The sequence below is a fragment of the Chenopodium album genome, chromosome 20, assembly GCF_948465745.1.
Source record: "Chenopodium album chromosome 20, dcCheAlbu1.1, whole genome shotgun sequence".
In the NCBI taxonomy this organism is placed as follows: domain Eukaryota; kingdom Viridiplantae; phylum Streptophyta; class Magnoliopsida; order Caryophyllales; family Amaranthaceae; genus Chenopodium; species Chenopodium album.
This window is the reverse complement of record NC_137853.1, coordinates 7,303,895-7,369,421: the sequence shown is the minus strand read 5'-3', so window position 1 is coordinate 7,369,421 and position 65,527 is coordinate 7,303,895. Positions and strand designations below refer to the sequence as shown.

The window sequence follows — 65,527 nt, the reverse complement described above, 5'->3', positions numbered from 1 at the left end:
AGGCGGGGGAAGCTGAAATTAGGCAGGGGAAGCTGAAATTAGGGTTGGGAAACTAAGGAAGGCCGAAATTAGGGCGGCATGCAGAAGGGGATGTGCCAGAGTTGATACAGGGGAAACGACTAAGAAGTCAGAATCGGGACAGGGGAACTCAGAGATGTCGGAATCGGAATAGGGTTTCCGAAATCGAGGGTGAGGGATTGATTATTGTTCGCCGGCGCATCCCAAAGTGCCGCTTGGGTTTTAAAGGGAGGGTCTACTGGTCTAAGGTGTTGGTGGTTCAGGGAAGGGGGTCAAGTGGCGCCGGCGCCAGGTTATGGAATTGGGTGGCCAGAGCCACGGGGACAGGGAGTCAGGCGCTGGGGAGGGGGTCGCTTTGGCCGGTGATGGGGTGGTTTTGTTAAATAATTAAATTTTTTTTTTATACTTTTCTTAAAAATATTAATTTTATTTTTATTTTTTGACCAATCACAGGTCGACATTTGTCTAGTAACTTGTTATAACAAGTTACATGACCGGTTGGGACCATTTTGAACAAATTGATATCAAAGGTCGGATTATTTAAAAATACTTCAAAGGTGAGTTATTTTTAGCGGACGCCTCAAAGATGGGATTATTTCGGGCAATTTTTCCTTTTAAAAATGGTCATAGTTATATAATCTCAACTATTCCAATCCCTTGCTCTCTTTAAATTGTCATAAAACTCTCAACAATAAATAGGAAGATGTAATAGAAAGTGGATTTGTATGATATGAGATGTTTGTATTATGTATAGATTGGTGACTCCAATTCCTCTATTTATGATTGTAGACAGTGGTTAAAACTTAAAAGAAATAGCTAGGGATGTGTTCTATTCACCTGATTCTTTCTGATCTGAACTTACCTTAACTTATCTGAACTTATTTAAACTTCTTAAAACTTATTTTAGTAGTAATTTGTACTTGGGTAGCCCTTATCTGAACTTATCAAACCCGATCTGAACTTATCTGAATTTAACTGAACTTATCTGAACTTATTACACCTGAAATAAGTGAAAATAAGGTGAACATAACATATCCAAGAATATAGTAGAGTTTCTTATCATTCTTGTAGCTATAATATCACTCATGCATAAGTCAAGGAGCTTGTATCATACAAGCTTGTAAATTAATATAGAAAAATCAAACACAAGTACTAATCTTCTTTCATTTTCCAGAAACCTTTAGAGCATAAACACACCACCAATTCATTAGGCCACCACTAATACATTAGGCGAAGAAAGTTGGGCCCATATCCAATTACAACTTTGTCTTAGCCTTGACCCTCTAATCCACAAAGAATCTTAGATATATTGTAAATACAGTAACAGTAGAAATATAAAATGTAATGTAAGTTGGTACATGAAATTACTATATAAGGAAATGGTACTTAAAAAATAGGTCAATTTGAACATCGCGTTTTGTTTGCGGTAGGCCACATAATGTGGTCATTTATAAAATAACAAAATAATCTCTATAACATTGATCGAATGACCCCTAAAACACTGATCGAGTAATATCTATTACATTGACAAAGTAATCATTGTACCACTGATCAAATAACTTGTATAACACTAACAAAGTAACCTAATTAAATAGTTAGTTACTCGGTGTGAATAGCCATATTTTATACCTGTTGAAATCATACGTACTAGTACTTCTTTATAAATAAAATAAAAAAGTAAAAGTGAGAAGTATTAATAATAGTTAGGGCCTGTTTTCTTCACGCAGACCCTTACTCTGCTCAATAAGATGAAATAGAGGGAGTGGATACTAGGCATATTCTTCACTTCAACCCTGCAATTGCCATGTATCGAAATTCGTTCCAACACATATTCTTTAGATTCAAATGACTTAGATATTTATATGTGACTATGTGAGTACAAGACATATGAAGTTGCATCAACTTCAGTCTCGTGCAGAGCATGCCGCATGCATGGATACAAACCTCGTGCAACATGCATGGCTATTTCGTGCACAAGCACAACCTCGCGTTACACATGAGTGCATAGTGCTTCTTTTAATTTGTCTTTAATCACTTGTACTTTTATTACTCTTGATACCATGTTAGTGGACCAATTCAACCAAAAGCTTAAGCTGATGGATAAGGCCCAGGAATATGTTTTTACTTTATTAATGTGTTTATCAATTTTTATTTTCTAGCGAGTAATGATTATGTGCAATATATTTCGGGCCTGTTCTTTTCATCCTAGTTTCAATTCAGTCCATTTCAATTTCAATAAGTTTAGTTCAGTTTTATTAAGTTCAATTCTTATCATAATTTCCTTCTCTCATAACATATTAAGTTCAGTTCAGTTTCAATAAGTTCAATTCAGTTCAGTTCAGTCATTCAAAACAGACCCTTCCTCCACTCTATTTTACTTGTTAGTTGTGACAATAATAGGTTATTGATCCCACTAAATATCAATGTATGTCCTATCTTCAACAGTGTGTCGGATTTTTACAATTTATGTTTATACATATTTTTCATGTACTATATATATATATATATATATATATATATATATATATATATATATATATATATATATATATATATATATATATATATATATATATATATATATATATATATATACACAAACTACACGATATCCTCATCATCATAAACCATCAAATTCAGCTACAATTTTTTGCCAAAATATTAAACAAAATCAACCCTCATATAATTCAAGAAAAAAAAAATGTCATCAAACAATAACAAAGACAAAACTTTGCATATGGCAATGTACCCTTGGTTTGCCTTTGGACACCTTCTTTCCTTCACTTAGCCAACAAATTAGCTGAAAGAGGTCACAAAGTGTCATTTTTTCTCCCTACCAAAACTCAAACCAAATTAGCCTCTCATAACCACCATCCCAACCTCATAACGTTCATTCCCATCACCGTCCCATCGGTCCAAGGACTCCCTGCTGGGGCGGAGACAACCAATGATGTCTCCGCCCAAGCTTGGCCTAGCCTCATGGACGCCATGGACCTGACTCGACCTGTTATTGATTCCCATCTTGCTCGTCTCAAGCCCGATTACATCTTTTTCGACTTCACTGAATGGGTCCCTAATGTGGCCCGGAAATGCTCGATCAAATCCATATATTACTATACTTCATACTTGGCAAATATGGCTTATTGTAGCCTAGAAGCCCGAAACCTTCCTATTAATCATAAGTATAGGGAGGCGGACTTGGTAAGCCCGCCTCCTGGTTTCCCATGTCCTGCCATAAGGATGCGGGCCCGAGAGGCCCGCACCTTCGCGTATATGTGTCAGATGGTATTCGGAGGAGGGATGACATTGGTGGAAAGAAAATCAAAATGCTTTGAAGAATGTGATTTAATAGCGATGAAGACTTGTAGGGAGATTGAAGGGGCTTATTGTGATTTTTTTCAGAACCATTTTATTAAACCATGTCTTTTAGTGGGACCAATGATTCCCGAACCACCAACGTCTAGGCTCGATGACTACTTCGATGGTTGGCTCCACGGTTTTGGTCATGGTAGCGTGGTTTATTGTGCACTTGGGAGTGAATGTGTTCTTGGAAAAGATCAGTTTCAAGAGCTTGTTTATGGACTCGAACTCACTGGTATGTTTGTTTATGTGGCTTATGTCACATGTTTTACTAGTACATACTTACAATAGATTGTCACATGATTCATCTATGTCTTACTAGTACTAGTTCATCATCGTATTATCTATATAATACTCGGTAATACCACTAGTCCACTACATGCTTCTTCAGCTCCCAAACATAAATAAAGTGATACAATTGATGCATCATTAAGATTTTACACTATGGCCGTGTTTGGTGAATAGCTTAAAGCTGAAAGTTGAAACTGATTATGTTAGCTGATTTTGACTAGCTGATTGCATTAACTGATTTGACTAACTTAGTTTATTAGTTGATTGTATGAAAGTATTTGGTAAATAACTAATAGCTTAAAGTTGTTTGAGTATGTGAAATGACCAATTAGCTAATTGTGGGATAGGTAGTTTAAGTAGGATTTTAAATTAAATGGTGGTATAAGTGTTATTTCACCATATATTAACGAATAAGCTAATTTTTTCAAAAAGAGCTTGTTTAATGAAATTAGCTCTTTAAATAAGCTTCCCATCAAACACCTTGAATTAGTTTATTTAATAGTCAATAAGCTAACGTTGGTCAAATAAGCTAATTTTGCTCAAATAAGCTGTTTACCAAACACAGCCTATATTTATAAACTTTGACCACATTTGATAGCTGAGTAAATAAGCATATATTTTACTAGTTGTTCAATCAGTCTCATTGTATGCTTCGATGTATAATTTTTTTTTTACCAAATTGTAAACAAAAACTTTATTGATCAAAACCTACAAATAATATGTTAACAAACTTGTATAGTTAAAGCAATACATCTATTGAACTTCGTTTTCGTATATACTTTAAGCCCAACCACTAAAAAAAAAAAAAAAAAAAGAACTCTAAGCCCAAACACATATCCAACTTTTTTATATCGAGTCAGCCCAAGATTCAATCCAAGAAACTAACCAAAACCCGATTAGTAAAACACAGAAGAAAAGAAGTAGACGCGAAGTCGACTCCAACTAATCAATTTACGTGTCTACTTGTCTACGTCAATGCTTAGGTCCAAACTTTTTAATTAAATCAAGTGAATTAATCATTGAGATATGCATATCTTTTTGAATAATTTTCATATATTACGAGTATTATTCAAATTAGTTTTGCTTCATAAAAAATGGTGATATATATGAAGATGAAATGTATCATTAACTACCTTTTCCAAGTAACAAAGTCAAAAAATTAAATTTCAAGGAAAGATGTCAAAGATTAGCAAAACTAATGGGTGTTTGCACATAGCAATGTATCCTTGGTTTGCTTTTGGACATCTTACATCTTTTCTTCACTTAGCTAACAAATTTGCTCAAAGAGGTCACAAAATCTCATTTTTTCTTCCTACCAAATCCCAACCTAAACTTTCCATCCATAACCATCATCCCAATCTCATTACCTTTATCCCTATTAGTGTCCCACATGTTGACGGGTTACCTTTTGGGGCTGAGACAACCAATGATGTGCCTACCTCGTCTTATCCACTCATTATGGACGCCATGAACTTGACTCAACCTGATATTGATTCAAAACTTGGTCTTCTAAAGCCAGACTTCATCTTTTTTGACTTTACTGAGTGGTTACCAGATGTGGCACGAAAGCACTCTGTAAAGTCTGTATACTATTCAACCATGTACGCAGTTAGTTTTGCTTATCTTAGCCCAATGGCTCGTAATTTACCACCTACGTACTGCTTCAAGGAGGCTGATTTGGTTGACCCACCACCGGGTTTTCCAAGCTTGGCTATAACATTAGGTCCCCGTGAGGCCCGTGAGTTAGCATATGTATGTTCAATAGAATTCGGAGGGGTTCCCTTGTTACAAAAAAATGCAAGGAGTTTTAGAGAATGTGATATTGTTGGTTCTAAGACTAGTAGGGAGATGGAAGGACCTTATTGTGATTTCATTAAGAAACAAATTAATAAACCAGTACTACTAACGGGACCTATGGTGCCTGAACCGCCCTCGACCAAGCTTGATGATTCCTTGGATTGTTGGCTAAAGGGTTTTGGTCATGGTAGAGTCTTGTATTGTGCACTTGGAAGTGAATGTGTTCTTAAGATGGATCAATTTCAAGAGCTTGTTTTAGGGCTTGAACTTACTGGTATGTATGATTGTATATTGCGTGTACAAAATGATTTCATACTCTTATTTCTTGCATGTCAAGTAATTAAAACAATTTATTTGTTTGGACTTAATTAACAGCCACATACATATATTATTTAGAATTTACATACGTATCATTGGAAAAATTTCCTTAATTTAATTTCTTAAACTGATTGGTTAGTTGAAAGAATATGATAGAAATGGTTTATTTATTAAATAATGTAGGTGATGTAGGCGGGGTTATTATAATGTACCGACTAACTACGGAATACTCTTTCTGTTTCGTAATAGTCCTAACAGTTTGACTTTTGCACTACTGATATGCGTACTTTGACCATACTTTTTACTATTATATTAGTACATAAAATATATGTTGCCATGTAAAATAATTTTGGATTTGTCAATATGTATATTTTCATTATATCAACCTTTTAAATTCCTTAATAATGTATAATTACAAAATATTAATGATCAAAGTTGTGCATTGGCATGTGTCCTAGTCAAAATGTTGCAATAATTATGAAATATAACAAGTATAATTAAATTAGCTATTGTCTCACTATTTATTAACAAAAATGTTCTTTTATACATGTAGGTAGGCCATTTTTAGCAGCATTACGACCACCTAGTGGATGTGAAACAATTGAGCAAGCCTTGCCGGAAGGATACATGGAAAAAATCAAAGGACGAGGAATAATTCAAAGTGGTTGGGTGCAACAACAACTACTCTTGCACCATCCTTCGGTAGGGTGTTTCGTGACACATTGTGGGGCGGGATCATTAACCGAAGCCATGTTAAGTGAGTGTCAATTAGTGTTGATACCTCAAGCAGTAGATCAATTTATCAATGCAAGAATGATGAGCCTAGACTTGAAAGTTGGGGTTGAAGTAGAGAAGGGAGAAGATGATGGATTTTTCACCAAACAAGCTGTGTTTGAAGCAATTGAGATGGTAATGGATCCAGAAAGTGTAGTAGGGAAAGAGGTGAGGGACAATCATACTAAATTGAGGAATCTATTATCAAAGGAAGGGCTTGAGGACTCCTATATCGATAAGTTTGTTCAAAGTCTACAAGATTTGGTTTGAGTTCAACTTTGTAATTTGGCATAATAAAGTCTTGTGTATTCTCGTGTTTTTTTTTTTTAAAAAAAAAAAAAAAAAAAAAAAAACAAAAAAAAAAAAAAAAACCTACAAATGTTGTATATGTCAATCGGTACATCATAAGGGTTTTTAACAAATCATATCCTCCCAATATTTGGGGGAATTTAAGGTTGTATTTAGAGGTGTCAATTCGGGTGTCTGGGTTAAGTTTGGTGAAATCAGATTGCATCTATTTTTAAATTTGAGTATGTTAAATTAATGTGTCAAAACAAGTCTAATGTGATTGGGTCAGTCGGGTAGGTCATTGACACCTTTAATTGTATTGCCTAGTAGCACAATCATTGTATGAAAAAACATCTAATAAAAGATTTGTGAGTAAGTCGTGCGGTTTAAACTTGATTTTCTCTCTTGATAAGTTCAATAATCTTGATATATATGTTTGAGGGATATAGATGGAACTATGCTTAGCTTGGAATAACAAGATCCAACATGGAAAAAAAAATAGCATAGCCCGTTAGTGTACATATTATGCTTGAATCCACATCTTTTTGGAAAAAGCACAATAATATATAACATAACACTACATGACAAAACATATTACTCTGTTGTATAAGTCAAATGAAGTATAGACACATAAGTAAAATCCGATAGCACATGCGCTCAAGGCATGTGTTGACCTAATGAGTTCGAAAGCACATAGGCTTGGCATGAGGCACGGCTCGACACAATCCACAGCCGGACAAGAAAGAAGTGATCTAGTGATCCAAAGTCCACAGCCCTCTATTAGCAAAGTACGAAACTTAACTTAACTTGGGACAAGAAGCCTTTGACCAACTTTGGCCCAAGAAAACATAAAGATACCCAACACCACGATTCAAAATTCAAAATATCCAACACAATTTATTTTATTTTGTTTTATATGTTTTTCAACAGAAAAACAGAACAAGGAAGAAAACAAAGACGATAAATTTGGCTGAAGTCAAATGGCAAGTCAACCCGCTGAAACCCCACAATCAATCTACAATTTCACTATCAAGGTCTTCGCTTTCTTCATCCTCTTTCAATTTTTTATATACCCTTTTAATTAATTGTTTTAATTTTTAGTTAATTTGCTTAATTTCTTATAATTTGTAGGATGCCAAAGGAAGTGATGTCAAATTAAGTGATTATAAGGGCAAAGTTTTGTTGATTGTTAATGTGGTACTACTATCTTTGCTATTCAATTTTGTTGCTAATTTGTTGACTATCTGGTAAATATTTCATTAATTACTAATTAATGTCTGTTTTTTGGTAATATTTTTGTCAAGTGGAATGACCAACTCAAATTACACTGAGCTAAATCAATTATATGCCAAGTACAAAGATCAAGGTCATTATCTATTTTATTTAAATTCAATTTATAGCTATAGTTATGTTATTGCTATTGTTAATTTTGTGGGTAAATTAGTTTAATGGTAATGTATGAATATTGGAAATCTTGTATTTTTAGGCCTTGAGATATTGGCCTTCCCTTGTAATCAGTTTGGTGATGAGGAGCCGGGAAGCAATGATGAGATTATCGAATTCGTTTGCACTCGATTTAAGTCGGATTTTCCTATCTTTGACAAGGTAGACATAACACAAGATAGTTTCTTCCCTTGATAGTTACATTAGTATATTTGTCTCTTTGTTTATGCTTTTAGTCTGAATTGTTTGTTTGGATTCGCCTTCTATATAGCATCCAAGTTGTGGAGATAGTGTTGCATATTACTTGCTCTTGAAGTAGTTTTCGCGAGGTGAAAGAGCCAATCTTCTTATAATCGTATTTATTTTTCTGGTAACTCATATTGGCAGCAAATTTAAGGCTTTTGTTTTGCTGTTGTTTATGTTCATATTTCTAAGTGTGCCATGAAACAGTGATTTGAACTTGAATTTGAAATGCTAGCATATAAATTTGTTATTACATATGTTGTAATCATAGCATTACAAACTTGTATGAGGTTTGAGCTCAGATTTTAGCTATTGTTATTAGCAACTTAATGTTGACAAATGACAATGTATGCTTTGGTCATAGCATCACTAGTTTATAGGAGAGGATTGAGTTCAGAATAAAGTGATGATTATTAGTAGCTACTTCATGTTGTCAGTGTTGCATCTCCCCTTATGTGGCATTGTTCCTGCTACAATGATTTATTGCCCCAATATCATGGTTACATGTCCTCATCGGACTAGGATTCTTGGCTCTTTCTTGAGATACCAATATAGATTTAGTACAAACTCTTCCGCACTCTGCAGGTTCTGATATCATCAGTATCCTGTCATAGGAGGTTCAAGAAAGCTTGTGGATGAACTCCAAATGCTGTCAGTTAGTTTTTAAGCTCAATACTGTTAGGCATTACCTTATTGCAAGTGGTAGGCAGGAAAAGAGAAGAGCATGTGAGGATGAGGAGGAGAAAGAAGAGTTAAATGCTTTCAATGTTCTATAAGTCACTCCTACAGAAAAAATAGTGTGCGCTTCAAATAAATTTACAATGTTCTTCTCCACGTCCAAATTGGAGAATCCGTTCACACTGTTTGACCTCTTCATATATTTTCTATGATTTCATTGAAAATTCTGTGTTAGAGGCCATTAAAGATCTTCAAACTCTTACAAGTTTTGATGTAGACATCCTGAATGTTTATCTGTCTTGCATGTTACAATTGTAGATCGAAGTCAATGGAGAAAACGCTTCCCCCTTGTACCAGTTCTTGAAGTTGGGTAAATGGGGAATCTTCGGAGATGATATCCAATGGAATTTCGCCAAGTTTCTTGTTGACAAGGATGGCCAGGTCGTTGGCAGATATTATCCCACAACTTCACCTTTCAGCCTAGAGGTAAGAGGAGGTTCACTGACTGATAATTTAGTGGATGAAACTTCCTCTGGATTTATGTCATTCTGAACTCTATAGTACTGATGGCCCTTTTGTTGTTGCAGTACGATATAAAAAGGCTATTGGGAATTGCCTAAAATGCTGCCTTCCTTATCAAACACTATGTATGTGCATTGAACATTCTCCCAATATAAGGTACAGCGATAAGCCTATAACTTCGCTTTGTATGACAAAATTCCTACTCTACTAGAAATATAGTTATTCAACATATGAATCTTTAGTATTTACAGTATTTGGGTTCCTTTGTTATCTGTTTGTTTGGAGTATGCAAATGTCATGTCAATTTGACTCTCTAGAATTGAAGAGCGGGAAATTTTTAAAGTGCAACGAAGAATAACTGTTACATTCCATGAAACAGGACATTCTTTCATGTTGAAATATTGTGTGCTTGTACAAGGCATGGCAATGTGGTTGATGAAGCTGAAATTCAGTCTTATATGAGAAGATGGTATATCGCACGTACCAGTCTTTAATCTCATCTTTAAATCTGTATTTGGACCTATAATTATGTGTTGAAAGTAGTAGACATTATTAATCAATGAAAGTAAGTAGCTGTTTTCAGTTATTTTCACTTTGTGATTTATTACAAAAGAAATTGTTGCAAAAATTTGGATCTGATTGTATTTAGCCTGCAAATGACATGGAATTCAGAATATGCTGATCCCTAATCTTAATGTTGCTATGAGGTTCACAGCTTTTCCAACTTACATTCACAGTGTTAAAGAGGTTTGGAAGGCTTATACTTAAAGCATTTAACACTAATTACAATGAAATAAATGCTCTTAAACAAAAGTGAAGTGGAGGAAGTACAATTAGACTCTAGAGACGTGTGTATTTAGGTTGTATGCTCTTCGCCTTATCCAAGCAAATTATTACGAGTAGTTGATGATTTTTGTATCCTACTACATAAATCAACTATATCATATTTTCTTGATCTATTTTTGTTTATTTATTGCCAAATTTTGATAATTTATACAGTGTAATACTATACATTATTAAGAAGAACACATAAATTGAATCAATGATTAGTAATCAAGGCCTATAGTTTAGGTGGTTAGAACTCCCCTTTTGGTTTCAAGTGACCCTTTATCACTCGCCATCGTGGCTCTTCAAACACCAAAATATAAAGAACAAATTGAATATAGACTTGATTTTTTATAGACATGGCCTATTTATATTATAGATTAAAGATAGACTTAAAACATTTCTAAGGAGAATTATATATTTTCCTTATTTTTCAAATGAGGATATAATCTAATATTATATATTTAAAGGGGAGTTTTTTCCCGAGTTTTTAGAAAGCTATGGATCTAATTTTCTTAGCGCGCCATGTAAGATTATAAATCTTAGTAGTAGCCAATTAAATAAGAAATTATTAATTTCTTTTAAAATTAAATAATTTAAATGTCACGTAAGCAAGATTAGCAAATGAGATTTTTAAGTTTAAGATAATTAAATATTAAATATTATCTTTTAATATTAGAAATTTTATCTAAATATATAACAAATTTTAGCTCATAAATAAATTCAAAAAAAAAAAAAAAAAACCAAAAAACCATGCATTGCACGAGCTTCATCTCGTTTTTCCAAAGCAGGAGACAAAAATCTAGCACATACAAGAAGTGACTAACAGCACTCGCACCCTCGGAAATACTACCAAGTCTACAAGTACTCTGTACTCCGTAGTTAAACTTAGAGCTGATAACTTCTCGTACTATCACTATTTTCCATATTCAAACTTTTCCAGAAATTGAACTCAACAACCCGACCAACTAGGTAAATGAATCGAATCATTGTATTATGTTCTTTCATTGATTAATCAACTCTTCGAATTTTTTTAAGTTTTTAACATTGGTAAGCTCAAATAGCTGTGCATACCAAGTGTTTGACAAAATGCCCCAGTGAACTCATATTTTGCCATTGTTGCTGATTTACATTACTTGTTTTATGGGGTTGCAGTGATAATGAGGTATATGAAGCCACTGACCTTGTTTCAAGAATTAGCAAAGACGACGAATGCACTCGAACGAGGTCGGTTTTTGGGGTTGGATGTTGGTGATAAGTATGTTGGACTTGCTGTTTCAGACCCAGATAACAAAATTGCTAAACCTTTAAGGTTGATTTTTGCACTCTTTGCATTGCCAAAGTAAAATGCTAATTTGAATACTTTCTGTTCTGCAGCACTTGACAGTAATTTAGTCAGCTTCTTCATTTATGCTGTAGTTTTGTTCTGAAATTTCACTTGAATTTGTTCATGCAGTGTTTTACTCAGAAAGAAATTCAACATTGATATGATGGCTGCTGATTTCACAAGTTTGGTAATGGATGCCATGCCTTGATAATGTGTTTGATTATGTTACGACAGAAGTCGGGATTTTGTACTTACAACGGGGTCAAGTTATTTATTGTTGTAACTGGTCTTTTCTTCTTGCTTGTAGATTTCGGAGTTTTCACTATCAGGCTTTGTTGTTGGTTGCCCTTTTGATAGACAGCGGCCGAGTCCAGATGTATGTTCCTCCCCAAATGGTTGTGGTGTATGTGACTAGTTAACTCTTGTTGTTTGATGCTTTTCTACTTTGTTGATCAGGGTGCACAAGTGAAAATTTTCGTAGATGATCTGTACAAAACTGGTAAACTAGAAGGTGTGAAATATACATATTGGAATGAGTGCTATACATCAAAGGTAACTTATAGCCAATTTAGATGCTTTCTCAGTAGAAGTCCTAACTCGAACATGTAATTACTCTTTTATTGAAGGGTGATTGAAGTCAAAATGCTAATATATGGGTGGATAACTTTCCTGACCCGATTGATGATTTTCTTTTGGTTTTCAGAACGTCGACTTACTATTGCAGCCATTAACATTACATCCGGTGGAACTGAAAACTATGCTTGATAAATTTGCTGCTGTGGGAATATTGCAGGTAAGAGTTGTAGTGTTGCTTTTAACATCAATCTTACTGTCATGAGCTACTCAACTACCAAATACTTGAGGCTGCTGTTGATTGTAATCTCTATTGTCGAACCCATAGCCATGAGGAATTTTTACACTATTTTCGCAATGAATCATAAAACTGTATACTAAGTTCTCCCTTCAAATTTTTTTGTAGCTTTAGCTGTGTAACCTATGTAACATTTGTATTGAATTATTCTTCAGTATACCCTTTAGTTCTTGCAAACGATATCTGATCAACCATATTCTTGTGACAGGGGTACCTGGACTATGTCAACCGATGTGGACTGAATCCTGATGTAGAAGATCATTCTGCCGCTGTATGCTGATATGCTCTCAAATTTCTCTACGTTTGCATTAGGATGCTTCATGTTTAGCTCTTGGACTTCTCACTGCATTGTGTTTGAATTCTATGGAATATGAGCATCTTTACTCCAATGATCTTAAGCCTAACATTGCTATGCTGCATATGGCCATTTTCTGTGCAACAATTCAATTGTAATGTTAAGTGCTTTCTTTTTTCTTGTCAATGATACATCTGCCGTAGGGCTCGATAGTTGAAATCTTACATATGACATCTGAAAGATGTAGAGGTACATTATGCACTTTTTTTTTCCTGAAGTTACCAGTAGTCTGCCCTATCTTCCGTTATCAAAGTATATGTACATTATGTAGTGTTTGGGGGCAATATGTCTATTGTACACCCGAGATGAGCACAAAAATAATTATGTACAAAACTCATATAATACAAATTTACATATTTTAATAAAGATATTCAATCTCAAAATTTTACTGGTACAGGTAGTTGTACTACTCTTTGAGATGTCTTTGCAAAAACTTTCTGGAAATGGTTCGATTGAAGGAGATCGAGACACTTACCCAGTAAAATAAATTACCTATATATATAGGTAGTATATATATAACAATGACCCATAAAAATCTCTGGCCATCAACATTCAGCTTCGTCAATATGCTTATTGAGATAGAGGTAGATGGTAAATAATTTTAGATATCATACTAATCGTGCACTCGTGGTTATTCCCACTTTGTTTTAATAAGTATTACACTTTGAGTGGCACAAATTTAATTGAGTTAAATAAAATAAGAGGTAGGTGGGGTAAGTATTAAAAAATTATAAAAGAAATATAGTGAGTTTAATAGATTATTGAAAAGTAATAAATGTGAGAAGAAATAAATAAATAAAAAAAAAGTTGTGGGTTTAGGTGGGATCATAGACCGGAGAAAGATATAATATTAAAATATAATCTTTTGTAAAAAAAAATGTAAAACTTATTAAAACACGAGGAGTTCAATGATTCGAGTGTGGTGCTAAAAGAAAACTTTTAGATGCCAATTTTGAGAAATCATAGCACTAGAAACGTAGGTTGTGGTGCTGGTCCTCCCACCAGCAATCAGTGGCTCTTTCGCCCTGGTTATTTATACGTACAATGATTGGGTAATTTATCTATTGATCTTGCCACTAAAATTGCTATACACTTAAAATTCTTTGAAAATATTGAAATGTTTGGAATAGTTTGCCCGGAGAGCATCAACCCAACAAGTGAAGTTTCGAGCCAACACTATACCATTAACAACACTATCTATGGCAAGAAAGTATATTACTTTAAAAATGAATCGATTTTCGTGGGTAGGAACTCATCCTTTTGTGCAAAGGATTCGTAAAATTATGCAAAGGTTTTTGTTGATCCGAAAACTTTAAGGAATAGATATGTATTTCTACATCCTACTAAGTAAATTTTATCCTATTTATAATACAAGTGTTTTTTAAGAATGAATCATTGGTTTGATTATTATTTGTTAATTTATCAATATTAAATTTTTTTTTGTGCAATTGATAAATATTCTAAAAATGGTATGCCTAAACTAAAATTGGTACAATATATATTGTAGAGATCAACCCCTTTACATAAGTACATATAGTTATGCGCTATCAAGAAGCATAGAGCTGCAAAAATCCCTGCTCGAACCTTCACAAAGTAGATCAAATATCTTTGTGTCAAAAAATATCTTTGTGTCAAAAAATATCTTTGTTAATACTTCCCTCCATTGAGAATTTGAGAGCAAACCATACCAAATATTGTATTTCTAAGTCTTCCAAGAATTCAATTTGTTCAGCAATCTTGGTAGCAGTCATGTTTGATGATGCTATTCCAGCTAAAATGCTTATTATCAATTCTTAATAATTACAATAAATACTACGTAATAGACAGCAACTAGCTTTAGCTGGTTGATATTCTATTATTTTAAATCGATATTCTAGATTGATTTTCATAGGATCGAACTCTTCCTTTAAAAAAAAAAAAAAAAAAAAAAAATCGTTATTCTAAATTGATATTCATAGTTTACTACACTAATGATTGTATATCATCGCGACGACAAAGAATATTACTTGTACTTGCCTTTACAATTTAGAAGATGGAAAGAGGAGTGAGGTTTATCTTACATTGCTAGTTCATCAAAGCTAGGTGAACTCACTCCAATTAATTGGACTAATCCAATAGTAGAATAATGTGAATAATGAAAAGTGGTTGGACATTGTAACACTAAAAATACTGGGGGTATGAAGGAACAAGGGGCAATTTCGGCAAATTCAGAGTAATATATTTTTGTATCATTTCCTTTTAAAGGGAAGGGGTTGGCTCCTGAGTATGTTCAATTTATTATGGCATATGCTTCTGGAATATCTTTTGATTCTTAGCTAAATGAACCAAACTTCTGTAAACATCACGTATTAAAGACTAATATTGAGTTGTAATGGAAACTGTTTTGATAAATTTATCTTATGAACCATACCAGTATGGTTGATCTTCCATGGTATCTCGTAGATCAAGAGAGGAAATTCCTTTGAGAATGCATTAAGCCCCGAGTGTACAATAAAAATCGCAGTCTTCACAGAATACCGTCCTAATTACCTTCTAAAGTGTATTATCATATTCATTAAAAACTCGAAAAAAAAAAAAGAAAAAAGAAAAAAAAAAAAAAAAAAAGATGAATCCTACAACGGCAATATGAATTAACCAACAGCAGAAAAACAAGAGACACAATCACAAATGAGGGAGATAACATTAAAAATAATTTTATCAGAAACTAAGAATGGTCAACTAGAGAGTTACAACAGAATCTGAAGCACTCAAACACTCATCATAAACTCTTCTTAGCTGTAAAATACACCTACCAATGCTGCTACCTAAACTGGGTTATCTCAAATCTGGCTACCCCAAAATCAGCCGATATATGATTCTGAACTCAGGGCTTCAAGATCGTAAGCTTCGTCACAAATGTCAGGAAACGTCTGTTATCTTTTTCACCCTACTCCATAAGGAACTGATGATCCGGAAGCTCATGCATCTAAAAGGCTTTAAATACACAACACAATGTATTTACAAATCGCCCAAACTAGTAAACATGATATGTATTTTATCAGTGTCATCCACTCGCCAAGTCAATGTCAGTGTTGGGATTCTTTAGATCTAGTCCTTTAGGACCAGGCCATGAGCCAGGAACATTTTGGCTAGAAGAAGCATTATTAATCTGTGCTGATGATTTATCACTTAAGAGTTGTTCAGAGCTCTTATCATCTATCGAATCTGACTCCTTGCCCTTGGCCTTCGGATTCCCATAAACAAAACTGCACACTACAACCTGATAAAAACAATGATAAGCTTATATCATGGTAAAAACATTCTACTTGCTCACAACTAACCGCACCACACACACACACACACACACAAAACCTTTTGTTTCCCTATTACCCAAAGTAAGAGCTTTCAGTGCATAAAGTACTCCCATTTTGGTAATGACAACAACAATGGATTTACAGTGCCTTTATTACAAAATATTTCAGGGATAACTTAAAATGAAGGTGTACCGTAGCAACAAAAATAGACGCAGATACATGAAAAGGTGAAAGATAAGCCAGGAGTGTTCAACACTGGGTTGGAACTTAAGTGAATTGAAAGGAAAAGGAAATGTAAAAAAAGAGAATTCAAGTACCAATTGCTTAAAAGTACAGTACCCCATCAGTCTCATTTCTAAATTTGGCGAGTGGAGTACCTCAATCATAGTCAATTAGTCAAATCTTATGTAGTATATACTATCAAAAGTGAAGCTAGTGATGGTCCAGCTTCTGGCTTCATAATAATTCATCAATAAGAGAGTTGACATATTGTTTAAAGGTATGCTACCCCATCAGTCTCATTTCTAAATTTGGAATTGGGAGTACCAGATATGATCGAAGTGAATCAAACAGTAAATGGGTAGCTGCATTCTAAATATTAATAATACCTGAACTGGCTTTGAAGCAACGAGCCTTCCTCCAACTGCACCACCAATCACATGCCCATCAGGACTTGAAAGAGAAACATTAACACCACCAGTACGATTACGCGACCCACCAGTTTCAGCAACCAAGTATGAACCAGATAAGCATAGTATCTCAAAACGGCCCTACATATGTTATCAACAAAAATGACTCAGCTCAAAGACTCTTACAACAGAGCAATCACAACAATTAGTGTTATTCAATAGCTAGACAAGACTGAAGTTAAGTAAATAGTAAAACATGATCAATTGTCTAAGGTTCAAATAACCAAGAGATCAATTGTCAAGGTTGAACACATGGAATTGAAATCTCAGGATTTCATTGATTAAAGTAATGAAAAGCAATACCCAGTCTATTTTCCTTCAAAAAATAAAAAAAATTTAAAAAAAATAAATCATTCAGCCTATCACTAGATACCATAACATGAAAAAATCATAGAGGGGACAGGGAAGTTTTGGCCAATATTTGACAGGTTATCTGAATTAAAATTAAAATAATTTTTTTTCTTATCGGCACATCAAATAAATCAAATATGAAATTAAGCATCTAACTATCTCAATACAGTAGAAAAACAACAAATGAATAACACTTCCACCTTGAAAGTGGTACCCGCACAGTAATCTACAACTTATGTTAATGCATGACTGCAGGTCTGGAGCAGTATACAAACTTCACTTGGTTTCTTAAGATTGCTAAGACTCACAACACAATCACTAACTACAATGTTTCAAGTCTCCAACACTCCCAACATAAATGATGCAAAACTTTCACTGTGAGCACAGAAAATGTAAAGCAAGATAGGTAGGTAAGCCAGATACAGAACCAACTGCTTTTTCAGGTTTGGGCTTTTGATAATATCTTTTGTTTGAAATTCTCTTTTCAGTGTGGAAGGGATGGGAGCCAAATCATGTACAGAAACCAACAGACAGATGACTCAAATAAGGTGTAACTAGTTACTAAGCATACACAAAGGCCTTACTCTATTGATATTGAGGAAAAAAAAGTCCTGCAAATTTAGTTCCAATAAGCTGTAATAAGGGCTACAAAAACTATACTAAGACTAAAAAAGTTTAGATAAGTACTAACAAGTAAACCTCAGGTGATGGAGCCTAAGTATCATTTGAAGAAAAATATATCAAAAAAGATATAAAAACCTCCATTAAAATTGCTTCTGACAAAGAGAAGTATACATTAGAGTAATATGATAAAGAATTGGACAACAGAACATTAAGAGAGAGAAGATAACAAAGAGAGTGAATAATGTACAAAGAACAAGCAACAAGTACAACATGTTCAGATAATCTAGTTCGTGGCTAATAAAAAGTGAGATGAACTACTTGCAAACCAAATACAGGTTCAAAATTCTAAACAATCTATTCACCTACAAAATAATTTACCTCAAATGAGACAGTCCCGGTTGCCGATCCAGGCTGACGTAATGTGACAGCAGAAACACCACCACTACCTGACATAATACATAGAGCTCTTGGCCGCTGCTGTGAAAATGAGAGTATTTTAGAGGCAACATCCTGCAGACCACAAGCATCGGTAGATTAATAAATAAGCAATGACTATTTAGTAGCAGAATTCAATATTTACAGAGCAGACCGAATTCCATCCACAAGAAAAAGTGTTAAGTGTGTAACTTTCTAGTCACTTCAAAGCAGTTACTGAATTTATGAGGACACTGTATTGCACATACACTAGCTCATTTAAGATCTGTAATCTCTAACTCCTCCATGGCCCATGCATTCGTGCACTAGATTCTCCTTATTAACAGACAAAGAATCATGTAGCTATTCAAGGAAGAGGCATGACAAACTTTATCCAAAGAACTAAGTAACAAGACAGTTAAGAACAAATAAATAAGCATTCAAACACTTCCAACACCTAGTGCTCCCCTCCATCCCAAAACAAATTTCCACAACACAGAATTTGATGTCCTGATTTAAAATAGAATAAATACACTTGCCTTTTCTTACTTTCTTTTTTCTCTCTATATATAGACTTCCAAATATCTTCTTTTACATTCAACAACTATAATTAAAACCCATTTTTAAGTCAAAAATGAAGCTGTTATAGAGAAGAAGTATTCAATAATGTATCTATGAAGAAGTTTTGTCTTTGTATTAGCATTTTAGCCTAATCTGTCTCTGGGAAATATTCTCACACAAAACCAATGAAAAATCTCAAGGTAGAAATATATTTTTTTCACACTTGAAGACTTCCAAGTACAGCTTAAAAATAAACCACCTAGTTAATGGAACACAATAGCTCATTAACATCAACTAAGAGCAAACATAAGCAAGGTCACATAGTAACTTTTAAGCTTGTTAGCATACCTCTCCAGGTGCAACGTGAATGACATGCGGCATAAATGCAATGCCTGCTGAATTATTCATCCAGTCACCTGAAACAAGTTATCATGCAATTTGTATGTAAGTTCACAGTGCACTCTTGCAATGGAGATTACCATCACAGAATCAATAATACTCTACCCTTTAAAAAAAATTTGAAAAAATAGATAAGTAAATAGAAAGAAGACAGATGAAAATGAATGACTAGTTACGCAGTTCATTTTTACAGTAGGTAAGAACTTAGGAAAGAATATAAAGCTGTGAATAATTTACGCTATCTATCATGCAAATTCGATAACAATAGCTAGCAAAAAAAAAAAAAAAAAAAGGTGAACTTAAGACATAATTTGATGTTTCTTATGGCAGCAGCCCCAAAGGCTGTCTTTACCACTTCAAATTTCTTGTATACTCTACGCTATATTTCTTAAATTTGCATAGAGAAGAGAGAAGACAATAATAGAATGCTAGGCTACAGGAAGATAGTAAACAATACTATGAAGTACTATCAGAAACTCAGAATTTGAAGTAGAACTTAGAATTAGAGTAGCATAGAAGCAAACAAAGAACAGCAAGTTCATTCTATGAGATGAACAGAATACCAACTGAAAACATCATCTAGATATTGGCGTCTGATTAAAAATTCCCAGCCCTGGATCAGGATATTTCAAGCAAGTTCAAAACTTTGAAGAATTCGAGTTACAAAATAGCTATGAACAGAACATCATTAATCTTTCAACAGAAAATGTCGGCTTTGTCGGTGAATGAAATGGAGAATGATGAAAAGGTAAGAAATGACAGGTTAATAATTGTTATCGAGAAAGACTCCAATCAAGCTCTCCACTTCATGTTAATGGATAGAAACAACTAAACTTGTAAGAGTAAGAAATCTCGCAACAATCATTCAACGACGCAAAACAAAACTATATATGCTTGGCTACATTCTAAGCTATAGCACTTTGATCCTGAGCACCAATACATGATCACAAAATTCATATTGATGAGAAACCTATCACCATCAATTTCATAGCATTCTCTTAAACAACAAGCTCATAGAGTCTCATAATGGTCCAAATGATAACATAACAATGCAAGGGATAAGTGACATGCTTTAAAAAATCAAAGGTTAAATATAACAAAATAAACTCTTAACCCATTATGATCATTCTTCAAAAACAACAAAAGGCAAGCAGATCATAAACAAGGAAACCAAGGTAAAACAATTAAGCTTACCAACAGAAGCCAATCTCTGCTTCCTCCCAGACCCAGGAGGTCTTCCTCTCTTCTTCCTTTCCGCAAGGGCACTCGAATTCGGGGTAGACGGGGAGAGCCCCAACGCCACGGTACCAGACCCCGATGCCGCCCCGGGAGCAGAACCATCAGGCCCATATTTCCTAGGCCTTCCTCTCTTCTTCTTTGCAGGCTCACTCAATGAACCCCCAATTGAAGCCACAGTAATAGTGAACCCTTGGGGCACATTGGGTTGGGATCCTTCTACATTGAATCCAGGACCCACAGAATTATTAGCCCTAACAATTTGCTGAGATGAAAGATTAGGGTTTGAAGAGGGTCTAAACCCTGAAGATGGTGTGTTCAATCCAGGTTGCCCTGCACCTGACCCAACTGAACCAGGAATTGCTCTATGCATATAATATGGTGCTGAACCTTGCAATGCCATACCTTCTCTCCCATCCATACATTTACCTCACCCAACTATTCACAAAAATCACTTCTAAATTAACCCAAAAAATTCAATTTTCTCAATTAAACCAAGATTTAAACTTACCCAGATGCTCAAACAGCAAGAAGTATTGAAACTTTTAAGGGTTTAAGATCCAGAATTAGGGTTTTAAACCCTTTTTGACGATGAAAAAACCTCAATTACTCCCAAAAGGCAAAAATTAGAACTTACCCAGAAGTTGAAACACTCAAAAAACTTGCAAGCTTGGGTAAAATTAGGATTTTGATGGAAAATTAAGAAGCCCCAGATCTTAAAAATTGAATTTTGAAATTTCCCAAGTGTTTTTTTAGTTCACTGAGCAGCAGCAGATTTCTTCCAAACCCCAGAAAATTTGAAATCTCGCCTGCCCTCTTCAATAAAAACTACTCAAGAAGCAGCAAAAAAGAAAAAAAAAAGATAGGAAAATCTTATGGAAAAAATAAGATAAGGAAAAAGGAAAAAGAAAACCCTAGATTTGAATTAGGAAAGAAAAAAATGGCAGTAGTAGTTTGAGAGGGAGGAGAGTGAAAGTGAGTTCAAAGAAAGAGGAGAGAGAGTATGAGTGTTTGTTTCAAAGAAAAGAGAAAATTAAAAAAAGAAAATAAAAAAAAATAAAAGAAAAGAAAATATATATATATAGAGATTTGAGCTTTTTGAATTAAAGGTGACTTTTTTTTTTTTTTTTTTTTTTTTTTGTTAAGATGGTTAATATTATTCGGGTTAGAGGCAAGTTTATAACTTTAATCATTATTAATAAAATGCTAACAAATGGTAAATATTTGTGAAGTGGGATTAGAAAGGGTTTTATATCATAGATAGATATGATAGATTACAAATTCATTGATCAAATCTTAACTCATAAGATTTTACTAGGTTTTGCATTTATATGTCTCACATTTATGTTCTCATTTGATAACTTTGAATCTCAAACCTTAAGAAACTATGATAAAGATTATCCATTGAGTTAAAATTCCACTTGGGTATGTACAAACTACAAAGCTATCATAACCAACAAGTTTACTTAGTTTTTTTTTAATAAAAAGTGAGTAAAAGTTAGTAGTTTACTACTTCGTATCACTTATTGAGAAAGTAGTTTGAGGGATGATGGATCACACGCGCAGTGGCCAAGCTAGGTCAGGCATTGAAAAATATGCGGTGCTTGGGTATGTGTAGGCTATGGGTCAATTTTTTCCGTATATGTTCCTTCTTATGTGGATTGCCCATTTCCTTTCTTTGATTATTTAAATCTTTTTCCCTAGCTTTTGATCATACATAACATATTAAAAATACATCTTTTCGCTTTTCGAAAATAATATGTGTTAAGCAAAGAAATGTCAAAGCTGTGTTTATTCCAGATGCGCAACTATTTGAAATAATTGTTCACTTGAAATCCTTTTTTAGAATAATAGGTTATCATGATGCAGCATGTGTCTATTTTATTGCAACATCGAACTAAGTTCATTTTATATTGCTTATTTTCATAACAATTTTCTTATCATAATAAGATAGTAACCCATAGATATACTTAGATGAATAATTGCTACGTGATGAATAATTGCAAAAACATACCTGTATAAGTAACTATTAAGAAACTTAGATGAGTATGATAATGAATTAATGCAATTAAATTTGAATTTTAAAATAAAAATTTAGAAACTCATCATCTATCCCATAATTTGTGTCCCATTGGTGAGTATGACTATAAAGGGCCTGTTCATATTTACTTAATTTCAGTTCAGTTCAGTTCCAATCAGTTCAGTTCAGTTCAGTTCAGCTCTTAATTTCCCTCTCACATAAAATATTCATTTCAGCTCAATTCAGTTCAGTTCAGTTCAGTTCAGTTCCAATCAGTTCAGTTCAGTTCAGTTCAGCTCCAATCAGTTCAGTTTAGTTCAGCTCAGTTCAGTAAATATGAACAGGCCCAAAAAGCGGGATAAAATCATCTGTCCCATAATTTGTGTCCCACTAAATATGATTGGTTCTTAAAATATCTATTTGCCTTTTAAAATTTGAGAAGTGGGACCTTGTAATTATTACAACCATTCAACCAATGATATTAAGTGAAACATAAATGGAACATAAAAAATGGGACAGAAGATTTAAAACCATAAAAAGCAAGTACATTAATAACTACCCTAAAGAGGAAGTAGAAAATCACCAAAAAAAAATCAAAAAAATAAAAATAAATAATACGGAGTAGTAGATGAAAAATGAGAGTTGAGGAAGGACAGAGTGAGCTACTTTAAATAAATTAAGTTACCAAAATAGTGATACGTTTAACTGACTTTATACAATTGAATGCAAAAGTACATATCTCTTCTTACTTCTCTGAGTTTGGTAAGAGAGAGAAAATAATATTGGTGGAAGATTGGTAGCTAGTAGTGGTGGTCCTTGAAAGAGAGTGCGAACAACAACAACAACAATGTCATTCAAACATTGGGTTTGCATTTTTTTTTTATATATTTAATTTAAATTAAATTAATTAAATTTAAATTAAATTAATCAAATTTAAAAGATAGAGAAGTTAAAAAATGAATTAAAGGATGATATGTCACCTTAAGAGTCCAGTTCAAACTTTGTCGCTTTACTATGTTAGTTCTATGTTTTCATGGTTTGGTCTTTAATTATATTTTTAAGGAGATTTTAACTTTTGAACAGAAAAAATTCTTACTTTTCAGCTATTCTTTTGTAATGATACACTCATGAATCATAATGTTTAAGTTTTTGTTCATGTTTTCAAAGGTTGGATTTTGATTTTTCTTCCATGAGTTTTACAATTTTTTTTTTTTTTAAAGTGTTATTGAATTAATGTTTACTCGTATTTGTTTTTAAGAAATACAATGAATAAAGTACATGGCATATGCAAAATTCAAGGGTAATTTAGGAATTACAATTACTAAATTTTAAAAAGTGGGGGTATAATAGTCTTTACATATTGTCCAAAAATAGAAATAGGAACAATATTTTAGATTTTCAAAATAGGAAAACAAAAACTATATTATGAGAGGGAGGGAGTAGTACTCGTATTAAAGTAGCTATAGATTATTGCACTTGGCAAACCAATACAGTGAGAATAGTACCGTAAAAGGAAGAATAGTTTAGCAGATACACCAATACACATACTGAACTACTGAAGACAGACAAAAGAGTTTCTAATTAATAGCTATTTAAATTATCTAAGCTTAATTGATTAGATAAAATTTGTCACAAGGCCTAGGATAGAGAATGAGCTTTTCAAGCTAGATGTAGTGCTGCTATACAGCAAGATATCATCTTGGCATGTTGGCAAATGAGTATAACATGGATCTTGGATTCCGGTTGTGTAGGACAGACTAACAAAGGCATTCAAGTCCTCATCTGTACACTGCAAGCAAATAAAATGGTGAGGCTAAGTGAGGATTCAAATTATCACGCAATAAACTGAAAGTAAATCAATCACGCAATAATGTTTAAATTTGTAGTTTGTTCAATAATCGTATCTAATTCATATTAGACATAATGGCTGAAAACATATAATATGCAATGGCGCACCACATGATTAATATTTCAATTTAAACTCTGAACACACAGGTAAATGGTTCATAAGAAGTTGCTTACCTTAACGTGGAACTGAGCTTCTTTGAAACTTGATTACAGGTCTGGGTAGGACAAATGTGTGCAAATCTGCTTTTCTGTATACTAACGAGCAAATCAAAAGCCTGTGTGAAGATCATAACCTGTAATATAGAATATAATGTACATCATTTAGTAAAGATCAGAAAAACCTTATATACCATAATATCATATCAGAGGGATCATTTCCATGAGGTTGAATTTATCACCTACTTCTGCACAACTATCAACTTTATACACCAATGTAACTTCTAAATCTGCAAATTATACTTTTCTACTCTTACCTACTTGAATATAAACAAGATACTTAAGCAAAGATTAGGCATAATGTAAAATTGTAAATACATCCAACTCTATCAGCTGTTTACAAATTGCAATGTGTAAAAAAAAAAAAAAACATAGACAAAGACCATGATCACTTCCAAGTCTGAAATTTGTACCGTTGTACTAGTAGTTAGTAATAGTATACATGAAATTCAAGTAATCAATCCAATCTATAATGGGAGAAGTATTAGTACCATCGACGTATAATGGAAGAGATGTGTTGAATGTGAGGCCAGTCTTCCCCAGTGGGTTGCCAGCATCTTTTGTTGAGGCGTTCTGAACAGCGAATGAGTCGAAGTATCCTGAGGGAAGTCAGTTTGGGCATCCAATCCGGCATAGATTCCAATCCCTGGCAAAAATTTATTTCGAGGGTATGGAGGGTTGCCAAAGATTGCATCCAATTTGGAAGACCCACAAGCTTTGGGAGATCATCCAATTTCAAGTTACAGAGGGAGTGAGGAATGGATGGCAATGGCATGCCAATAGCGTTCATTTCCTCTTCTTCTCCCAATAAATTTACATTAGGACAACTGGAGATGGATAAAGCCTCCAACGCCGTGAGATGTTCCAATCCTCCACAAATAACACTCCTCAATTTGCAGCAATTTCCGATTTCCAAGGATCGCAGGGAAGACGAGCAGCTACTGAACACACCCTCAGCTTCTTTCAAACTCTCCAACTCCTCATCATACAATATACACAGCTCATCAAGACACTGAATTACTTCCTTGGGAAACGAATTAAGCCATAGAATATCATCCAGGTTAACTTTCCTGAATTGGGAAATAACATTTGAAGAACCAGTACTACTGTCACTTGCATCCGCCTTTTCATCCCCTGATTTCGTAATATACACAATTATTTGGAGTCTTTTATTGAACTGTTTGATACGTAGTTCTACTAAGTTGGGACATAGCAGAATCGATCTTAAGTTTGGGCAATGGTATATACTCAAAAACTTCAATTGAGGAAGTGGTATTGGTGCCGTGCTGAAGCTGCTGTTAATATCAAGACAAAGCTGATTATTATCTCCCACCCCCTCCCCTAAATTTGTCCATCCTTGCAACTCTGGAAGGTTTATCATAAATAGCCTTCTCAGGCGGGGAAAGAATCCATTTGGATCACTTCCACCTGCTAATGCACTCTTTTCAATTATGTACTTCAAATTCAAACAATTGTTAATTTCAAGGAATACCAAATGACGAAGATTTCCAAGGCATGTCAAGTCCTCCATCCAGCAATCGGAAATTTCCAATCTATTAAGATTAGGGAGAGAGGTTGCCAACTTATTTTCCCTAGCCCAACTCGGCATTCTCATGCCAACACAATGAAACAACTTTAATCCCTTGAGATTCCGATGTGGTTGCAGCTCTTCCATTAATCTCCTTTCTACTTCATCAATCCCCACATAATCAATGAATATGGTAATAAATTTGAGATGTTCCTTATCCCTCAAATATGCTCCTTCCCTATCTATATCTTCCATAAATTCTGTGGCATATTTAAAAAATATAATTTTGACCATGAGCTCGTCTTTCAGGCTGTTAAGTCTTTTTAGCTCCCCCAGTTGCTCAAACCATTGCTTCCGACTTCCCTTTGATCCATCCACTACAAACATACTCAGCACATGAAGGCAAGTTAACTTACTCAAGCCCTTTGGCATATTAATAAGGCTATCACAACCAAATATGTCCAATATCCTCAAGTTAACCAACTTCATCAGATCTTTTGGCAACTCTTTCAAACCGCAATAACATAATTTCAACATCTGTAAATTATATAACTTGGTAATTGATTGAGGAAGCACATCTAGGTCATTATTGCTTGAGATATCTAAATATCTTAAATGCAACAACTCACCAATTGAGTGCGGCAAACATTCTATACCTAACTTACTCAAATCCAACACCCTCAAACACATCCAATTTGCTACTAATGCCTTCAAGGAAGATCGGTCCATCACAACATCATCATGCCATTCACCAACATTCAGAAACGAACGAATGTGGGTCTTAGAAAGAGAGTATTGCAAGGACTTACCTCGTACATGGGAAATATGCCGGACTTCTCCATCTATGTTGTCTATTACATAATATTTTAAACAAATTTCCTTCCCTGCTACATTTTGAGCAATATCATGCATTAGATCGTGCATCTTACACGAAATGATGTCACCATATTCATCACGCTCTACATCTTGAAAAAAGCATCTCCGCATCAGAATAGTAAAATATTCCTCAGCAGCATCTTCCAACCTTTGACCATCATCTAATGGAACAACATAACCCTGTGCCAACCAAAGGCTTATCAACAACTCCTTCTCTATGACAGCATCTTTTGGGAACAATGCACAGTATGTGAAACAACTTTTGAGGGGCAAGCCAAGTTGATGATAACTAAACATGAGTATAGGCATGATGTCCTTTTGGCTTTCTCTGAAGTTGAATAACCCAATCTCCTGAAATGATATCCATCTACTCTTGTCTTGACCATACAGAAGACTACCAGCCACTCTTATGGCAAGAGGGACACTGGCGCATTCTTCTACAATCTCTCTGCCAATCTTCAACAAATCGTCGTGGGGGCTTAATTGTTCTGATCCAAATGCTATTTTCTTAAACAAGGACCATGAATTCTCCTTTGACAACCCTTGGAGTTCATATGTTCCACCACCTCCTACAATTTGGGCCGTCTTGTGCGACCGTGTTGTTACCATGACACAACTTCCCCTCTGACCTCCCAATAAAAACTCTACAAGCTTAAGCCAGTGATTGCGATTCTCAGTCCATACATCATCCATAACGAGCAAGTATTTGCTGCTAGTTAACTTTTCTCGAAGTTTTATTTGCAACCATTCCTTGCTGGATCCTTCATGTGTTTCACCAGTTGAAGCATAAATCTTACGAAGTATACTTTCCACATCCAACTGCTCCTGATCATGATCAGAGACACAAGTCCACACCTTTAATGGAAATGCACTTGTGACCCTTGGATCATTAAACACCAGTTGGGCAAGAGCAGTTTTCCCCAATCCTCCGATTCCCACTATAGAGAGGAAAGAAACATCTTGTTGAACGGTAGAACAATTCAACAGATGACCTACAAGTTTCTCCAAGTCATCCTCTCTCCCAATGATACCACCCTCGTAGATGTAAGAACATGTCTCCTCCCTCCTCCTCCTGATAGGCTGAGGATCAATACTAATGCCAAACTGAGAGTGATTTTTGGCAATAGCATCTAACTTCCTCCGAATTTTCTTAACCTCTTGGGACATAGAGTGAGCTATCTTCAGAGGATTGTAACGAGAAAAGAAGAGACTCACATTTTTGGAGAGTTTCTGACCCTTGATGAGCTGCTTCTGCTTAACAAGAGTGATGAACTCATCGAACAAATCGTCAGCATCATAAACAGCATCCTTGAGCTTCTGAATCCAGAGTTGTGCTTCAGAAGAAAGCTGGTCCTGCTTCATCTCAGCATCTTGGAGCACAGCCTTGACAGTGGAGACAGTCTCTTGGAGTTCATCAAGTTGGGATTTAAACCCAAACCCAAACATGGAGCTCAACTCTTTGAGCTGCGAACATTGAAGAGCAGCAAACAGAGTTTGAGCAACGGACAACACTGTTCCAACATCCATATTTTTGGTTTCAGACAATGAAAGAGTGTTTGTTATGTCAGATAACACTCGAAATGGGTTTAACCAGACCAATGTGATGGAACTGATAATGTACTTCAAATATATTATACTCAAATCTCACCTGTAATTATATATAAAAAGCAAAAGGAAAAATGATTCAAATTTTAGGAATAATTAAGCATTAAAATGTACGGACTACTGTATAGTTTGATTTCTTGTGCTTAGTTTATTAAGTCTCGAATTAGCAACCTCCGCAATTAGTGTATACTTTACAGTAATTTAATAGGAAATATTGAGTAGAATCATGACTCATGAGCACGCCCCAATATAATTGCTTAAATAAACGCAAGTGGTAAATCAAATGCATGTGTAAATATTTGGGTATATGGACTATGGAATAATACCAAATGCTGTGTTTATACGTAGTATTTGAGTCCTTTCCCTAAATAATGTTGACAAAAGACCCAATTCCCAAATTACAGGAGGACCGTAAAGATTTACATTCGTTTAAAATGAACGCAAACCATTATTCATTAAGCAAACCTTCTTATACTAGCCATACAAATGATACAATAGCTGTAGTTGTACGCTTAAACATTAATTTTTTATGTTGTAATATTTTTTTTTAATTAGAACCAGTAGTATTTTGTACTTGAACTGTTGAACGCTCAAGAAATATGCCATGCAAGTAATCAAAGTGTTACATTTGATTAATAGTTAAATAGGCCTGAACCGCAAGTCCGCAAGTATTAATGAGAATATAAGTGCAGTGCTCATCTTATACAGGCAGCACATCTTTGCAACTGATGTAAACATTACAAGTTACAAGCAGTCAAGCATAATCTAGCTATATCCAGAGTGTACTTTCCGGCTTTCCGCTTTCAAGGGGGCAACCTAGTACAAGTACCAAAACACTACTATGTCTATGCAACAAAAGAAAAGTCTACAGCAATTTAGGCATCACCTGTTCGAAACTTAGGCATGTAGATTTGATGTTGTCGATTTGTGCATTCAACTCTTCAATCTTTATGCTTTCTATAACATTCTGCTCTTCCAACTTTTCAATATCATGTTCAAGTTTAGCCTGCTCGATTGTTTTCAGCTCTAAAGCATTAGAAATCTCTTCTGCCTTCACTTTACTTGCTCTCAGTTCATCCTCGAGTTTCTTCAACTCATCCTTGGATGTCACTGCTTTTACAATCTCATCGAGTCTCTGATCCAACCATTTGACATCAAAATTCAGACTCTCGGCATCCCTTAGGATGGAGTAGAATCCCTTAACATCATCAGATTTCATATCAGCAAGATGGGTGTCTTGGAGCTTCTGCACAACCTTACAGATACCCTCTAAACAGAGGGTCTTGAAAAGTTCTGATTGTAATGTACACGCTTTAGTGATATTTCCATACTTGTTGAATATAGCTTGCATGATATGAGATAAGTCCATCGAAATGGCAGTTGAGCCGGTTACTTTTAGACAGTCATTTTCATGCTGTGAAGCAATGGACTGACTTTCACCACCTTCAAATTGCTGGTTAGTTTGTTGGCCCCCAAAGGTTGAGCAAATTTTGTTTGAAGATCCAAATCCATGGTTGCTTCCATTGAAATGAGTCTGAGTCCGATGTCCTTGTCCTGGACATATATTTTCATGTTGTGAAGCAATGGACTCACTTTGACCTTCTTCGGGCTTTGGGTCCATTGATTGTCCTTTTAAGGTTAAGCCACCTCTGTTGGGAGATCCAAGTGTATGGTCGATTCTAAGAGATTCTTTGGTGGTATATCCTTGCTTACTGGTTGTAATCGGGAGCATATGAGATGAGTCCCTTATCACGGCAGTCAGGCTGTCTCCTTGCACTTGTGAGCATATATTTGCATGTTCAGAAACATTCAGCTGACTTTGACCTTTTTCAGGCTGCACTTCCATTGGTTGCTCTCCATTTAGGCCGATTTCCAGAGATCCAAGCCTTTGGTCATTTTCATTTGTATCAGATATCTCATCTGCAAAAATTTGAAGATAAGATCAGTTGTGATGCTGAAGCTTAAATTAAACAATGATAAAACGAGATCTGCTGCACTTGAGGGGAAGAACAAGGGTTGATATCAAGGAAAGATAAGTGATTTATATGATTATCAGTGTCTTCAACAAAAAAGCTTGTTATCAATGTAATATGATCTACTTGAGATTTGCATGAAAGTTTTAGTAAATCACTCTTCAAAAAAAATAAAGTAAATCATTGACTTGGCATCACAATGGATTGAATCAAATGGGTAATGAACTACATGTGCTTATCTTTAATCATGAAGTAGGAGGCTTAAGTAATGTTGATCGGCCATACTCATGAACCAACCCCAAGTCCCTGACAAGATTTCGTATATCCAAACCTCCTTTAAGGTTTAACATGCCGTATGCAACAGCCTGCTCAAAGGAATTGGGTAATGTTGATGGTGTGCTATATTAGCCAGTGCTCACAAATTCACAATATTGATTCAGGGTTGGGGAAATAGGGGGACTAAAGATATGCTACTACGCAAGTAATGCAACAAGAAATCGCTGTTGCCAATGGAGTTAAACAATAGTCTTCACTATACTAATTTACCAATTACCTGAAACTCTGACTCAACAGGCCATCTTCTATCCATTCCTCTCGTCCACTAAAAGTTTTATACTCTTTATATCTTTTGTCCAGTTTATCAGTAGCTTAAAAACAGGAGTTTTAAATTTAACATGATAACATAAAGTTTTTGATGTTACTAAAGAACATTGGCATACCTTTTACTATGGCTCTACTGATGAAGTCACTATTATCATTTATTAGCCCATTGAGGTTCGAATGAAGGCCAAAATTTTCATCTGAGGAATCAATTTCAATGATATCAACAGGAGGACAGCTTTTTAATGTTTCATCTTCAGATATTATCTATGTGCAAGAACCTCCCATAAAACTGCTGTCATCTAAGTTGAAGATTTTAGCATCATCCTGAGACTTCAACTCTTGCTTCTGTGACAATGCTGTGGAAAAAGAGACATGTATTGATAATAACTTCATGCATAATAAAGTAAAATTTTTTACTATTGAACTTGATAAATAGTATCAGACAAAAAGATTAAGCAGATCATTAGAAGTCCCTCACCTCGTGTGATTGGTCTAGTTGACGTTTCCCCCATTTGGAGAGACATATCCAATTGAGCTGCAAAATTACACAATAAATTATTGCATCACCTCATTTTATAGAAACAAGTAGTTAGATTTTAATATAGTGAATACTATTAAATAAAATGAAATGGCATATTAAACAACCCAGCTAATATAGGTAAAACTTGGCAGCCTTAAGTCCTTAACCCGACACACGGAAAAAAAAATATGTTTATCTACAAGCAGATTTAAAAGAACGAATGTTTCTGTATAGAAATGAGAATTTCAACTCATCCTTCACAAGAGAGGAGGATATACGAGTTTCAAGACTTTCAAGAGCTTCAACCAAAAAACATAGTATATAATGTGCATAATGTGGTGTAAGTAATTGTCAAAACTCAAAAGCAGACTAGATTTAGACAAGGAAATCTCAGTTTAAGAGATGCCTGCCTCCTTGTATTCAATTCCAATCTCAAATAACCTTCTTGTATGGCACTAGGAACATTGAGTTATCTTTCTCCCAACATAAATTAAAGTTTTAATGATGCAGAACTTGCTTTACCACAGGGTCCACATTATGTTATCTTGGTTAAATTAGAGCACAAGTTTAGTAAGGTAAGGGATGATACCTCTTATTTTCTGCCATTTACCGGTACCACGTGAGCAGCTACCACCACGTTTGATCGATAGCATCTTCGATGACTTGGTGGCTTCATCATCTTGATCCATGGATTGACCCTCATCTTTGCCAAATTCCAAGCAGCAACATTCACAAAAAGTAACAAAGTTTCACCATTTACCAAACACAAGGAAAATAAACAATCTTCAAGACACTAAACACAATTATTAAACACAAAACACCTCTAAAACATGCAAGAAATTCAATATTAAATCTAATTTTCAAAGCTTAAACTCATTACAATACAAAAGCACAAGTTGATAAAAACTGTTACCCTTTAATTTCTGCCTTTTCCTAGTGCTTTCGCAACGACTAATCGGCAGCATCTTCAGCCAATCTATGTTCTGTTGGTATTTGAACTGGTACATGCCTTAAGTAGAATTGCAAATAACAACTTAGCCAAGTTAACAAATTAACTAGCTTTAAGTCAATGGAACAATTAAATTACATTCATTCACCCACCATTAACAAATTAACGAGCTGTAAGCCAATAAACAAGATAATTATGCTACTAATTCTATACAAACTTTCATAACCCATATTAGGGTAACCTTTAAACTTTGCCCAAAAAAAAAAAAAAAAAAAAAAAAAAAAAAAAAAAACCACATTATGTCTTCACAAACTACTATAAGAACAACCTTAATAATTTAGTGGCTACATTAATCTCTTACTAACCCACAAAATCTAACATATAGTATTATTTACAACTAGAGTTATAATGTTATATACATTATTTAGCATCATAATTCATACAAAAATGTACCCAAAAACAACCATCTCAAATTATAACCTTCCCTTAAAAAAAAAAAAAATAGAATATTAAAAAATCAAAGATGAACCCCCAAAAAAATGTTGAAGACTGTAAAACAAAAATAATACAGAATTCCGGTGGTGTACCTCCGGCGTGATACTCCGGTGATCGATCACTGTGGACAGACATTTAGTGTTGAACAATGTTTACTCAAATTATGTTTTTTTTTTTTTTTTTTAAGAAATTATAAAGAAGAAACTAAAATTGAAGGGAAAATGAGAAATTGTGAACAACACAAGAATTTCAGAAAATGGTGAAGGGTTTTAGAGTTTTAAGCATAAAATAGGAAGTGTACTACGACAGAGGACAGACTAGTAGACTATCTTTTGTTTCGATTACAGAAATTACTACTGTAAATTATTACACTTTACAGAGTACTTTTTTAGGCTATTCATTGTACATGTAAAACTTTGATCGTTATTACGCTGTTTGTATTTTTCAAATTGTAACACTTTAATGGTTACTAAATTTAATGCCATTATTTTAAATTTGTTACTGTATTGTAAAATTTTAAGAGGTGATATACATTGATTTAGGGTCTGTTCTCTTACGTTGAAATTCAGTTCGATTCGGTTCGGTTCAGTTCACTTCAGCTCCTAATTTCCTTCTCTTATAAAATATTCATTTCAGTTCAACTGAGTTCAGTCAATGAGAACATGCCCTTAGTCTATGTGTTTCCTCGCATAGACAACCGTTAAAATGAAGACTAACGGCCTATTCACATTTACTGAACTGAGCTGAACTGATTGGAGTTGAACTGAACTGAGCTAAGCTGAGCTGAAATGAATATTTTATGAGAGAAAGAAATTAAAAGATGAACTGAACTGATTGGAGCTGAAGCTAACTGAATTGAACTGAAATTAAGTAAATGTGCCCTAATACATTATTTATTAAAATTTTATAGTGAAACCCGCCTTTGTAGAGGAAAGAGATGAAAATTTAGTGCTCACTTTGGCGTTGAAAAATTCATGAAAATAATTTTTTTTTTTTCTTTTTTTTTTTTGAGGAAATCATGAAAAAAATTATTCCTTAGTAAACTATTAATGAAAATTGATGGTCAAAATATTTCCAAAGCACTCGGTACTAGAGGCAGGCAATAGTCATCTTCTTGTTTTACCGCATAACTTTAGTGAGATTGAAGATATTGTAAAATGTAGCAGTTGATCACTAACACTTTGTTTGAATAGGAAGAAATAAAAGGAAAAGAAGAGAAGAGAAATGGAGGGGGACAAAATCTCTTGTTTGGGTAAAAGATTGAGGAAGGAAGGGGAAGGAGAGGGAGGGATCCATTTTCCCTCTCTCTATAACAACCATAATCTCTCCAAAACTGGAGAGATTTGGAGGGAAAAATGGAGCTCACCTTCCCCTCCCTTTCTTTTCCCTTCCCTTCCTCCATTTTCCCTTCCCTTCTTTTCCTTACTTCTTTGCTATCCAAACAAAGCGTAAATGAATCAAAGTTTATTTACTACTCTATGTAATTTGCATGGTTAAATAGAGGAATTTATTGTCATTAAGTTCTGCAGACTTAGTTGATGAACTAAGGTTTTGCAAATAAAGGCAAGTGGTGATTGCAAGATATTCTTTTAGCAAAGTTACAATCGTTGTTGCATATAGTACATTTTTCATGTTATTTCATTATGATTTTACCTTTTTCTTGCCTCCATTTTCATTTTCTACAGTTCTTTAAATATTAATGTTTCCTAGGCTTTCCTATACCTTCTACATGTTATTCAGTTCTTGTTATCATCTTCAATCAATCTATGTTCTTTGAGTATAGTAAGTACCCTTATTGTAGCTTTAGTTCAAGTTTTTTTTTTTTTTTTGCATGTAGCTTTAGTTCAAGTTTAGTTGTCTAGTAAGTGCCAAATGGTGGGTTTGATTTAAGTTCAGTTGTTTTGTAAATGCCCCTTATTGTAGCTTTAGTTCAAGTTTAGTTGTCTAGTAAGTACCCTTATTGTAGATGTCGTACTACTTTTCATGTATGAATTAATTTTGTTATTAAATAAAAAAAAAAAAGGGTGATAAAGAAAAAGAGTTTACAACAATCGTATGTCCACAAAACACTATTCCAAAATACCTTATTGTTGCAACTGGAGAATAGATTACTATTAAGGCAGGCGGTAGGCGTGTAGGTTATAACGTTGATGGTAACCATTCCACCCAAGTTTATTCCTAACATTACCGTCACAACGAACCACAACGATCATCAATCAGGTTATAAAGGCGCGAGCAAAACAGAGCATGAAAAGGGAGACCATATATTTTTTTTCTCCCACTATTATTACCTTACTAGACCACCAAGCATTACTGCACTGGTGGAAAGAAAAAAATGAATAAATTGAATACATTTGGATGATCTAAAACTACTATTGCTCTAAAAGAAAGAATGGAGATAGGCTTCCTAAATCGGTCCTTCTCTTGACCGTTCTTCTATATGGTTTCTTATTTCTCCACAATAACTCGTCAAATCCATTAGACAACACTAAACTACTACTATTAATGGCATCACCTAAACATGCCTTCCGCTTCTTCGAAGATTTCCCCTTCTTAAGCCTCCATCTTGACTCTACATGCCGAGGAGAAGGTGTCTGTGGCTCACTGTCTTTGGCGCTCTGAGATCTGTTGAGATGGCAAACAGCCCAACACGCTTTACTAGCAATTTTCAACAATTATAAAATATTTTGGAATATTTACGTTAACAAGATTATTGAAGATCTAACCAATTGTAACAAAGAAAATGCAGGTCCCTTTTTTTAGAAAAAAAGAAAAGGTAATATACTAGAAAACTGGTAGTTCACAAACAAGGTAATACTAAACAAACAAATGGCCAACACAGAAGACGGTGAAATAAAAGTTAATGGCTATGTAGTATAATGCAAATGCTGTAAGAGATGAATAAAAAGAGCTTGCATTCAAGGCTACTATGGGGTTAGAGCTTAAGGACTTAAGGTCAATTGATAAGAACATTAAGAAGGATTTACCTCTCTCGTTTGACAGATGGAGAAACAGGTACTTTCCCTTCCATCTGAGGTTCACAAGCTGGACAAATGTAGATATCAGGAGGAGACACCAAACTGACACAATCAAAATGATACCACTCGTCACATTCATCACACGCGATCATTGGCCTCATATCATAAGGTTTCCGACAAATGCAGTACAGCACACTTCTCCCTCGCAACAGCTGGAAACAAATAAACAGTAGGGTTTTCATTTTGGAGAATCCAGCTAATTAAAGTCCACATTGACCTAAAAGGTACCTTAAGCTCCTTCTCAAAGTGGATGGGCAAACTCTCTCCTTCGGCAATGAGCTCAAACACTTTATCTAGCTCTAAGTCCCCATTATCACTGGCAACCTGCATAATATCAAAGTGTCAACAAAGAAGCTGTAGTTCACGAAAGAATGAATACAATAATGTCTAAGGCAGACCTTCTTTGCCATTTCTGCCCACTGCAATCCAATTTGCTTCACCTCTACAAGTTTCTGCTTGAAGTAATCTTCTAAAGGTACTTTTATAGCAGAGCCCTGAGATAATTAATATTCGTTAAAATCAAAAACTTAATCAGGAAAATGGAAACACGAATAAAGTAAAATTGTACTTCGTAACATCTATATAAAATTATAAAGGTACCACTAGACAACAAAATGAATGTCATCTATTATAATTCAATGAAAGGGAACAATTAAGGGAAAAAGCAAGCAACAGATAACTTGAACACACCTCTTTCAAATGGCGCTGCAGCTGCTGCATAACAGGTTTCGGTGAACCCTCGATCAACCTAGAAGCTCTGATTCTCCATGAATTTCGTGCAAGTGCCTGATCAAACTTCTGGATAGCAAGCGAATCACATACCCCAGCCACATCTAGAGCCTGCAAACAACCAGCAAGTAGAGTGAGAACCAACAGCCACAAGATAATTAAAGACCAGTTAAACGGAGTTAACCTTCAAAGCAATTGTCAATTTCCCAGAGATGGATGATACATCTTTGTCGAAGAAAGATAATGAATAATCCACTATATCTGACAAGCAGCCTCTGCATGCAAGAGCTTGATCGAGAATCTCTTGCAATACATCATATTCTTCAAGCCTGTGCAATTACAGATGCAAGGGTCCAATAAATTCAAAAGAGATCAGACAAATCACAAACAGTAATGGAGCAAAAATATTTAGTCAATCAACATCGACAAATGAGCAAATTATGTTTGTATGTAGTCAGGAGACGAGAGGGACAGCAACAACCAATGAAAACTTCCATTTGCCTCAACATCATCTACAGGTATCAGCACATATGTTTAGGCATCCAACTATTCAATTACTTCTCTTTACTGACTTCCTCCCTCCCCCATCTTGTCATCAACTAATGCTTGACACATCATTTGGCATAAAAAAAAATTCTAAGGTCATATTGAAAATACACCCCCCATAGTTGAAACATTAGTATGGAATCACCAATAGTTGGGATTACTATGAGAAGACCAGCCATAAACTGAACCATTCACATGTATTTTTCCAACTCCTATTGCTTTCCCTCAAACTGGACAAAATTTATACTAACAAAGCAAGCACCAATCCAGGTCTTGACAATAGCCAGGCTTGTAACAAGAGATTTCTTGCATGCAAACTTCCAAAAAACATAAACTAAATAATCTGACACAGCTGTATGATGCTGCCGACTTATTACCTCGTAGTGAACTTCTTGGCATCAGAAGACAGCTCAACAAGCTTCTCCAATTCTGGACGCTTCCCTTTATATCTCTGCACAATTATCAATATATAACAAATATATTCACAAATGTAAAAAAATAATTCCATGGAATGTTTTAAAGCAAGTGCTTACCAAAGGACTATCTTTACTCCGGCATATTGAACCACTATCAACCAATACACAATAAGGGCAGGTATATTCTTTTGAATTGTCACAAGCCACTGACTCTGGAATCAAGCATCTAAGATGATAGCTGCTCATCAAAAGAACAATTCTTTCTCAGAAACACATAGATAAATACACTTGAAACTTCATTCCCATACATGACCACCATTGCTCTTTTAGAATTTACACATTAGTCATAGCAAATGCAAGCAGGCAACCGAATGTACTTTAAGACCTTTAATTAGTTAGTCCATCATAGAGATAAACAAAAGCATATCTTCACCCTATTTCCCAGAACACCCATAAAAGAAACAGGGAAACTACAAAATATCAAAGGAAATATAAATTCTGTGTATCTAGACATAAACTGGTCAAACACTCTCCTTGCCAAACTTGAATTAGGTTCTAGCATATACACACACCAAAAGTAGTATCTTACCAATCCTTACATGTTGAACAAGTGATAAACTCTTCATCATCAGAGTTACTGGAGCATCCAATGCAAAAGTATCTCACTTTCCAGCAAGTTGACTTCTCATAGATATACAGAGATCTATGTAATGACTGTTTGATCTGAACATATAATAAACTAAACTTAGAATTTACAATAACCAGCCATATTCACCAAGACTAAAGTTCTCTCTCAACCAAACGAAAAAGGTGAGATTCTGAAATATTGTGATAACCTTCAAAAGGGAACTTAATAATGTTGTCACATCTCCAGCTGAACACCCAACCACCTCCCCTCCTTGTTGCTTCCAATTTTCTATACTGTCAAACTCAGACATGACCATATCTAGCTCTGGACAGTTAAAAGCATCCTTTCCTAGTTCCTGAGACAACAGGAAATTTTTTTAATCAAATAAAAAAAAATAAAAAAAAAAAAGCAAAAGGCGTAAAAAATGATAGTTTACTAATTCATGCAAGTAAATAAAACAGAAACACATTCTTAAATATCACGTGTTGAATTAGATAAACAATCTTCCATATAGATGAATAAGCAACCCTAAGATATACCATGTAGAAAAATACACAATTGACTTTTCTTTATCCATTTTCATAGTAATAGAAGATATAGCTTGGAGTAAAAACAAAAGACAAAAAATCAATCTCAACCTTACTTAAAAACTAAGATCTATAAACAGACTTCTATAATAGGAGGTAGTTGTTTCTCTCTTTTTCCTCTTAATTGGAATTGACCAAATTGAAATAAGAAACCAGCAGCAAAGAAACAAAAAATTATGTATAAAAAAAAATATTTAAAAAAAAAAATTAATATGGGACATGTATAAATCAGTATGATTTCTCTTTGACAAGAGGAAACTTTCATATGAGAGATTTAAGTTGACTACGGTAAAGCTAAAACTATCCAGATAATTAATCCACCAAGAAGCTGTGCTTCCAATTCCAAACACAGAAGAGAAATTTGCAGCAGATATTAGTGGTCAACTTTATTTTCAATATTAACATTGTCCATCTATTTAAAATATATAGATAAATTATATTTAGGAATTCATATAAAATATTCCAGGATATACTCTCTCCGTCCACACAAAGATGCAGCTTTACGGAGATGCATCAAGTGTTCACCTTTAATTCTAGCAGTGAGGACCAACACCGCTCACTAGAATCATCACTGAAGAACGTTCGAACTTCTTCTTGCCATGACCTACACTCAAAAGGTACCAGCATAACATTTATCAGATGGATGAAGATAAGTGGAAATCAAGAATGTCATAACACGAGCCAGTCAAGTAAAAGAGGAAAGAAAATTAAATGGAAGGAAACTAAGAAAGCACATTAGTCACAAACATTTATTACCCAAAATCAGGCTACTACAAAAATTTTCAAAACTGTGATCAAAAGCCATATCTGTATCTTACAGCAAGTTGAAAACTAAAAGATCAATTTGAGCTTGACAATGATATATCCGAGTCTTCAATGTTCTATTAAAATACAGAAGCCCATATACTGGTGAGAAAGTATCAACAATTATTAATCGTATAATAAGTACCAATTTCTATAGGCCACTCTAAGCACTTGGAAATGTTTCATTAGTTAATCAAATACTAGGACTGTGGAGCACTGGAGCAGCAAGCCCTAAGAAAAAGTGACAATCTAAATCTATGAAGTCATTGCAAATTAACACTGATCAAAGGACATAGTGCTGATAGAAGGTACATTTCTTATACAATAGAAATCCCATTAAAAAAAATCATAAGATGATAAATAAAAAAATAGGAAAGCCATGAAGAAGAAAAACTGATCGATTATCTTCCCAGGAGCAGTTGACCTTGTTAAAGAGATATAGTCGACCTAGTTATATAACTTCACTCCTATAATAAGCCATGTAAGTGCTTGTTAATCTCACTTACAGGTTATAGGCAACCACCAACAAAAAAGACAACAACTTCAGCCTCTCGTGTACCCCAAATTCTTAGTATTTTGTAAATACATATTTGCAATAGACCAACCCTTAAATAACTTTAAAAAGGAACCATAAAGGAAAGAAAAATTCTTATTGAATGAGAAACGGAATAAGAAGCATAAGGACAATAGTATGTGCTATGCAGGTGTAAAGGTAAATAAGAAAGCAAGCATATGGCAACTGAAAAATACAATAAGGCATTCTGCAAGGAAGCAAATTCAACGTGAAACGAAGTATCAAATACAGATTAATGGAAGTAAGAGACGAAGATACAGTGAATAAAAAAAAAATTAAAAAAAAAGGGGGGGGATGCAGATAGTGGACTAATTAAAGTTATAATTTTGAAACTCACTTGTGCTTTTCAATTGCCTGCTCAAGTTGAACAATCATTGTCGGAAAAGAGACTAGCATATCCTGTGGATTTGAAACAGAGGAAGCTCAATTCACAAAAATCCTTGTACAATATAACCAACAAGTCAACAACTAAATGGTTTCAACTTTTATCAACATAGCAATTATAAAACACCTGAGATTTCATTAGGATATCATCAGCATCAGTCAAGTGAAATCTTCTTATACTTCCACTGCTCGACGCTGATAAAACATCAGAGGCTCTACTGAGCCAAGAAGCTGCATCAACCAATGAGGTTAAAGCAAAAGCACCAGCATATCCAGTTGGAAGGTCTTTCATCTCTTTAATCAAGTTGTCAACATCCTGCATGATATGTTGAAGGATAAGTTTTATATGAATAACCAATACAGCAAGACATTGTAAAAGAATACCATACAAATAAGAACACAGAGTTCAACCCATCAAAAAAAAAAAAAAAAAAGAACACAGAGTTCAAGCCAGCTAAAGCCTATTTCATTGTTCTTATAAAAAAAATGCAAGCCCTACAAGGTTACCTCAAATGAAGGAAGTTCAAAGCGAAACATTAGGACCTTAGAGCACCATTTCAAGGTTATAGCAGCACTCCACAATATAGAAATTTCAGGAAAGTCAAACCCCAGAGACTGACCAGCGTCTGCAACATTTTCAACCTTTGATCTTAGTTGCTCAATGTCCACAATAACATCACTATGGAGTCTGTTAAAAATATCCTTCCTATCAAACATTTCCTCTACGTCCTTTAAAGAAGAGCAAGCACAGCATCTCCATTCCTCACACTTCTTCAAAACAGTTTCAATCAACATTTTTTCTTCTAATTTTACATTCAGACACTTTGACTGACAAACTAGCTCCTGCAATGGTGACCAAGAATAAAATTACGTTACATAAGAGGTCATGAAATAACAAAAGCAAGGAAGACATAAAACTAACCTTAAGGTTTTCAAACGCTAGCAAGGCAGTTGAAGGAGATGTCATTAGAGTAGCAGACTGCAAAAAAGGCCTCGAACTATTTAACCAGGAATTAGCAGCAGATACAGCTTCCTTGATAGCAGGAAGGGAAGGTAGGATTACATATATATCCTCAGAGGTCCTGAAATATCCAAAAAAAAAAAATTTAATCAATGCATACTACTACCTCCACAATTAGACAGAAAATGGGATAATAGGAACCTTATAGCATCCTCAAAGTCCTCCAACGTTGACTCATCTGCTAGGATCTCAGTTGCTCTTTCTTCCCAGGAAATAGCAGCTGACCGCATATTATAAAGAGAAACAAACAGTTCTTCCCTGTCAATCTGTAATCTGGCAGAAGAAAAACAAAGCTCATAAGTTGAAACATACAAAAAGAAAAGAGATAACAGGAAAGCGGCCCTATATAAAGAAGCATAAGGGCCAGGAAATCATACACTGCAGCCTCAGATAGCACTTGTTGAACAAAATCTATCCTCATTTTAGATTTAAGGACCTGTAATAATATAATTACATTACATCAATATCAATTCACATGATCAGCAACAAGAATTATCTAGAATGCAACAACTTGAGGGAAAGGCACAAGGTTGAACTTTGGTTAACATCATGTAACAAAAGGTTCACTTTCACCCAAGCTGACATTCAATGAAAACAAAGGTAGTAAGTTTAACAGCAAGCTTGAAATATAAACGTCCCCTCTCCAATACCTTTAGTGCTTTTTCTCGGCAACATGCCTTACTTAGCTCAGCATCAACAAGAGCCAATTCATCAACTTAAAAAAACAAAAACCAAACAAACAAACAAATGTCAGGGGGCAAGTAGCATATTGGGATATTTACCAACTGTAATCTGAAATTCAATATAGCAGTAGACAGGGAAAAAAAGGCAATAGGAGCTCAAAGTTCAAGGTCAGAAAGCCAACCTTGAACTCTCAATTCTGATCCATCTTTCTGAATGCATCTTAATTCTTCCACGACATTTTCTTGATCTTCCCGTTTATCAATGTTTAGTAGTATATTATTGAAACGAGAAATCCAAGAAACAGTATCACTGTGATATTGTTGTAGTAACTTTAACTCTGGAATGTTGACTACAAAATCCCCAAACTCATGAACAAGAATCTCAAGTTTCTGCAAAGAAAACACAGCAACCATTTCAGAGGAAGAAATTATTGATAGAGAATGGCCAAGCAATAAGAATTGAATTCAGCTCAGTGATGTGGGTGTCTAGGCAACAGCCTTGAAATTTTGCAAAAAAATGTCAACACTTCTCAAATATTGCTCTCCCTAATGAAAGTTTCAATACAGACCTCCAAAGTTATGGAACCTTTCAGCAATTCATTGCAGTGATCCTGGCAAAGTTCAGCTTGCCCAATTAACTTCAAAAGCTTTTCATTTTCTGGTACATTTAATCGTAGCTCTGACATCTATTTCATAAAAAGCTAACAAACATGAGAAGCAATCAAACAAAATTCTAATATGAAGCATTACATTAACATAGAAAGTCTGTTATACCTCCGCTTTCAAATGTCGAAGGAAATCAAAATCAATTGCAGCAGGACTGGTCTCAAAAACACATTTTTTTACATTATCAAGCCACACCTAAACATTTACACAGGAAAAAAAGTCAATACAACTTCACAAATAACAGTTAGAAGACTTCAATTATGTGAAGCAAAAGATCAGACTCCAGTACAATAAACAACAAGCTAAAACAAATAATTTGCAAGTCGCATATCTTCTGCAATATACACTCCCAACAAAAACCAACACATAGAAAAGAGAAGTGCTTTTGTTTTATTTACATCTGCTTAAAAACCCCAACGCATCTGATACCCTAGATAACAAAGACAAATATAAAATTTTTGATAGAAATTTCAGAGCAGTTATTAAAAGAAACAATTGAGTCCAAAGGAGCTGTGACTCCTGCGTAGAAAAAAAAAAAAAAAAAAAATCCATTTTACATGCTTCAAATTCTCTTTGATTAATCTTTTTGAAAACTAAAAAATCATAGTGTGTATACAGAACAAAAGCCAAATCAAAATACACAAAAAGACACTAGAGCATTTGTACACATTTTAACAAGTTATCGGGAAAAGGGTGAAAAGACAACTTTCTTTAACAGGGAAAAATTACTTGTATACCAAAAAAAACAAATGCCAAAACTACATAAGGTCAGACAACACCTGAAGCAAAAGACAAACCAATATGCAAAATGCACACACCTTCAGAGATGAAATCTTCTTTGCCAACTTTTCACTTTCTTCGATGTAGATTGGGAAGCTTGAAGTTTGATTCAGCAGGTTCTCCAGATCATCCATCTAGTAAACAAGATGAAAAAAACCAATCCTTAAGAGGGAAAAAAAAAGGACAGAAGTTGTTTTATATCGTGCACAAAAATAAATAAGACACTAGATCATACAGAGAATGTTAGCTCTGAAAGAGCATTGTTAATATCTTGAACCAACAGCCTAGCTGCATCAGCATACTCCTGAAATAAAGGATCTCAACATTTAAAAATTCCATATAGGTACCGTAAGGGCTAGAATCAAATATAAGCAGCAACATTATGTCAACCTTCAGTTTGAAAAGCCCAGGCTCATTACAAGGCACAGGATCATGTCCCAACAAGTTGTTGACATACTCAAGATGCACTTTATCCATATCACTATCACCATTTTTAGACCAGCTCTCAACAGCAGAAAGAGACTTTCTTATGCCCTCTGCCCAGTCCTTGGCTTGAACCAAATTCTTCACCACATCTCGTACCTAATAATTAAATTGTACATCAAATACTAATATTCTGTAGCTAATAAAAGAAAAGTCCCCTACAAGAAAACACAACACAACGTTGTGAAAATGAAAATAAAATTCCACATTCCAACTTTACGATGATTGGAGACAAAAGACACACCATTGCTTAATCTAGTAAAAGCACACATGTAAGTAAGAGTGTAAGACAATACACAAAACAGAAACTCAATATTAACATGCCTTTTGACACATACTCAACTAAGCACATCAACCTTCAAAAAGACTCACAGGCTCACACTATAAAATCGCTCATATAATTCAGTAAGAACCTTCTGGTAACAGAGTAATAGCAGGGGGAAAAAACACACAAAATTTGACTTGTCATCTATCAATTTATCTAATTGTTGTTACCAAATTGTCTTTTCATGTGCAAGATTTCACCAATATAATGTGTCTCAATTTTGTATAAGGTAAACCAAATATATTAAAAAATCTTACCGGATCCATTTCAGGACCAGCCCAAAGAAACTGTTGTGCTTCCTTCAATGCACTCATATAAGCACTTGAGGAGAAGGGGAGCTTAGATATCTTACAAGAATTCAACAACCAATCTTCAGCAAGTTGAGCAAGTGATATTTGTTTACCCTTCACCTATAGAAGTAGAAAATGATCAATATGGGAAACCAACTTCATTGGGATACACAATTGAATTGAAATGGAACGTAAAATTCAATGGTCCATGCTACAGATGTACAAAGATGTCATCATACTATCAGAAAAAGAAACTCAGAAGTAAGAACCCATCATCTTGAAAAATTAATAAACTGACTAATAGCCGTAAAGGAACTTGAATAGAGTTGATTATGAAGGTGAAAAATGAAATCCCAGCAATCTCAGGCTAGCTTAATGTATCTACGGAAAGTAGAATCTCCAAATTATTGAAAGGGATTTCAACAAAATATCAACTTAGTAAATCATACTAAGTTTACAACAAAGAACCTCAAAATATAAATAGGAAAAATAAGCTATCACATATTCTCTTATTTTAAACCAATATTTGACAAAACCAGGGAAAATAGGCAGATATAGGAGGTAAAAACATGATGGACAAGGTTTCCTATGGTCTTGTACACTTCGCGTTCACATAAGTTGAGCAAACACCCAACTTTATTAAGAAAAGATCCTAAAATCCACCAATAAATTAAACAAAAAGTTGTTGGTGGATCTCATTTCTATTTGCACAACACCACAACAATAATGCATCCTACTAAAATGAATTTTTGTTAATTATAATTGCTGTGAATCTTAAATTAATAATAATAATAATAATAATAATAATAATATAAATTAGGAACAAATAATTGAAAACAGAAAAAGTAGCTCATTTTGTTTTCAGTTTACAAATGACTATTTATAAATGGCTGATTTTAGGATTATACAACTCCAATCAGGCATTTCATGCAATCCCAAAACTAAAAGGATAGTATTCACTCGATTTCCTTCATCCCCAAACAGCAGTATAGTTGTGTTTCCCAAGGACCAACCAAATTCAAAAAAATAAATAAGCAATTTGCAGATGATAACCTTCTTCGTCAAAGTGCCAGAGTCAGTGGAGCATGTTTTCAGTTCTGCCAAATCATTTCCTTGTCCATTGTCATCTGAGCCAGAAATTACATTCTTTGTTATGACTAACAGTTCGTTTAATTCCGCAAGAGAGTGGCGATATCGGAGGCGGCGTCTCCTTGGATTACATTCACATAGGCGTTCCCAGTGCTGCAAGACAAACAAACAATCCAGGTTCTTCAAATTGTACATTCAAGATAAGTTTACAACATGTCTCCAGTCACTATAAACCACATCATTAATACAAGAACCAAATGTATGAATCCATATTAATGTATTCCATGCTTAAACCGGACCAAAGAAAAAAGAAAGAAAGCCAAAAGAATATGCCATTAGTGATAATAAGGTAATCAGACCAGTAAACGACCAGTCATCAATATAAAAAAGAAACCAAGAAAGTCCGAGTCATATATAAGCAACGAAAGTTCAAAGAACATGTGCAAGAGAAGGCAAAGTTAAGCTTTCCATACTCTTTAGCAACAGAGGTAGTACTGTATATTTTTCACAAGTATAACAGCCAAGATAAAAGGTACTCCCAAGAGTATCAAGATTTAAAGTACCTCTAAACACACAAAAGTGGATGGTCTACAGCGACAGACAACAGCTGAAAGATACAAATACTGCTGGCAGATTATGCAAGTGGGATCCTGCAACAACATAGATCATATTATCAATTACCATAATTGATTTTCATAATAAAATCAGATAAAGAGAACAATAAAAATGGTGTCCAATTAAGGAAACTATACCTCCTCAGTGCCAACATACTCAGGATGTTTTCTGGGTGACATAACAGATGTTTTAACAAGGCCCTTTTTCCAAAGCTGCTCCCTCCCATTCTTCTCTTTTGTAAAGACCCTCACTAACTCCTTATTCATGTAAGGTGCTACTTTGGCATCACAACCAATCTGTTCAGATCACCAAAATAATTAAAAGAACCAGGAAACACATCCACACACACAACAGAGCTAACAAGCAGAAGTCAATATAAGATTATAAGTGGAAAGAAAAAATAGACGTCTTAAGATCACCTCTGACTTTTCATTTCCTCAAAAATGTGTATCAGATCCTCAACAATCTGACACATTATTTAATACCAAGAACATATTTTCATTCATCATGTCAGAAAATTAAACACTTCTGTGCCAAACACAAGCACCAGAGTCACATTTCTATAGTATAAACACAGAATCATTAGCAATCATGTTCTCAGAAATGACGGGCCCGATATAGCTATGAGAAATATGTTTGTAAAGAAATTCCAAATATTAACCAAAAAACAAACACAGCAAAACATGGATTGCGGGTGGCAAAGGTATACTGCTCTTGACAAGAAAAAGAACTTATCAAGAGAAAAAAACAATGACAAAGAGTGACTTAATTACACAAAACTCAACCTTCATATACTCCTATATTGTTGAAAACAAAATTGTCAACAAAAGGACCCTCATGAAGTAACAAGATGTTCCAAACAATAAAATAAATAAATAAATAAACCTAGTGAGTGGTCCACCACACAGACCATACAACACTATAATCTTAGCCTTGATGTAGTGTGTGTGTGTGTGTGTGTGTGTGGTGTGTGTATATATATAATTGGGCAAAATAATTTATAGAGTTCATTTAAGTCGGCCAACCTTAACAGCCACGCAAAGCAGCTCCTCATGAGAAAGTACAGCAGGCTTATGATACAGTTGATAGAGTTCTGATCCAAACCCTCCATGAGGTAACCAATCAGCAGGAGCAAAATTAACAGCCTCAGCACAATTCAAGCCTGAAATATCAAATGACTCAACATTTTGGAAGCTTACACCAACACAATATAAAAGAAAAAAGACTACAGTTTAATCATGTATTTTCTACAGTAATTGCTTACCAAGATTAAAACCTCCATGATAAGATCTAGGAAATGTAATCACAAAGTTGCCTGGCTCCTTGCAGAGAGGAAGCACCCAAGGAAAAAGAAAAAGGCAGTTTACAGCATAAGCAAGCCATTGAAATAAAGACAATATACAAGAAATAATCAAAGTTATTCAAGTGATGAAGATAAATCAAGCTCAAAAAATATATAATCAGAACCACAAACAATATGATACTAGATAAGTTTACAATAATCATCACATAAGTTTAAATAAGCCAGGTCATTGTATATTGTGCAATTGTGCATATAGGTGACAACTCGCACATGACCATTCTTTCCAAATGAGTAAATATGGATCCACCAAGCTAAACTATACATAATAGCCAAGACATTGAGTGCCAGCCAATATTTAAACCCCTAACTATCATAAGTCCTTCAGACCCATAATTCTATTCTGAAAATTATAATTGTGTTACCATCATTCTCATGAACAATACGGATAAAAGACAAAAAGAAAATTAAAAATATATCTACATTTAAAATATCTAACAAAATTATACAACATTTAAGAGCAGAAATAACAGCATACAACAGAATACAAGAATGCATCAATAGGAAAGCTTGATAATTATTTTTTAGTAGCTTTGAAATTATCAGTAGTTCTTTATCTCATCAGCACATAGCAAACAGTATACGTAAATAGTATGGATAACTAATAGGACAGCTCATCTCTCATAAAATTGTACCTGCAGAACAGTATAAACAGGAACACCATTTTCTTCTAAAACGGAGGGGTTCAACATCGTGACAAGCTGGAATAGCAAATCTGGTTGGGCATCAAAGAGATCGGGAAGGCAGCTGCGCATAACCTGAAGGTGGTAAATATTGCTAGTTTAGACTTATTTCAACATGATACATATATTTTTTAATTGGAAACAAATAATTTAACCGGAAGGCCTCAGCATATACAACTCAAGGAAGACAGTAAACGCACTGATGATACAAATAATTTTGCAATAGTTTTAGGTTTTTGATAGTCAATAAACACTCTGAAGGAAATCAATGAGCCCTTTACTCCAACAACATAAATTTTTAATTGTGTCATGATGACTGAGGACACAGAAATGTAGGCGACCAAAACCAAACCGGCTATCAGACAGCAGTAAAAATGAGGACAAGCCTATCTATCAATAGTTATGAACTATTGAACATATTATGCAGATTCTAGCCTAAACAGTAAATTTCAAGACCTATTTCATTTTAATACCACGTGCTCGTCATGCCCCACATAGTATATCACTAATATCTTCCAGTGATCATTACAGGATGGGCAAGATATTCAATTTGACATAAAGATCATTCACAAACCTTCTCAAATGCAGAGGCTTCACTACCAGGAACACTGTACCAGCATTTAGGCTCTCCCCTGAAAGCAGGTGGAATATAAAATGATTTAACAAAGTCTGTGCAAACAAGTTCTATGAGAAAAAAGAGAGAAAAAAAAAAAAAAAAAAAAAAAAAAAAAAAAAAAAAGGAAAGAAACTACTCAGCATAAACTCTACAATCATAGCCATACGGTAAACAAGTGCTCAATTTTCATGCGAGCTTTGATATCAAGTATGCAGATTTAACGAACTCAATATCAATTTATGACAAAATGATAATTTTTAAAAGAAAAGGCAATGAGCCATTAACAATACCAAATTATTCACGCTTATACTCTACCAAATTGCAAAAAGAGAGGCTGAAAACAGCCTTAGAGGCTAATGTACCAGAGAGCACAAAAAAGAACAAGAAGATGATGGCAACTTGGAATGAAAGGATCTCGGTAATACTGACCGCTTAGTTAATACTGGCAAATGGCACCCTCATAGTAAGGGAGTCAAACCAAAACAATCAAAAAACTCTTTATAAACCAAAAAACAGTGGAAGATAAATGTGTGCGCTTCTTCATTGACCCAATGGACAAACCACCTCACTTCCCACATTGTGATGCTCAGACTCGTATATGAGAGTTGGGTTCTGGGTATTGATACATGAGTGTCCGACATGAGAAATCTTCATAATGATGATGGAGTACTGTTTATAATTAGACACAATTTAGGATATGAACAAGGAACTTCCTCAGTAAGATTCTTTTTTTCAGTTTTTAGATCATTATTCAGTTTCTTTTAAAAAATACAACCTACTTAGCTTTCATCTGACAAACAATTCGAAACAAGCTAAAGGAAAAGATCCCATTGGCAACACATCTCTTTGATAAGTCTCCCCCCTCCATCAAATTTTGCTAGTAGATCTTCCACTTTATTATTATACATTCCAGAAACGAAAAATAAAAAAAATAAAGGAAGTATATTACAGGTGTCCATTTTCTCCCTGCAAGTAGATGACCTGCCTCCACACCCAGTCAGCGACAATAGCACCACAGCAAGATTGCCTCGCTCATGGAGTCATGGACCAAAGGCCCTAACATTCTATTTTCTTTCCTCGTAAACCAATGCACATAAATGTGATCCCCAGATCTGACATGAAATGATGCAATCTTTCAAAACTCCAAATTTCCAAAAGAACAGGAAAATCTTCTCCAAATCATTCAAGGACATTATATTAGGAGGTAAATATTTAAATTCAACTACATTTCTAGTTTCCTGAAAACAACTCTGTCCTCTTTCTTATCACGGTTTAAAGTTCAAACCCAACAATTTTCCATAAGCAATATGAAAAACTAGCATGTCTGAGCATCATAAGAAGAAAACAACATTCTTACAAATACACACACAAACACTAAGGAAAAAAATATTCCTATATTTCATATTCTAGAATCTAGTCTGTGTATCTCAGTCACGGTTATAAAGGCCAAAAGTAATCTTGACTATAATCATAACAAAAATGCTATGAAATTACATGCCCTGATATCAAGCTGCAAGACAGAGCAGAGCCAGTTCATTCCCTACATTTAAAGCATAGTGCAACTCCTTATCAATGCTCAAAGTTTTTGCCACTCGTAATGAAAGGTCATACCTTCCAAGCAAGAAAAGTTTAGCTAGCCATTTAGGTATTAATGTCTTTAACAAATACAAAAGGCAAGCACTTATAATCAAAATTTAAGGGGGGAAATCATCAAGAAAAATAAATAATAAATGGCATTAAGCCACGTACCAGTGATGATAATTCATTGAATAGAAACAGTGGTCTTCAAAGTGCCAGCAGAATGCAGAAAAGAGCATGCCAATATACAGCCAGGGTACCATAACACCAGCAATACTGTGATGAACTGCCCGAAGCATTGAACCCTTCAACTTTGGCAAGTTGTTCAGATTCCAAGGACTATTACAGTATTTATTCCACACTTCAGCATCAACTGATTCTGGTTTATTGTCATTTGAGCGAGGAAATCCACTTCCGTATATTGATGTATCCAAATCGCTACCGTACATGACTTCAACCTCGCCTAATGATCCCCCTACAATTTCCCAAAACTTTTTTTCTAATTGCATGCGTGAACATGATGCAGTTCCAAACCATTTTTTCTTGGTACGATCAGCTACCTTTCTAAAAGCTTCCAACGATAAGCATTTTCCAGGAACGAAACCAAAACTATCTTCATCAGAATTCAGGCATTCGAGACAATACCAATTGCCTGGTGGAATTGCTTCCAAAGGAGGTGATAGGCAATAAATATGCCATCCCTTATTACATCTATCACATAGAAGCATAACCTCTCCATGCAACCCACTTTTACATTGTTCACATATCTGGTCACGCTCCTCTTCCTTCTGTGGTTTGGAGACTTTAACAGCATCTCCGGCATCATTTTTCTGTTTCTTCTTTAGGCTATCCAGATCTGACTTCTGATCCCTTTTCCTATCATTATTATCTATCCCTCGCTTACAACCTTTTAATTTCCCCTTATTCAGGTCGCTGTAATACTCCTCGTAATCATACAAATGTTCTAGGTACAACTGACCTAAAACATGCTTGGCACACTCAGAGATCTTGCTCTTAGGCCTCACAAACCTAAAAACCTCTCCCCACTTCTTCTCCTTGGCAACCTTATCATACCCACCAAACCGCTTCACAGCATTAAACACCTTACACAAATCTAACTCCTCCCCTTCAAAAACAACCTTCCTCCTCGGCTTACGACCCCCACAATGGGTCTCAAGAAACCTATTATACTCCAACTCAAAAGTCTTGGAATCGCACGAAGCAGGCCTCGCCTGCAATTGATGAATAGCCTGAGTCTTGGTCGGGAACGAAAACGATTCCACATCTAAAGCAAAAGGGGGTTTCCATCCCTCAGGTGGAACAATCTTACAAATCCCATAAGGCTCAGCCTCAGGCCTAATCTTATATATAAATTCCAAAGGGTCCCTAAAATCTTCCTCAGTTGGGTAATATACAGGTGCAGGGGTTATATTCATTGACCCATTTGCCGCAGAAATTTGCCCTAATAATCCTCCTCCTCTTTCAACTGCCCTAGGTCTACCTTTCCCCATTATTTCTTCATCCAATGCATCAACAATACAATATCACAAAATCATAAATTTCCCAATTCAATTCAATATAAATCAAACCCTAATTCACATTCCATCATAATAATATAAAAAAAATTCACCAATCCAACCTACAATCTTACAATAACAAATAAAACCAAATTCAATGAAATAAATTGAATTAAATTTCTAGAATTTGAAGCGTACCTTCTTTTTTCTTGCAAATAAATTACAAATAAATTCAATAAAATTTTCTTAAAAATATAAAATTAAAATATGATCCGAAGCTTTTGAGATATTGAAAGTGAGAGAGTGTTTTTCGTGGGAGATTTGGTTAAGTTGGTTAGAGAGGAGAGAGAAAAACCAAAAAAGAGAGGTTTTTGTTTTGTGAAAAATTTTAGGGTCTTGAAATTGGAAAATATTACGAAAAGTTGACACTAGGGTTTTTGATATTCTAATTTTCCCCCAAATTGATTTTTTTTCCCCTTTTTCCGTGATGACAAAAAAATGACGCGATTTACAATGTCGTGGATCTGACGCGCTAAGTGGTTGAGTATTTAAGGGGTTAGATTTTTGCGTGCAAAGCACGTGATATTTTGGAGGAAGCTTTTACTTATAAAAAGGCGGTTCGAAGTGTGTGAGGTGGTTAGTTGAGTTGACTCGGTGAATTGAACCGCCCACTGTTTTTAGGAGCCCGTTGGTTTATTTTGTGGGAGTACTAGGTTCGTGTTGTGGTTAGAATGTGTACACAATGATACAAGTACATTAATAGATTCACTGTAGTGATTGTCTTAGGTTGTGTGTACTTGTGTAGTTTGTGACTTTTGTGAGTATCGTTAGTCCATATGAGCATCTATTGGTTGATCAAGGGGTTGTTAAATGCGAACTAGATTATGTCGTGATGAATTTACTTATGTTTTTATATATGTAAGCTGATAAATTAATGTCGAAAATTCTTCAATAATTAGGTTTTTCAATCCTCTTAATTTAGTTACAATGAAGTTTTAAGCGACATACGCAACAACACAAAGTATTAGGTGATCTGAGACAAGTCTTATCCAACCATTGGTGTAATGCACATTTTTTTGAGCCTGATGATGATATCATTTATTGTTTACTAAATTATATGATTAACTAGTGTGTAGCCCGGACGATGCTCCAGGTTATTTTTTTAACACTTGTAATGAATAGATAGGTTCATTCCTTATTATTTATTTATTCAATATTTGTTTATAATTTATAATAGTTTCCCATTAAACCTTTGAATAAATTATTTATGAAATAACTACTGATTAATTATACAAACATGTTCTTGTAAGAAAATTATGTAGACATGTCCTTTGTATACAATTTATAAAATGATGAAAATAAAGACATAATTAATATCAAAATAATTAAATAACTAAAATTTATGATAGTTAATTTTTCTTGCTTGTATGTATTATCTCGATGATCATAATTAGCAAAAACTAGGATCGTTTTTTTTTTTAAGAATTGCAATTATTAGATGTTCAGATCTCCATCAAATCCATATACTTATATATTTATGAGTCGAGTATTAAAAACATGATTAATATATGGATGAGATGGTAAGACATCTAATGCATAATTTTGTGGTTGTGAGTTCGAATCTCATGATAGACATTTTTATTATAATATACTCAAAGATGATATGGCGAGGGTGCCACGTGGCACATAAACGTTTTTAGGAACGCTTTTTTAATATATAATAACTAGTCTTTAGGCCCGTACAATGTACGGGCTTGTTTTTAGTTGATTTTTTTTGGGGTATGGATTTTATAATTATTATGCAATTAATTTTACTCTTGAGCATGAACCTGACAAACAATTTTTGACAAACCCCCTGAGAAAAGATGATTGCATCATCTAATTTAGGCAATATTTGTCCATGATTGCATATGTGAACACATTTGTAGAACAATTATTTTTTCAAATTTGTTGTACACCCAATGTTATTATTTAACAATAAAACGTTGTTGAATTTAAATTAGGTAATCTAATTTAATTAGGTAATCTAATTATATTTAATTAGGTAATCTAATTATATTTAAATTAATTCTAGTGTAAGCTAATCTTACTGAAATTGGGGGAAAATTGACACTTTGTATTACATCAAATTGTAGATGAAATTATTATTTAATATATGTCTGAAGTGACTATGGTTACATAGGATAGATGAGAATCAGATGTCATTTTGTGTCGTGTAGCATCAGCATCTGTGTTTTCTTTTTGCTATTTTTGCTGTTGACTCTCTTGTATTTCTTGGCTGCTTTCGTCTTTCCTGTGAATTAGTAATAGTGATATGAATAAGGGGCTTTTTTTAACCAAGAAACTTTGTGTTCATCATGGTTGTTTACCTTTCTGGTTTTTGTTTTTTGGGTGTTGAACTTGTTGTGGTGGTATCGGGCTTGACTTCTTCTTTTTTTCTTTTGTTGTTGTTGTTGTTACCATCGGCTTCAATGTGATTCACCTTTCGTTCCACATGATAAACTTTTATTGCTGTTAGTTCTTGTATGTATCCCTTTTTGTTGACTTTAACCTTAAGTGTGCATTCTTTCCCAATGCTTTGTCGAAGTTCGTTTGATACCTTTTCCATTCCGTTCTCCTGTTGATTCAAGTTAGGTGCCTATACATTGAATTTTTTTTTTTTTTTGGGTTTTGTGATGTGGTTGGGAGTGTTACCTGTTCATGAATCTTTAGCATTGTTGTGATTGGTTTTCCAATGATTTTTTCCGCATCTTTGTCAAATATTCCTGCAGTAATTGATGCATCTTCGTCTGCAATTGTGACAATCAATCGGTACCTGTTTTTTGCAAAACTTGTGATTAATATGTTGTATTTACAGGAATTTCCATGTTATTTATTTGTTATTGACCTGTGTATTGGAAATTCTGAAGTAGCTTGGCATTTGTTACAGTATTGTTGGTCATCCAACTTTGACTTGCAATTAGCACACGAAATATAATTCCAGCCGCAGTCTTCATCATGAATGTCTGTTATTTTTGCTACACATGTGTATGTGTTTTTTGTTTCCTGGTTTTGGCATGCTTGTTATATTAGTTAATCTTGTTGATTTTCTTTGTGTCTTTTTTTTTAGTAATGTGTTTCGTACCTGGTCTTCTTCTTCCATGTAAAGTTGCTGTAATTCTGTTATGGTCCTTCGATTCTTGGTCATTGCCTCCTCTAAAGTCTCTGGCTGGGTGGCTTGTATATGTTGTATTTGTTGTTGTGGGACATCAACCAGGCTATGGAGTAAAGATAATTAAAGAGAGTGGTTAGATAATGTGGTTGTAGTGTATCATACTGTTGTATTGTTGTGTGTTTGTTGTTACCCTTGTCTAAAGGTTTCCACCTCCGGGATATCTAAATTGATGTAGATCTTGGTGGCACTTGTGGAATTTAGTTGATAGTTCCCTGCAAAAGTATATAGTAAATATTAGGTTCCCATAATATTTTTTTGAAAGAAGATTTGCACTTAATTATTTCTCACCTTGATACATGCTGACTCGAGTAGCTGTTATGATTATTATTTTTGTATTGGCTACATTTTCCGCTATGTCGTCTGTGATTAATTCTGCTTCGTTACCCCATAGGGTCACGGCCACCTTGTTAAACCTGCATCGTTTTTGTAATTCAGTTATGTTGCAATTTTTTGTTTTTTATTTTATTTTTTTATTTTTTTAATGTCTTACTCTTCATCTTGAATGTGTATTGTTCTTCGTGTAGTTGATGAGTTGTCTTGAGTCTTTTCCACTTTGCTTTCAACCCCTATAAGCTGTCCAATGACCTCTGCATCCTTAAATTGGTTAGTATATTGTGTGTGTGTGTTTTTTTTTTAATTTTGAAGATAGGTGTATTTGGTGGGCCTTTTTTACCTGTGAGTTTGTCTACCTTGTTGTTGCGGTCTGCTAGTTGGTTGAGGGGGTGTAAGTTGAATTTGTGTTTTGGAATGGAAGCTATTGTTTCGTCTTGTTGAATAACTGATGTGAATGATGTGAACCATATAATGTTGGGATGGTCTACTTGTCTTCGTGATCTAGTATTCTTTCCGACATTGAAATGAGTCATTGTATGTATTTTCCCTTCTTGTAGTTTGTCCTCAAAATGCCTTATTAGTGTTTTTTTAACCACCGCTTGGATTTGAGTTCCCTGTACATTTGCAACCCCAGTTAATATCAATAGATTGTAGGTGATAGTATTTTGAATTAGCACTGTTGTTCACTAAATTTATAGTTTGGGTGTATTTGTAATACTATACCTTTTCATCGAGCAAAACCATGTCTATTGCGTCTGCTGAATTATTTGTTGCATTGTACCGGACCTCCCACATTCGGGTTATCCGTGCAGTTATTTTCCAATCTCCTTTGAGTGCTGGATCCAAATCTGCAATATATGTTTTCTCCTCTTCCATTTCCTGTATTTCAGTAAGTGTGTAGTGTGGTCAGTTGACATATTCATAAATTTAGAGTGTAGCTAATTATATCAGAATTTTTGTGTATAATTTCGTATATATATATATATATATATATATATATTTATGTTAATGGATTTTTGTGATACCTTGGTTTTTTGGGCGTTTGTGGCTTCTTCCATATGTGATTTCTTCTTGGCTTCTACTGATTTTTTTCCTTTGGTTTTTGTTGAATATTTTGATTGTGGTGGTATTGGGTTGTTGTTGTTTAGGTTTTTAGTTGTTTTCTCGTTATTTATAATGTTTTTTTTTCCTGTTTAATGTTGGATTATTTGTGTAATTTAATTTTATTTAGTGAGGTTTTTATTGTGAATTTATTGGTAACGGGTTTTAATTTCCTTTGCTAATTATTTGTCAGTTATGGATTTAGAATTATGGCTATTTATGTGTGGTTTTGCCGGCATTGCATCTAATTAATTGTATATTCTATTTAGTGGTAGGTTAATGTGTATTAATTTATTCATTGTAGGGCCTTTTGAGCTGCTTTTGGGTCATTTTTTGTATTGTAGTTATGTTAATGTAATATAGAATCTTAGTTTTTTTAAAATTTTAATTTATGTGTATATTTAATATTTAATTTCTCGGTTTATTTTTTCGTACTATATGGTTTTTTTTAAAAAAAAATGTTATTAAATTGTGATTGTAATTAAAAGGTTTAAACTTCTCCTTTTTTTAGGAATTTGTATCTAAATTTTAAGTTTTGGTTTTCAGTTGTACAGGCTTTTTTTTAAATAAGATTTGTGTTTGTACCTCTGGAGTATTGTTAATCATTGCATCTGGGTATTGTAGTTTAATTTCCATATATCTATGTAGTTGTTAAGAATTTGAATGGGCGTACAGAGGAATCTATTGTAGATTTTATTGAGATCTAGATATTGTATTGATTTGTATGTGATACATGGGAAGCAGTTGAAATTGTCACTTCTTTTAACAATTCATCTATTATTTTTTGCATAATAAATAGTTACAATATATATTGTTTATCTATAAGTTGTCGAAAATTTCAGAGTATACGACATTCTTTGTGACTGAGGAATCTTCCGTAGTGTCTCCATTGGATCCTATACAAATTCGTAAGCCTGATCGACATGTGACTCTAGATACGGCAACGTACAGCTGGCCATGGCTGAACACAGGTTCTGGTAAATATACACCGACTCGATCAAATGTTTGGCCTTGACTTTTGTTTATTGTCATTGCGAAGCATACCTTCACCGGGAATTGTCTGCGCTTCATAGTGAACGGCAATGTGTGGTCTGACGGTGACATTTCTACTCGAGGAATGGGCACTTTTTTTCCTACATTTGATCCTGTCACTACTTGTGCTTCAATCACAGTTGGATGCAACCGTGTTATAATGAGCCTGGTGCCATTGCACAATCCCTCCACTTGGCTAATGTTTCTGAGTAAGATTATTGGGCAGCCCACCTTTAGTTGTATTTCGTGATTTGGGATCCCTGGAAATTGCAGTGTGTTTAGAAATTCTGTGGGGTATAAGTCTTCATCTACTGCTGATGTATTTGTGAGGGGGCTAACTCTATCAACACTTTTATATACTCCTTCTTCTGCATTAATCATCGAGAGTATGTAGTTATTGATATCATCTACACATTCGTTTTTAGGTGCTAGGATTGCCCTTTCAGCAAGATATGCTACATCTGTACATCTGTTTTGAATGTCGGGGTATATTTCATTCACAAGGGCTGCTTTTGTGTCTTCATGGTGTTGTAGCAACAAATCACTTGGTATTTGTATCCAAGTGGCTTCATCTTCCCCGTGTTTTCTTATGGTTGGTAATTTTCCATCACCCACATCTAGCACCCACTTGCTAAAATCTTGCATTTGTTGTAGTCCTACAACGGATGTGCTTCCCCTCAATCTCATGTTTGTTGTAAGCTTTAACACAGTGCAATAAGGCCATATTGTCGCTGATCTACTAATAGATGCATCAACTATATCTCCCCTGCCTTTTCGCGGGACCACAGGTAGTATCTGTCTAAAATCTCCTCCTAGTACGACTGTTTTGCCTCCGAAGGGTCTGTCACCAGAGTTTGCGTTTTCAGTTTGCATGATATCACGCAAAGTGCGATCTACTGCCTCAAAAGCATGTCTATGAATCATCGGGGCTTCATCCCATATTATTAAGCTTGCCCTTTGCAGGAGATTTGCCAAGTCGGAACCCTGGGATATCCTACAACATGAACTTTCATTCAAATTTATCGGGATGCTGAACCGTGAATGGGCTGTTCTTCCACACTGGAGTAATAGAGCTGCAATCCCAGAGGAAGCAACTGCAATCACTATTTGTCCCTCTGAGCGTAGTTTTGATATTAAGGTAGTCCATAAATATGTCTTCCCTGTACCTCCGCTTCCATATATAAAGTAGACTCCTCCTGTTTCTGAATTGACGGATTGAAGTATCTGTTGGTAAACATCATTTTGTTCTGGATTCAGTCCTGCTTCCAAATGAGATGCCTGGTTTGCTAGTGTGCCAACATCATGCATTTGCTCTTCGAGTATAAGCCTGTTTGAGGATTGTTGTACCAAAGATATGTCTGGGTATGGCATGTTGGCATAATTCCTCAGGCTTCGATTATTTCTGTTTAGGCTCAATTCTATCTCATGTAGTGCGTAATTTTGTAACTGGTTTGTTGTTAGCACAATGTTTCTTGTACCCAATCTCTTTTGTTGTCGATATAGGATATCATCTGCTAGCATCTCCCAATTCTTCTCCCATAATTCTGTTGGATTTGTGACCTCACAGAAAATCAATAATGTTACGAATAAGTCTCTTAATTGTGGTGCAGTTGCCCAGGTTGATGCAGCTTGTAGTGCTTCGTGCCATTCATTGTCCCCTTCTAGAAGCCCTAAAGCATTGCATGCTTCCTTGAATGTGCTGAATTCGACGTCGTTGACAGTTCTTATATCTGCAAAGCAAGTTGCTCCTTTAACAATATTTAAAAGAATACGCAAGTAATATTGCTCCCCGGATGCTGGGTGGACGAAGTATATTCTGCCAATTTTGAACCCTCGATCTCTCTCTTTCCATTTCTTTTCCTTCTTTAGCCATACCCATTCAGTGGGGAATTCATGGTAGGTTAAGGTCCGTGCTTTTCTGTATTTTCGATTGGCTTCCATCCATCCGGTGAGAGGAGTTTTTGCTTGACCCACTCTGTCAAGGACATCATCTAGCAGCTCATGATCTTCAAACATTACTGTTTGTTCATCCTCAAGGTGACAGCTGAGGCGTTCGACGGGTGGTTGTTTATATTGTATTTCAAATCCAAACATTCTCCAGCACGCCTCAGCAGCTGAAACATATCTGCATTGCAAATATGTTTTTATTTCATCCCTCTGTGGTTGTTGTTGAATGCCTGACCCTTCACTTTGTTGTTGTATTGTTGCAGTTGCCATATCTGGGCCCTTATTCATGTATTTGAAGAGGTATTTGGTGCATGTGTATTTGTTGCACACCTCCACATTTATGTGTGCTTGGTACTTTACCAGCAAGTCAACATTGTACGGCACAATAAAAGTATTATCAATTGTGATGCCATTCTTTGTTGCTGTCCTTCCATCATTTCTCCTCCGGTAAATCGGGTATCCGTCCTCGCCAATTGATGTTTCACTATTGAAATTTTTAGGGTAGTATTTTGAACACCGTCCTCCCTGCATACATGGACATTTTGGGTTCAAGGCCCCACATGGTCCATGTGTCATGTATTGAACTACTGCCTCAAATGCGATGTGATCTTTTTCTGGATCTGGTAATTCTGCTGAAATCAATCTGTCAATATCTGTTTGAGTTTTCAGTTTGTCAGCTTCATGGAGGAATAACAACATATGAACATGTGGTAGTCCTCTCTTTTGGAACTCTATTGTATATATTACTGCGAAAACCAAAAGAAGGTGCGAGTGTATGTCAATATTTTAAGTTATGTAATACATATGAAGAGGTAATTTTACATTAAAAATTGCAGTCTTTGTATACCAAGTGCAAGTAGTTTAATGAACCACTTAGACTTGGCTTAAATTATATTGATTGATAGTTGGTGCACTATACTACTAAAAACTTTAATCTGTATGCGTTTAATAATTAATAAAATACAAAGAAGGATAGTTGAATGTCAGGTTAGTAAAGATTGAACAAATGCCCCATTTGATTGTTGAAGACTATTTTTTACTAACCTGCTTTTGTCCGCCCAAAGAGATTTTTTTTTGTAAGGTCATCAATTAACTCATCAAGCTTGATCTTAAACACTCTAGCGATTATATCAGGTCGATCTTCAGGTTTCTGTCCTGGAATCAAAGATAAGAAATCTTTAACCTCTGGCCATTTTGGATTGCATGTCATTGTGATGAAGAGGTCTGGAGGGCCAGCCCATCTGCAAATTGCTAGGGCATCATGGTAATTTTGGACATTGAATCTGAGGCAGCCAGTAAATGATTGTGGCAGCACAACACGCTGACCTATCGATGCTGGTTCGGTATCCCCTCGTGAAACTGCATCGGCTAATCCACGTAGGACATCCTTGCGAATTTTTTTTTGGTTTCCTCTTACCCATTCTAATCTACTTTCTTGCACGCATGTGAAGGCATCAACTTGATGTTGTTGATTCAATCTTCCCAATTGGAATCTTGTTTTTGCCTCCCTTTCTCTCTGTTGGAAGCGAAATGCATAATATTCTCTCATTGTGACAGTTGTCCGCACCCTTCCCCCAGTTGCATCTACATCATTGTGTGGGATATCTGTTGTATATCCATCTTCTCCGTATGGAAATAGTAATGGATATTGCATTGCCATGAAACTCGGATGAAGTTCTGATATCCTTTTCAAGCCAAAATGTTTGTCTTCAATTATGACATCGCGAGGTCCTTTTTCAGCATCACCTGTTCCAATTATTAATGCTGCAATTTCAGAGGCACTGGGTAGGTTATATTGCCTGCCATCTTTGGCCCTTGTTCCTATTAATCTGATCTTCACTGGTTGTAAATCAGTCTCAGAAAACCTTTCCCTTGCCATTCGAAACACCTTAGCTAGCTGGTTATGCTCGTCAAACATTTTTGATAATCCTGCAACAATTTCAGGGTCCAAATCTGGAGTGCTTTCGCCATTTCCAATGCTGTGGATCCTGTTTTCCACTTCATTTTCAGTGTCATAAATATATAACTGGCTGAATCTCGGTTGCTTGCCTTCGGGAGGAAGTAATGACCCAATCTTATGGTGGTTCTGGCCATTTAGCCTAAACACATATGGTGCATTTCCTCGGTTGATGGTGTTATCTACCTTTCCACCCATTGAAGTGAAAGCATTGATTGAGTTATACACCCTTCCTCTATCTTTGAATTGTTTTGATCTTGGGTCATTACAGTTCAAAAGCTCTTTCAGGAACTCAGGTGGGTCTTTTAATAGGGGTAGCTTCACCTTTCCCTTCTGACAACATATGCTGTATTTTGGAGATTTGCTGTTTCTATCTTTCCTTGCTCGTTCCTCAAACCAAACAATAGCTTCACAATCCGAGCATCTGCCTGTTGGGCCGCCAAAACTCCAAGGCTGGGTGTATTTTCCTTCAGAATTATGAAGGTGCATTAAATTATTTAGAAGTTGTAATTGTAATACACAATATGATTTTAGAAGAGACACTTAGTGTACTCACTTCTATGTTCACCATTTGTTGAGAGTGTCATTGGTATGTCAATTTGTTCATTGTCAATCTGTCGGGAACGTTTTTTCCCCTTACTTGGAATAGATGGTATACTTGTTGAACTGCATGGGTCATCTAATATACAATTCACAATTATTAGAAATTGTTCAACGTATAGGATATTATTTTTTAAGGTCTTTGAGCGTTACCAACTACACTGTCTCTGGTCATGGCTTTTGTAGCAGAGTTTGAGATTGTTACGGGACGCTTTTTCCTTTGGGCAATAATATGCTTTCTTAATAGTCGTGCTTGTTTGGCGTTTTCTCTAGGATCTCGCATTGTGAAACCTGCATAAATTGGTCACTTATTCCATGTAAACTCTAGTGCTTTACTAATTAAATTCTGACTTTGTTAAACTAAAAGTTAAATTGTAAACCAGAAAGGTTTATATACAGTGTTTGAGATCAAATTAAAGTTTTGCTATTAAAGTATAAATGTGGGAAACATAAGCAAGTTCTACTTTAGGTCTATATATAGTGGGTATTTGGTTAATTAAAGCAATTACCTTTAGCCATACTTTCTTAATGATCTATAGCAATAAAAATGTGGTTGTTCAGCTGTTACTTTTCTTAAACTTGGTGTTGGCACTTACCACTCAAATTAGATCCAGTAGAGGCTCTTCTAACATGCTCTGAGGATGGTCTGCTTATTCTTGTAGCACCATCCGAGGACTGTGTTATGGTTGATGCTACTTGTTTTTTCCTTTCTGCAAGTATCTTTGTTCTTAATAGCCGAGCGTGTCTAGCAGAATCTCTAGGATCCATTGATCTGCAGTCTGCATAAATTGTTAGCAGATTTCATGTTAATCTAAAGTCTGCATAAATGGCTGACAGATTTCAGGTTACCTTAGATCATGGATGCAGTCAATAAATTATTCTTATGTTATACTGAAAGCCTTGTGCAGAATACATAGGAATAATTTATACTATTAACAATATATAAATATGTTATAAGAAGCTAAAAATGGAAATGAATACATATTTATATAACAAAACTTCCTGTTTATAAAAGTGATAATAATCTAGTTTAGAGATACCAATTTTATTGACTCCAATCGTGTGTCTTCTAGCATGGTCCAAGGATGCTTTCCTATTTCTCCTTTGGGTAAGTATATGCTTTCTTAACAATCGAGCTTGCCTCGCAGCTTCTCCAGTACGAAGATACATTGTTAACTATGTACAATTTAATCACCAAAATTAGTCTACGTGCAATGCATTTGACATGAATATTGACCATATGGTAAAGATATATAGGGGCACATTGTGAGTACCCAGTTAATGGTCAGAAAAACTATGTTAATAGAATATATGTATATATATTTAATTTTACTATAACAACTTTAAACATGTACATGACAAACATGAGTCACAAACTTGGTAGATAATTTATTAATTGACAGATGAGCATTTTTTTGAGTACATGTCAAACACAATTTGCAAACACAGTAGATAATATATATTTCTACTTATGTTTATGCTTTACATTTTGTAGATATTGTTTGATTATCCTATTCTCATCACAAACTTCAAAGTAGCTTCGCTTAAGATCACTAAAATTTAGATCGGCTGTGGCTAATTTGATGTCAGCTAAACGCCTTTTCCTCCGTTGCTTCATGCAAACTTCATAGTTTAGGTCAACTACGTCAAAATTGTGAGTTTTTTGTAAAGCTTTGACTACTTGTTTAGCCGCGTCTTCTGTGGCTAGTGCTATAGTCTTGTTTAGTTTACTACACACTTTGATTGGTACATCTTCTTGCAGTCTCAGTTTCACAAAGACCTTGTACTTGTCTTTCTTGGCTTTGTAGTATTGTCTATATAGGGGTGTAGCTAAACCATACCATTGAACGATATTTGCCAGCAAAGTTGTGAAGCTAATGGTGAAAAGTTTCCTGCCATATTTCATTTTCTTTTGCAAAACCCAATATGATTCAATTGAAGATGTAATAGGTTAACAATTATGCTAATGCATATAGTGTAATATTCAAAAAAATAATAAATAAAAGATTATTGGGCCATAGTTTCTGCAGCATTGTACCAAATTGCCGAAATCCTATCTTTGCCACTTAATAAAGTTTGCATTTTTCTACTTGTTATCCTATTATCCTGTGCCTAACTTATCATAGTTTAAAGTATGCCAATTATCATATTGGCCACTCAGGTGTGTGTTTTGCATTAATTTTGGCATATGTTTTTTATGTGACTGCATTGATTTTATCCCTCATATATGACACATGACACATGACACATGACACATGACTAAAGACCCTAGCATACATTCAGTATGTGTCCTCATTTACACATGGTAATTTGGTTTTTCAAGAGTTATATTATATAATAGGCGTAACTTAATTTAACATCACCATATGACACATCACCATTCACCATTCACATATATATACATTAAACTCACACTAAACTTATCACCAGGTTTACCCTTAACATCAAGCATTCTGCTAATAATGCTATCAAGAACAGCAGAGTCCATAAAATCAAATAGGTGGGAAAACAGAAAAAGAGAGAAAACAAATTAGAGCTTATACCAAATTAAATAGAGAAAAACAAATGGATTAATAAGTGTTAAATATTTCATATTAATAAGGGTCCATATTAAGCTCAAA

General features: G+C 34.8%; 5 protein-coding genes and 2 pseudogenes across 8 annotated transcripts; 4 read left to right on the top strand and 3 right to left on the bottom strand.

Moving 5' to 3' along the window:
- Positions 1-3,006: 3,006 nt before the first annotated feature.
- LOC145596715 (cyanidin 3-O-galactoside 2''-O-xylosyltransferase FGGT1 pseudogene) lies at positions 3,007-3,669 on the top strand (annotated as a pseudogene).
- A 1,176-nt stretch (positions 3,670-4,845) lies between these two features.
- On the top strand, positions 4,846-6,876 carry LOC145596714 (cyanidin 3-O-galactoside 2''-O-xylosyltransferase FGGT1 pseudogene; annotated as a pseudogene).
- A 950-nt stretch (positions 6,877-7,826) lies between these two features.
- On the top strand, positions 7,827-10,227 carry LOC145597470 (putative glutathione peroxidase 8). The gene is made up of 7 exons (XM_081653650.1): positions 7,827-7,880; positions 7,978-8,053; positions 8,150-8,212; positions 8,333-8,451; positions 9,529-9,696; positions 9,798-9,888; positions 10,112-10,227. Exons 1-6 carry the CDS (start codon positions 7,827-7,829, stop codon positions 9,828-9,830), a joined length of 513 nt encoding a protein of 170 aa, XP_081509776.1. The 3' UTR covers positions 9,831-9,888; positions 10,112-10,227.
- Positions 10,228-11,310: 1,083 nt separating this feature from the next.
- Positions 11,311-13,339, top strand: LOC145599332 (uncharacterized). The gene is made up of 7 exons (XM_081655729.1): positions 11,311-11,529; positions 11,713-11,869; positions 12,014-12,071; positions 12,192-12,260; positions 12,341-12,436; positions 12,588-12,677; positions 12,964-13,339. Exons 2-7 carry the CDS (start codon positions 11,718-11,720, stop codon positions 13,033-13,035), a joined length of 537 nt encoding a protein of 178 aa, XP_081511855.1. The 5' UTR covers positions 11,311-11,529; positions 11,713-11,717; the 3' UTR covers positions 13,036-13,339.
- Positions 13,340-15,787: 2,448 nt separating this feature from the next.
- Positions 15,788-21,705, bottom strand: LOC145597609 (AT-hook motif nuclear-localized protein 5-like). 3 transcript variants are annotated; one of them, XM_081653813.1, is made up of 6 exons: positions 21,189-21,705; positions 20,636-21,115; positions 19,391-19,458; positions 18,446-18,577; positions 17,012-17,173; positions 15,788-16,369 (listed from the first exon to the last, which is right to left on the bottom strand). In XM_081653813.1, exons 2-6 carry the CDS (start codon positions 21,096-21,098, stop codon positions 16,154-16,156), a joined length of 1,041 nt encoding a protein of 346 aa, XP_081509939.1. In that variant the 5' UTR covers positions 21,099-21,115; positions 21,189-21,705; the 3' UTR covers positions 15,788-16,153. The 3 variants fall into 3 exon arrangements, with proteins under 3 accessions (XP_081509939.1, XP_081509940.1, XP_081509938.1); XM_081653814.1 differs by having other exon boundaries at positions 21,315-21,705; XM_081653812.1 differs by having other exon boundaries at positions 20,636-21,704.
- Positions 21,706-25,245: 3,540 nt separating this feature from the next.
- Positions 25,246-28,692, bottom strand: LOC145596713 (putative disease resistance protein RGA1). Its single transcript, XM_081652925.1, has one exon. It carries the CDS (start codon positions 28,690-28,692, stop codon positions 25,246-25,248), a length of 3,447 nt encoding a protein of 1,148 aa, XP_081509051.1.
- Positions 28,693-35,558: 6,866 nt separating this feature from the next.
- Positions 35,559-53,118, bottom strand: LOC145597402 (lysine-specific demethylase JMJ17-like). 2 transcript variants are annotated; one of them, XM_081653560.1, is made up of 34 exons: positions 52,921-53,118; positions 51,377-52,721; positions 49,586-49,643; positions 48,964-49,086; positions 48,233-48,290; positions 47,994-48,130; positions 47,106-47,264; positions 46,917-47,003; positions 46,318-46,506; positions 45,232-45,384; positions 44,557-44,748; positions 44,402-44,470; positions 44,205-44,300; positions 43,495-43,581; positions 43,290-43,406; positions 42,903-43,110; positions 42,688-42,752; positions 42,415-42,473; positions 42,179-42,310; positions 41,939-42,098; positions 41,524-41,859; positions 41,144-41,332; positions 40,970-41,031; positions 39,780-39,858; positions 38,876-39,022; positions 38,629-38,762; positions 38,157-38,277; positions 38,001-38,074; positions 37,262-37,406; positions 37,039-37,188; positions 36,747-36,842; positions 36,577-36,672; positions 36,298-36,500; positions 35,559-35,935 (listed from the first exon to the last, which is right to left on the bottom strand). In XM_081653560.1, exons 2-34 carry the CDS (start codon positions 52,714-52,716, stop codon positions 35,683-35,685), a joined length of 5,574 nt encoding a protein of 1,857 aa, XP_081509686.1. In that variant the 5' UTR covers positions 52,717-52,721; positions 52,921-53,118; the 3' UTR covers positions 35,559-35,682. The 2 variants fall into 2 exon arrangements, with proteins under 2 accessions (XP_081509686.1, XP_081509685.1); XM_081653559.1 differs by having other exon boundaries at positions 51,377-53,118.
- Between the last annotated feature and the right edge of the window lie 12,409 nt (positions 53,119-65,527).

Excerpts from the sequence above, each read along its gene's own strand:
- LOC145597470 (XM_081653650.1), top strand. The coding sequence starts at position 7,827 with ATGGCAAGTCAACCCGCTGAAACCCCACAATCAATCTACAATTTCACT. Across the intron at positions 8,054-8,149 it reads TGTTAATGTGGTACTACTAT|GTGGAATGACCAACTCAAAT; the intron begins CTTTGCTATTCA and ends TATTTTTGTCAA. Across the intron at positions 8,452-9,528 it reads ATTTTCCTATCTTTGACAAG|ATCGAAGTCAATGGAGAAAA; the intron begins GTAGACATAACA and ends TTACAATTGTAG.
- LOC145599332 (XM_081655729.1), top strand. The coding sequence starts at position 11,718 with ATGAGGTATATGAAGCCACTGACCTTGTTTCAAGAATTAGCAAAGACG. Across the intron at positions 12,072-12,191 it reads CTGCTGATTTCACAAGTTTG|ATTTCGGAGTTTTCACTATC; the intron begins GTAATGGATGCC and ends TCTTGCTTGTAG. Across the intron at positions 12,261-12,340 it reads GACAGCGGCCGAGTCCAGAT|GGTGCACAAGTGAAAATTTT; the intron begins GTATGTTCCTCC and ends TTTGTTGATCAG.
- LOC145597609 (XM_081653813.1), bottom strand. The coding sequence starts at position 21,098 with ATGGATGGGAGAGAAGGTATGGCATTGCAAGGTTCAGCACCATATTAT. Across the intron at positions 18,578-19,390 it reads TTCACGTTGCACCTGGAGAG|GATGTTGCCTCTAAAATACT; the intron begins GTATGCTAACAA and ends TGTGGTCTGCAG. Across the intron at positions 16,370-17,011 it reads TTGCTTCAAAGCCAGTTCAG|GTTGTAGTGTGCAGTTTTGT; the intron begins GTATTATTAATA and ends TGTTTTTATCAG.
- LOC145596713 (XM_081652925.1), bottom strand. The coding sequence starts at position 28,692 with ATGGATGTTGGAACAGTGTTGTCCGTTGCTCAAACTCTGTTTGCTGCT.
- LOC145597402 (XM_081653559.1), bottom strand. The coding sequence starts at position 52,716 with ATGGGGAAAGGTAGACCTAGGGCAGTTGAAAGAGGAGGAGGATTATTA. Across the intron at positions 49,644-51,376 it reads TCAATGAATTATCATCACTG|GGGAGAGCCTAAATGCTGGT; the intron begins GTACGTGGCTTA and ends ACCTGCTTTCAG. Across the intron at positions 42,311-42,414 it reads GTGCTATCTGAGGCTGCAGT|ATTACAGATTGACAGGGAAG; the intron begins GTATGATTTCCT and ends TTCTTCTGCCAG.